At 43.6% G+C, this 56,571-nt stretch overlaps 3 protein-coding genes across 7 annotated transcripts; 1 reads left to right on the top strand and 2 right to left on the bottom strand.

Moving 5' to 3' along the window:
- Positions 1–1,040: 1,040 nt before the first annotated feature.
- On the top strand, positions 1,041–32,862 carry LOC129869644 (cadherin-24-like). 2 transcript variants are annotated; one of them, XM_055944254.1, is made up of 15 exons: positions 1,041–1,200; positions 13,337–13,409; positions 13,610–14,106; positions 21,672–21,966; positions 22,089–22,208; positions 22,531–22,698; positions 23,782–23,963; positions 25,068–25,324; positions 25,548–25,684; positions 25,845–25,966; positions 29,169–29,286; positions 29,565–29,873; positions 30,048–30,234; positions 30,375–30,813; positions 30,966–32,862. In XM_055944254.1, exons 3-15 carry the CDS (start codon positions 13,687–13,689, stop codon positions 31,863–31,865), a joined length of 3,654 nt encoding a protein of 1,217 aa, XP_055800229.1. In that variant the 5' UTR covers positions 1,041–1,200; positions 13,337–13,409; positions 13,610–13,686; the 3' UTR covers positions 31,866–32,862. The 2 variants fall into 2 exon arrangements, with proteins under 2 accessions (XP_055800229.1, XP_055800228.1); XM_055944253.1 differs by having other exon boundaries at positions 13,337–14,106.
- A 2,854-nt stretch (positions 32,863–35,716) lies between these two features.
- Positions 35,717–39,918, bottom strand: LOC129869647 (magnesium-dependent phosphatase 1-like). Of its 3 annotated transcripts, none has more exons than XM_055944260.1 (6): positions 39,803–39,918; positions 39,035–39,057; positions 38,736–38,843; positions 38,443–38,550; positions 38,092–38,177; positions 35,717–37,799 (listed from the first exon to the last, which is right to left on the bottom strand). In XM_055944260.1, exons 1-6 carry the CDS (start codon positions 39,863–39,865, stop codon positions 37,714–37,716), a joined length of 474 nt encoding a protein of 157 aa, XP_055800235.1. In that variant the 5' UTR covers positions 39,866–39,918; the 3' UTR covers positions 35,717–37,713. The 3 variants fall into 3 exon arrangements, with proteins under 3 accessions (XP_055800235.1, XP_055800233.1, XP_055800232.1); XM_055944258.1 differs by having other exon boundaries at positions 38,994–39,057; positions 39,281–39,896; XM_055944257.1 differs by having other exon boundaries at positions 39,035–39,896.
- A 6,412-nt stretch (positions 39,919–46,330) lies between these two features.
- Positions 46,331–52,016, bottom strand: LOC129869646 (collectrin-like). Of its 2 annotated transcripts, XM_055944256.1 has the most exons (7): positions 51,933–52,016; positions 51,668–51,746; positions 50,710–50,768; positions 50,419–50,504; positions 49,926–50,042; positions 49,490–49,684; positions 46,331–49,398 (listed from the first exon to the last, which is right to left on the bottom strand). In XM_055944256.1, exons 1-7 carry the CDS (start codon positions 51,999–52,001, stop codon positions 49,266–49,268), a joined length of 738 nt encoding a protein of 245 aa, XP_055800231.1. In that variant the 5' UTR covers positions 52,002–52,016; the 3' UTR covers positions 46,331–49,265. The 2 variants fall into 2 exon arrangements, with proteins under 2 accessions (XP_055800231.1, XP_055800230.1); XM_055944255.1 differs by having other exon boundaries at positions 51,668–51,963.
- Between the last annotated feature and the right edge of the window lie 4,555 nt (positions 52,017–56,571).

The following is a 56,571-nucleotide window of genomic DNA, read 5'->3' as shown; positions in this document are numbered from 1 at the left end:
AACTGCTCGGCCACACGATGCCACACAACGTCTGCCATCTGCCCGGTACACTTGAAACCGGGATTAATCCGTTGAAGAGCACACTTTTCCTCCAGTGTGCCAGTGGCCATCAAAGGTGAACATTTTCCCACTGAAGTTGGTTACGACGCTGCACTGCAGTCAAGTCAAGACCCTGGTGAGGACGACAATCACGCAGATGAGCTTCTCTGAGACGGTTTCTGACAGAAATTCTTCGGTTGTGCAAACCCACAGTTTCATCAGCTTTCTGAGTGGCTGGTCTCAGACGATCCCTCAAGTGAAGAAGCCAGATGTGAAGGTCCTGGGCTGGCGTGGTTACACGTGGTCTGTGGTTGTGAGGTCAGTTGGACTTGCTGCCAATTTCTCTAAAACGACGGCTTAATTAGCATTAAATTCTCCAGCAACAGCTCTGGTGGACATTCCTGCAGTCAGCATGCCAATTGCACGCTCCCTTAAAACTTGATACATCTGTGGCATTGTGTTGTGTGACAAAGCTGCACAGCAGAGATGAAGTGTACACTGTCATCCAAGCCCCCGGACTTTGAGAAACTCCGACTTGACATGCATCAAGCACACCTATCTTATTAGTGGTGGTGAGATAATGTACATTTTGTCAGACTCATTTGTAATTGACTGTCATAGCCAAACATTAAAAGTATGTGATTGTGAGTTGAGAAGACAGTCAGAAATACTGTTAACATGTTTTTCAATTGATTGCCATAGCCCCAAATAAAAAAGACTACATAATTTGTTTCACATGGTTGGGGTCCCAAACATTTTCAGATATCAAAATGGGGTTGTGGGGAAAAAGGTTTGGGAACCCCTAGGCTAAATGCATTCACAGGATGCAAAGCAAACATGCCCACAATTACATTATGGCATGAAGGCTGGCAAAATAGTAGCCTAGTCTACAATATCCCAAAAATATGACAATCAAACTGTCAGCCCCGCAAGGAGGAGGAAGGGGTCTGTGAGGACAGAGGGGGAGTGATATGTAATTTTCAGGGACAGTCTCACGAGCACCAGAGAGAGTGAGAGTAGAGAGAGTGAGAGCAGGCGCATAGAGGCACACAGGGAACACAGACTTCTCTCCAACGTTGAATTCTAGTTGTATTTCATTCAGCGCGCTCACTTAAATCCCAGGCAGTCGAAGGAGCTATGAGATGATATCTTTATTGAAAGGTAAGATTGAAATTCGTGTGAGAAAAATGCATCAGGACAAAATGTTTTGTTCTTCTTAATATGGTTCAGTTTATTTGTAGCCTACTTTCACTTTAGCCAATTTATCTTGCAGAATGAGTGGGGTATCGATGGTTAGTTCACAATTTATCATGGCTGTTGACTGTTGACTGTTGACAGTGTTATGCATGCCCAAATGTTTTTATTTTAATGTCAATACAAAAAGCCTATCTATTTGAATCTGAATATATATCATCTGAAATACAGCCAAAATTGTGTGGTGCACGTGCTTATACCAAAATAAAATGTGCAAAATAAAGATGTTCGCCTTCAAATGTCAGGAATAGATGCCAGCTGTTTTAGCGGCAGGCTAAATGCAGACATAATACAGAGTTATCCAAGAGATCTGTTGGAATTATGGGACCAAACTGTGGCTATTCTGGTTGACTGAACTAAACGCAGAGATTTGACAGATGGTACCAATGTGATTGTCATCTTCCCTTCCTTCCTGGACTAGGCTTGTGTGTGTGTGTGTGTGTGTGTGTGTGTGTGTGTGTGTGTGTGTGTGTGTGTGTGTGCGTGCGTGCGTGCGTGCGTGCGCGCGCCTCTCAGGAACACTCACCTGCAGCCTGCACTGGTTCCACAGTCCACACGGATTTACTCATGCTTAAAGGGTTAGTTCGTCAAATAACACATTGGTGTTATAAACTGTAAGCAGTCTATGAACAAGCTATGACAGCAATCCATCCCATGGATAAATTTCCCTGGCATTGTTCCCACAGTGTTAACATTTTAGCGTTTGTGTGCAAATCACAATGACATGCGTCAGAGGGGTCACAGCTCCAACGTTCTCTAACAAGACACGGTCATGCTCCAGGCTGTTCAGTTTACCTAAAGTATGCTAATGCCCACCTTTGAAGTGTGTGTGTGTGTTTGTATGTGTGTGACACAAGAGGAAAGAAAGTAGGGAGATAAATAACAAACTCTTGGAATGAGAACGAGAGACCATGTACCACATTCGCACATCAACAACACTTTGACTTTAGACATCAAAGAGAAGATCATTATCAGCCAATTTCATTCAGCATATAGGCTAGGCTTTACGCACGCACGCACACACACACACACACACACACACACCAGCCAGCCAGTATAGATATTCCCTAGTCCCCGCTCACCGAAGTCTTTGTTGAACACATTTATTTGTCAAGTGAATGTACGGCTGAGTCGTAAGCACTAGCACATTGTTAGAGCATACGTCTGCCACAGCACAGAGCTTTGATTGGGTGTTGAATTACTACTTACTGAATGTAAGATGGTGACAATAGCAAGATGGGTGATGTGCCGAGTACAGTCACAATGAGGCCTCTCCTCATCAGTTTGATTTGGACAGGCTGTGAAGACTGAGAGAGAGAGGGAAAGAGAGGAGGCAGAGAGAGGATGAGCAGTCTTAAAATGTTAAATTGAATGGAAGGAAGAAGAGAATGCCAGGGAGATGCAGGGGGTGGAGTAAAATCTCTTTGCCTGTCTTTGTTACTTAAAGGGGCAATGAACAGTTGCTACATCCATTTTTGGACTTGTAAATTAATTATATGTACCCATTGATTCTCAACTTATAAATGTCTCATTAGCTTACTTTACCTTTCGTACCCCATCAGAACCCAAAATATAGGGCTCTATTCAATCTGTATCGCTGAAGCGTTACAGATTGTGAGATATAAATTTAAACTCCGACATGTGCAGCATTTACCGTGAATGCTGTCTACGCTAACGTGGGAACTTTGCCTTAAAATTCTCATCACACTGTAACACTTAACTTCCACAATATGGATTGAATAGAGCCCATAAGCTTGTTTAACTCCAATGTTTGCAAACAAAGTAAATGTAAACAAACACTGTATAGGCTCAAAACATGGTTAAAACTGTATTTTTACATTTTAGTAATTTAGCAGACACTCTTATCCAGAGTGACTTACAGTTAGTGCATTCATCTTAAAGATGGCTAGGTGGGACAACCACATATCACAGGCATAAAAAGTAAATTTTTCCTAAATAATGTGGCTGTCAGTAGAGTCAGAGCTAGAAGGGAGGGGGTGGGAGGGGGTGGGAGGGGTGGCGTGTCAAGTTCAAGTGCTGGTTAAGTGTTTTAAAAAAGCATTTAGGGGGGGGGGGTTGAGGTGAGGAGGAGGGTTAATTAAGAAAATGTTTGAAGAGGTAGGGTTTCAAATGTTTTTGGAACATGGGCAGGGACTCCGCTGTCCTAGCTTCAGGGGGAAGCTGGTTCCACCATTGGGGTGCCAGGACAGAGAAGAGCTTGGACTGGGCTGAGCGGGAGCTGCCGTCCCGTAGGGATGGGAGGCCCAAGAGACCAGAGGTGGCAGAACGGAGTGTTCGGTTGGGGTGTAGGGTTAGAGCATAGCCTGAAGGTAGGGAGGGACAGTTCCTCTTGCTGTTCTGTAGATAAGCACCATGGTCTTGTAGTGGATGTGAGCTTCAACTGGAAGCCAGTGGAGTGTGCGGATGAGCGTGGTGACATGAGAGAACTTGGGAAGGTTGAAAACCAGACGGGCTGCTGTGTTCTGAATAAGTTGATGGCACAAGCGGGAGCCCAGCCAACAGTGAGTTGCAGTAGTCCAGACAGAAGAGGACAAGTGCCTGAATTAGGACCTGCACCGCTTCCTGTGTGAGGAAAGGTTGTACTCTACGGATATTGTAGAGCATGAACCTGCAGGAGCGGTTCACTGCTTTGATGTTTGCTGAGAACGACAGGGTGTTGTCCAGGGTCACACCAAGGTTATTTGCACTCTGGGAGGGCGACACTTCGGAATTGTCAACTGTGATGGTGAGGTCTTTGAGCAGGCAGGCCTTCCCCGGGAGGAAGAGCAGTTACACCTTGTTGAGGTTGAGCTTGAGGTGGTGGGCCGACATCCAAGCGGAGATAACTGCCAGGCTTGCAGAGATGCATGTCGCCACCTGGGTGTCAGAAGGGGGAAGGAGAAAAGTAGTTGAGTGCAATCCGCATAGCAATGATAGGAGAGACCATGTGAAGATATGATGGAGCCTAGGGACTTGGTGTACAGAGAGAAGAGGAGAGGGCCTGGGGGACACCAGTAGTGAAAGTATGTGGTGCAGACACAGATCCTCTCCACCTCACCTGGTAGGAGCGGTTCTGCCAGGTAGGATGCAATCCAATAGTGTGCACAGCCTGAGACACCCAGCCCTGAGAGGGTAGAGAGGAGGATCTGATGGTTCACGGTGTCAAAGGCAGCAGATAGATCTAGGAGGATGAGAACAGAGGAGAGAGTCAGCTTTGGCAGTGTGGAGAGCCTCCGTGCCACAGAGAAGAGCAGTCTAGGTTGAGGGACCCATCTTGAAGCCTGACTGGTTAGGGTCAAGAAGATAGTTCTGAGAGAGATAACGAGAAAGTTGATCAAAGACAACCCGCTCAAGTGTTTTGGAAAGAAAAGAAAGAAGGGATACAGGGCCCAGATTCACAAAACACTTCTTACGCAAAAAACTTAAGAAGCTTCTTAAGAAAAAATATGCATAGTTCGGAAGTGTAATTCCTCAACAACATCTAAGATTTAATGATTTTCTTACAAACTTTTCAAATATGTTCTTACAAATCTTCTTAAGATGTTTGTTGCTAGGCAAATGTTTTAGGTAGCTATCTAGCTCGCAATGGCAATCATTTTAGCATGGAGGAGGGAGTGAATGGATAATAGGTCCTTTGGAAGTTTAGTTTTCCTCCATTTTCGCTCAGCTGCCCACGTTGGAGGAAAGGGAGACAGACAAGGAAACAAAGTAGAGACCTGGAGGGGGTTGCAGTGAGATTAGTAAGCAAACGGCCTCTAGTGAGGTAAAACGTATTGCTTTGCTTGTGAGTTGGAGGGGATTGGGAAAGGGTGCAATCAAGAGGCAAGGAGGGGAAAGAGAGAGTTGGAAAGAAATTAATCGAAGGCAGAAGTCAGGGGATTGAAGTCGCCAAGTACGAAGAGGGGTGAGCCATCGTCAGGAAATGAGCTTATCAAGGTGTCAAGCTCATTGAGGAACTCTCCAAGGGCACCTGGTGGGCGATAGATGACAACAATGTTAAGGTTGAGTGAACAAGTGACAGTGACAGCATGGAATTCAAATGAGGAGATGGCCAGTTAAGAGAGGGAGAAAAGATAAAATCTCCATTTGGTAGAAATGAGTAGGCCTGTGCCACCACCGAAATGACCAGATGCTCTCGGACTATGAGAGAAAACATAGTCAGATGAAGAAAGAGCAGCTGGAGAGGCAGTGATTTATCCAATTTTGATAACATGGATGGTCAGTCCATGCATCCACAGCTCTGTCTATGAATTTGAGAGTGATGACATTCTCCAGCCCCATCCCTCAGCTGTTTACCGAAAAAGTGGTGGAGAGCCTGCTTTGTTGTTGTTTCAACTGCTGATTGACCCTTTAAAGAGATTCTTTAGTAATTTTGTATACTTTTTAGCCAGTAGTTTTGAAAGTAGTGCTCACGAGCCAAAAGTGTTCCCTGAAAATTGAGTACTACGTCACATATGTGCAGATATGTGCACTACGTCATTGCTCTCTCGCTCTGCTGTGTGTGCATCTTGCTAGCTGTCACTCAAATGTCGAGGGGCTGAAGCTCATTGGTTATAACTCGAATTGCTAGGGGGGTGGCCATGTGGGGGACAATAATGAGAAAATGGTGCAGCATAGCTTCCAGAAAAACAGTCGCTTTCAAACTAGGGATTTTGTGGCTAATTGAGGTAAAACAGTAATTCTGCTCATAGATTATGCATGTATGAACTATACATCCAGCCCAAAGCGGGAGGTTTAAAAAATACTTAGTAGTCGCCAAAGTTCCGGAGCATGTCTTTAAGCCAGCTAAGCTTTCCCTTCATCACATATTCCCCTCTCTTTTTCCCTCTTCCTCTATCTCCCCCCCCCCACCTCCCTCTCTCTTTCTCTCTTTCTCTCTCTCTCTCTCTCTCTCTCTCTCTCCTCCCTCTCTGTCTCTCCCTTTCTACCCCCTCTACCTCTCTTCTCTCTATATATCTATGTAAAGGCCTGACATGCACAGGCTATTTTTAATAAAAATGAAACAACTTCCTTGTAGTGAAGTGAAACACAGAGTGAAGGGAGACTGAAACAGCAATTTGCAATTTAGACCTGTGTCACCACTCATCAGCCAGCAACAGTAAATTGCCCTGACTCTTTCATTCCCTATCTTTATCGTTCTATCTCTTTCTAGCCATGATCCATCCCCTCACGAACACTTACATCTCACATACTGAAAAACAATATTAAATGGCATGTTTTTTCTTTAATTGTGGAGCGGTAGACATGAAAAACAATATGAAAAACACTCAAACTAACTGTTTTAAAATGGGCCAAGAAGTGGATTTAAAGATGCAACATTATACAGAAGAAAGAGAATAGCTCTAAAAGCGCCAGAGTGGAGATATAGGGGATGGTTTAAAGATGAGGGAACAGACACATCGGCTCAGAGAGACTGAGTGCACATCTGGCATTCATATTGATGAGGTGGCATTAATATGTGCAAAAAAAATTGCCTTTTCCTGAAAATATTCCTTTTCAACAGTCATTTTTTTCTTCTGCGAAAGAATTGATGTGAAGAGGGGTGAAGGGTAGAACAAAGCGACAATATTTCTTATGATCAAAAGCTCAAATTAGTACTTTGTTCTCAAGTATTAAAACTTCTCTTGGGTAGGGGGCAGCATTCGGAATTTTGGATGAAAAGCATGCCCAAATTAAACTGCCAGCTACTCATCCCCAGAAGATAAGATATGCATATTATTAGTAGATTTGGATAGAAAACCCTCTGAAGTTTCTAAAACTTTGAATCATGTCTGTGAGTACAACAGAACTTATTTAGCAGGCGAAACCCCGAGGACAAACCATTCAGATTTTCTTTTTTTGAGGTCACTCTCTTTTCAATGAAATTTCATTGGGAAACCAGTCTTTAGAAATTGGTTGAGGTTATTCCTTTGTGTAATGAAGAAGTACGGCCATCTTGAAGAGGGTCACTTGAAGTGTCCTGTCTGTTAGAAGCGCATGACCAGAAAGCTAGCTACAGTTGGTTTTAATCCTAATCCTGTATTGAACACAGATCATCATCGTCTTCAATTTGATCGATTATTTACGTAAAAAAATACCTAAAGTTGTATTACAAAAGTAGTTTGACATTTTTTGGCAAAGTTTACAAGTAACCTTTGAGATATTTTGTAGTCACATTTCACAATTTGGAACCAGTGTTTTTCTGGATCAAACGCGCTAAATAAATTGACATTTTGGATATATATCGACGGAATTAATCAAACAAAAGGACCATTTGTGATGTTTATGGGACATATTCGAGTGCCAACAACAGAAGCGTGCCTGCAGGGTTGAAAAATGCTTCTCTCTCTTTGTTTACAATGGTGCTATCCTCAGATAATAGCATCGTTTGCTTTCGCCGAAAAGCCTATTTGAATTCTGTTGGCTGGATTCACATGTTGGCTGGATTCCCAACCAGTGTAGCTTTAATTTGGTATCTTTCATGTGTGATTTAATGAAAGTTTGATTTTTATAGTAATTTTTATAGTAATTAATTTGAATTTGGCGCTCTGCATTTTCTCTATCTTTTTGCCAAGTGAGACAGTAGCGTCCCGCCTAAACTCAGATTTTTGGATATAAATATGAACTTTACCGAACAAAACATACATGTATTGTGTAACATGAAGTCCTATGAGTGTCATCTGATGAAGATCATCAAAGGTTGGTGATTCATTTTCTCTCTATTTCTGCTTTTTGTTACTCCTCTCTTGGGCTGGAAAAATGGCTGTCTTTTTCTGTGACTTGGCTCTAACCTAACATAATCGTTTGGTGTGCTTTCGTCGTAAAACCTTTTTGAAATCGGACACTTTGGCTGGATGTATCTTTATAATGGTGTAAAAGTGTATCTTTAAAATGGTGTAAAATACTTGTATGTTTGAGGAATTTAAATTATGGGATTTCTGTTGTTTTGAATTTGGCGCCCTGCAGTTTCCCTGGCTGTTGACGAGGTGGGACGTTACCGTTCCACATACCCTAGTGAGGTATTAAGAAACTATGGCAATTGCTGAATTGGAATGAATGAGTATGTAACGATAATCCTCCTCCTCTTCATCAGAAGAGGAGGAGCAGGGATTGAACCAAGGTGCAGCGCGTTGAAATGACATGATGAATTTATTTAATAAGACAAAACGAACTATACTTGAAAATGATACAAAATAACAAAACGAAAGTAGACAGTCCTGAACGACGAACTTACATACAACGTGAAGAACGAAATGAACAGACTACATGAAATGAACAAACCGTATACAGTCCCGTATGGTGCAAACATTGACACGGACACAGGAGACAATCACCCACAAACACACAGTGATAATGCCCTACCTAAATATGACTCTTGATTAGAGGAAAATGCAAACCACCTGCCTCTAATCAAGAGCCATACCAGGCAAACCGAAACCAACATAGAAACAGATAACATAGACTGCCCACCCATAACACATGCCCTGACCAAAAACACATAAAAACTAACATAAATAGGTCAGGACTGTTACAGTACCCCCCCCCCAAGGTGCGAACGCCGGGCGCACCAGCACAAAGTCCAGGGGAGGGTCCGGGTGGGCAGTTGACCACGGTGGTGGTTCCGGTTCCGGACGCTGTCCCCATACCACCATAGTCACTCCCCTCTTCTGTCTACCCCTACCACTGACCACCCAAACATTACCTTCCCCTAAATAATCAGCTAGCACCGGAACAAGGGGCAGCACCGGGACAAGGGGTAGCACCGGGACAAGGGGCAGCACAAAAACAAGGGGCAGCACCAGGATAAGGACCATCACCGGAATAAGGGGCAGCACCGGGACAAGGGGCAGCACCGGGACAAGGGGCAGCACCGGGACAAGGGGCAGCACCGGGACAAGGGGCAGCACCGGGACAAGGGGCAGCACCGGGACAAGGGGCAGCACCGGGACAAGGGGCAGCACCGGGACAAGGGGCAGCACCGGGACAAGGGGCAACACCGGGACAAGGGGCAGATCCCGGCTGAAGGACTCTGGCAGGTCCTGTTTGGACGGCTCTGGCAGGTCCATGCAGGCTGACGGCTCTCTACGCTCATGGCAGGCTGACGGCTCTCGACGCTCATGGCAGACTGACGGCTCTCTACGCTCATGGCAGGCTGACGGCTCTCGACGCTCATGGCAGGCTGACGGCTCTCGACGCTCATGGCAGGCTGACGGCTCTCGACGCTCATGGCTCTCTGACGGCTCTCGACGCTCATGGCTCTCTGACGGCTCTGGCTGCTCATGGCTCTCTGACGGCTCTGGCTGCTCATGGCTCTCTGACGGCTCTGGCTGCTCATGGCTCTCTGACGGCTCTGGCTGCTCATGGCTCTCTGACGGCTCTGGCTGCTCATGGCTCTCTGACGGCTCTGGCTGCTCATGGCTCTCTGACGGCTCTGGCTGCTCATGGCTCTCTGGCGGCTCTGGCAGATCCTGTCTGGTTGGCGGCTCTGGCAGATCCTGTCTGGTTGGCGGCTCTGGCAGATCCTGTCTGGTTGGCGGCTCTGGCAGATCCTGTCTGGTTGGCGGCTCTGGCAGATCCTGTCTGGCTGACGGCTCTAGCGGCTCCTGTCTGGCTGATGGCTCTAGCGGCTCCTGTCTGGCTGACGGCTCTGTAGGCTCATGGCAGACGGGCGGCTTTGCAGGCTCATGGCAGACGGGCGGCTTTGCAGGCTCCTGGCAGACGGATGGCTCAGACGGCGCTGGGGAGACGGATGGCTCAGATGGCGCTGGGGAGACGGATGGCTCAGATGGCGCTGGGGAGATGGATGGCTCAGATGGCGCTGGGGAGACGGATGGCTCTGGCCGGATACGGCGCACTGTAGACCTGGTGCGTGGTGCCGGAACTGGAGGCACCGGGCTAATGATAAGCACCTTCCTACTAGTGCGTGGAGCAGGGACAGGGCACACTGAACTCTCAAAGCGTACTCTATACCTGGTGCGTGGTACCGGCACTGGTGGCACCTGGCTGAGGGCACGCACCTCAGGACTAGTACGGGGAGAAGTGACAGTGTGTACAGGACTTAGGAGACGCACAGGTGGCTTAGTGCGTGGGGCCGGAACTGGAGGCACTGAACTGGATACACGCACTATAGGGAGAGTGCGTGGAGGAGGAACAGGGCTCTGGAAATGCACTGGTAGCCTAGTGCGTAATGTAGGCACTGTAGGTACTAGGCTGGGGCGGGGAGGTGGCGCCGGAAATACCGGACCGTGCAGGCGTACTGGCTCTCTTGAGCATTGAGCCTGCCCAACCTTACCTGGTTGAATGCTCCCGGTCGCCCTGCCAGTGCGGCGAGGTGGAATAGCCCGCACTGGGCTATGCAGGCGAACCGGGGAAACCATGCGTAAGGCAGGTGCCATGTATGCCGGCCCGAGGAGACGCACTGGAGACCAGACGCGTTGAGCCGGCCTCATGACACCTGGCTCAATGCCTAATCTAGCCCTACCAGTGCGGGGAGGTGGAATAACCCGCACCGGGCTATGCACACGTACAGGAGACACCGTGCGCTCTACTGCGTAACACGGTGTCTGCCCGTACTCCCGCTCTCCACGGTTAGCCTGGGAAGTGGGCGCAGGTCTCCTACCTGCCCTTGGCCCACAACCCCTTAGCCCCCCCCCAAGAAATTTTTGGGAGTTACTCACGGGCTTTTCGGGCTTCCGTGCAAGACGAGTCCCCTCATAATTCCGGTTACGAGCTTGATTCTCCGGCTTCCATCCACGTCTCCTAGCTGCCTCCTCATACCAGCGCTCCTGGGCTGTGACTGCCTCACTCTTCTCACGAGAGCAGCGATATTCCCCAGTTTGCGCCCAGGGTCCTCTACCAGACAGGATCTCCTCCCAAGTCCAAAAGTCCTTGTTGCTCCGTCGAGCATTTTTCCCATACCGCTTGGTCTCTGTATTTTGGTGGGTGATTCTGTCATAATCGTCGCTTTCCTCATCCTCAGATGAGGTGAGGAGAGAAGGATCTTCTGACCAAAATGCGGAGTCAGGGAAATATGCCATCTTTTTATTTAATACGAAAACTGATGACACGAAAACAAACACTTTAACAAACTACAAAATAAGAAAACGACGTACACGCAACCTGAACATAAACTTACATGGACAAACGTAAACTCACGAACAGGAACGGACATCGAAACATACGAACAGCCAAACAGCTCCAAAAGTGAATACATCTAACATAACGAAGACATCACAGGAGACAATCACCCACAAACACACAGTGATAATGCCCTACCTAAATATGACTCTTGATTAGAGGAAAATGCAAACCACCTGCCTCTAATCAAGAGCCATACCAGGCAAACCGAAACCAACATAGAAACAGATAACATAGACTGCCCACCCATAACACATGCCCTGACCAAAAACACATAAAAACTAACATAAATAGGTCAGGACTGTTACAGTGTATTGTGTTCCTGTTGTAAACATTCTAAAATTGGATAAATTAATATTAATATATAATATTAATTAATATTACAGTCATTTTGGGTTAATTATATTTTAACTTAGGCCCTCATTTGCATCTAAATGAATGGGTTTTGTAATACAATTGCTGTCACGCCCTGACCTTAGTTCCTTTTTATGTCTCTATTTTGGTTTGGTCAGGGCGTGAGTTGTGGTGGGCATTCTATGTTTTGTTCTACGTTTTGTATTTCTAGGTGTTTGGCCTGGTGTGGTTCTCAATCAGAGGCAGCTGTCTATCGTTGTCTCTGATTGAGAACCATACTTAGGTAGCCTCGTTCCCACCTGTGCTTGGTGGGTAGTTGTTTTCTGTTTTGTGTATTGCACCTTGCAGTACTGTTCGTTTGTCGCTTTGTTGTTTTTGTTCAAGTGTTCGTATTTATTAAAAGTATTATGAATACTTACCATGCTGCACCTTGGTCCTCTTCTCCTTCTCCCGATGACATTCGTTTCAATTGCAGACATTTTAATTGCACTGTATAGTACAGATAAGGCTATTCAATATAAAAAGAGGATTACTAAATCAGGGATTGTAGGGATGCAGCCATTATATCATTTCTTATCGAGAGAAATAAATGTACCTTTGAATATGAGTGTGTGTTTGTGATTGTGTGTTAAATGTGAGAGAGGAAAAAGGTCAAGAGTGACATTGACAAATTCACAGGTAGAGAAGAAAGAGCGGCGATTGCAGAAAATAGAGGGAGATAGATAGAGAAATTGGGATTACACATTTTCAGTCTTGTTAAATTGGTGACAGCCTTCATTGTACAAAGCCTGGAAGATCGATGGCCGGGGTCTGACTCTAATACTAACGAAACTCGGATCGTTAAACTTTTGGGAAATGAGGACAGAAATGTATTAAAATATTTATGAGTCCAATTAATCTCTTAAGGGTAACTTCTTCTACTAATGGGCATTGAGGTATGAGGAGGCCATCTTTAGGATGAAATCAATCATCGGATGGACTGACAATTGTGTCTGACACAGTAAAGTAGTGGGCTGTGCCACACCCTCTGCCCTTCAGGTCCAAACTCAGCCTCCAGAGACAAAGCTCCCTACATTGATCTCATAACTTAACACAATAGTCTCATTATACTATGCCCCATTCTGTCAATAAGTATTAAGTAACATTCTTTAACTAACCAGTGTTATGCTTTATCATTGGTTATGAGCATGTCTGAGCCCTTGTAATGTTTTATTATGTTATAAATAGACAATAGATATTTATATGCTGCAATTTTACAACAGACTGACAATAGCCTCTGGTTTTCTATTAGCTATGACTATGGTGTCTAATCCTTCAATTCACCAAACACTAAACAATGGACAAATCTGAACATAGACAGTAGGCAAAAACACTGCAGACAGAACAGTGATATTACAATATATTCCCCACAATGTGGAGTTGTAAAATGGCAGCCAGCTTTCCTAAGGTCTTGAGGAGTTAATGAGAATACTGTCAACAGCTCTGCATGTCTTCATGCCTCCTGCACCTCGGAGCTGTTTGCTCTCCTTTTAATTAAAACAGCTGAGATTACTCTAATTATCTCTCCTCTCAGGTTATCCAGCTCTGAATGAAAACCAAACAGAATGAAGACTGACCTTGGACATAGCAAAGGAAAGCACAATGTGGTAAGAAGACATAGCAGAATCCAAGGAGAGGAACAAAAATCTCTGGAGAATTCTTTGTTGAAATGAGTTGACTAACATACCAACATACCAACATACCAACTCCGCTATGACAACCCCAACGGTGCTTCTTCTAGTTTTGGTTTGTATGTGGGAGGAGCACAGAGGTGAGAGCTCACTAATTGTTCGTTTACCAATTCCAGTTCAGAACAGTGAGGAAGCCCTAACAGATGTCAGGGCTGGAAAAAACACTGTCTCTCTGGTGAATCATGGTGTTCTTATGACTACCCACATCCCACTGGCTCCTGGAGTAACAGAAAAGGGAAAGAATGGCCTGGATGAACTGGTACAGATATCAACCCAAACTGCCTTTACCCTTCACACCACTTGGAATGTAATTATATCCAAGAGTGAAGCTGTGGATAATGTTCACACTCAGTCACTGGAGGCACAAGAGTCCATGGAGGCAGATCCCAATGGAGACCCCAGCCATCATTTGAAACTCCAGACTGACTTCCATCCAGAGTCCAGAGTTCTTCCAAAGAGCATCTCTAGCCGGGGCTTGGTGTCTCAGGCGGGGGGGGTGGGGCTAACTCTAACTTGGGCGCGGCCTCGCTCTCGTCATAGGCGGAGTTGGCAGTGGAACCAGTTCTTTGTGATTGAGGAGTACAGAGGACCAGAACCAGTGCTCATCGGACGGGTAAGGCCTCATCAAAACAAATGCTCATACAATGTTTGTCATTAAAAGTACAGTATGAATTAAAGTGTTATAAAAGTGTTCAAACTTGTAGCTTGGGTTCAGTTATTCCTAGAACAATAGCCTGATGATACAATACTCTACTAGTCAGACATACTGTAATTCACTAAGGTTAGTCAATAAATATGGTAGGTCGCCCCACACCAACAATGCTATAGAGCTGACAGGAAGTCAGTGTTCAACCAGTCTGATGATGAGATGATTGAATATGTTTTAAGCCAGTTCGCACCTGACCCATCTAGATCCCTGGAGGTTACTTGTAGTACATCACAGGCAAAGCGCTGGACTGTTAATGCAGCTGCTGGCAGCTTTAGTGTGTATGTGAATTCTATCAGCTGTAACGCTAACACGGAACTGTGCCAGCCACAGTAGAAGAAGCCATGTAAAGGTTTCATCTTCCTCTCTGCCTTTTATTGATACAGTCAGGAAGGGATGGTAGTCCAGCGGTGCAGACATGACTGTTTCCAATGTTGCAGTTAGTGCACTAGTCTGATTCTGGGCTTGAGATAGCTATGATTTCATAAGGGATCTCACATAGGGAGGAGTTGTTTTCTGTGCAGCTTGTTAGGGCTTTAAGAGAGTTTTTATGATCAAATCCAATCCAATCAAATTGTATTAGTCACATGCGCCAAATATAACAGCTGTAGACCTTACAGTGAAATGCTCACTTACTAACTCTTAACCAACAATGCAGTTGAAAAAAAATATGAGTAAGAATAAGAAATAAAAGTAACAAGTAATTAAAGAGCAGCAGTAAAATAAAAATTGCGAGACTATACACACGGGGGTACCGGTACAGAGTCAATGTGTGGTGGCACCGGTTAGTTGAGGTAATATGTACATGTAGGTAGAGTTATTAAAGTTACTATGCATAGATGATAACAATAGAGAGTAGCAGTGGTGTAAAAGAGAGGGGGGGGGGGGGGGCAATGCAAATAGTCTGGGTAGACATTTGATTAGATGTTCAGGAGTCTCAAGGCTTGGGGGTAGAAGCTGTTTAGAAGCCTCTTGGACCTAAACTTGGAGCTCCGGTACCGCTTGCCGTGCAGTAGCAAAGAGAACAGTCTATGACTAGGGTGGCTGGAGTCTTTGACAATTTTTAGGAACTTCCTCTGACACTGCCTGGTATAGAGGTCCTGGATGGCAGGAAGCTTGGACCCAGTGATGTACTGGGCCGTACGCACTACCCTCTGTAGTGCCTTGCAGTCAGAGGCCGAGCAGTTGCCATACCAGACAGCGATGCAACCAGTCAGGATGCTCTCGATGGTGCAGCTGTAGAACCTTTTGAGGATCTGAGGACCCATGGCAAATATTTTCAGTCTCCTGTGGGGGAATAGGTTTTGTCGTGCCCTCTTCATGACTGTCTTGGTGTGCTTCGACCATGATAGTTTGTTGGTGATGTGGACACCAAGGAACTTGAAGCTACAGCCCTGTCAATGAGAATGGGGGAGTGCTTGTTGTCCTGGCACTACATGGCCAGGTTTCTGACCTCCTCCCTATAGGCTGTCTCCTTGTTGTCGGTGATCAGGCCGACCACTGTTGTGTCATCAGCAAACTTAATGATGGTGTTGGAGTCGTGCCTGGCCGTGCAGTCATGAGTGAACAGGGAGTAGAGGAGGGGACTGAGCACGCACCCCTGAGGGGCCCCTAGTGTTGAGGATCAGAGTGGCGGATGTGTTGTTACCTACCCTTACCCTTACCACCTGGGGGAGGCCCATCAGAAAGTCCAGGATCCAGTTGCAGAGGGAGGTGTTTAGTCCCAGGGTCCTTAGCTTATTGATGAGCTTTGAGGGCACTATGGTGTTGAACGCTGAGCTGTAGTTGATGAACAGCATTCTCACATAGGTGTTCCTTTTGTCCAGGTGGGAAAGGGCAGTGTGGAGTGCAATAGAGATTGCATCATCTGTGGATCTGTTAGGGCGGTATGCAAATTGGAGTAGGTCTAGGATTTCTGGGATAATGGTGTTGATGTGAGCCATGATCAGCCTTTCAAAGCACTTCATGGCTACAGGCGTGAGTGCTACAGGTCGATAGTCATTTAGGCAGGTTAACTTAGTGTTCTTGGGCAAAAGGGACTATGGTGGTCTGCTTAAAACATGCTGGTATTACAGACTTGGACAGGGAGAGGTTGAAAATGTAAGTGAAGACACTTGCCAGTTGGTCAGCACGTGCTCGCAGTACATGTCCTGGTAATCTGTCTGGCCCTGCGGCCTTGTGAATGTTGATCTGTTTAAAGGTCTTACTCACATCTGCTGCGGAGAGCGTGATCACACAGTCTTTCGGGAACAGCTGGTGCTCTCATGCATGTGTCAGTGTTATTTTCCTCGAAGCGAGCATAGAAGTAGTTCAGCTCGTCTGGTAGGCTCGTGTCACTGGGCAGCTCTCGGCTGTGCTTCCCTTTGTAGTCTGTAATGGTTTGCAAGCCCTGCCACATCTGACGAGCGTCAGAGCCGGTGTAGAAGGATTCGATCTTAGTCCTGTATTGATGCTTTGCCTGTTTGATGGTTTGTCGGAGGGCATAGTGAGATTTCTTATAAGCTTCCGGGTTAGAGTCCTGCTCCTTGAAAGCGGCAGCTCTAGCCTTTAGCTCAGTGCGGATGTTGCCTGTAATCCATGGCTTCTGGTTGGGGTATGTATGTACGGTCACTGTGGGGACGACGTCATCAATGCACTTGTTGATGAAGCCAATGACTGATGTGGTGTACTCCTCAATGCCATCGGAGGAATCACGGAACATATTCCAGCCTGCGCTAGCAAAACAGTCCTGTAGCTTAGCATCTGCTTCATCTGACCACTTTTTTATTGATCGAGTCACTGGTGCTTCCTGCTTTAATTTTTGCTTGTAAGCAGGAATCAGAAGGATAGAATTATGGTCAGATTTTCCAAATGTAGGGCGAGGGAGAGCATTGTATGCGTCTCTGTGTGTGGAGTAAATGTGGTCCGGAGTTATTTTTCCCTCTGGTTGCACATGCTATGCATCTTGGCATAGTTCTGTTATAATCTCCACTCGGCACAGCCAGAAGAGGACTGGCCACCCCTCATAGCCTGGTTCCTCTCTAGGTTTCTTCCTAGGTTTTGGACTTTCTAGGGAGTTTTTCCTAGCCACCGTGCTTCTACACCTGCATTACTAGCTGTTTGGGGTTTTAGGCTGGGTTTCTGTACAGCACTTCGAGATATTAGCTGATGTACGAAGGGCTATATAAAATAAACTTGATTAATAGAAATTTGGTAAGACGGATTTAAGTTTCCCTGCATTAAAGTCCCCAGCTACTATGAGAGCCGCGTCTGGGTGAGCGTTTTCCTGTTTGCTTTTGGTGGAATATAGCTCGTTCATTGCGGTTTTAGTGCCAGCATCAGTCTGTGATGGTATGTAGACAGCTACGAAAAATACAGATGGAAACTCTCTAGGTAGATAGTGTAGTCTACAGCTTATCATGAGATACTCTACCTCAGGCGAGCATAACCTCGAGACTTCCTTAGATATCGTGCACCAGCTGTTATTTACAAAAATTCATAGTCTGCCTGTCATACCAGATGCCGCTGTTCTACCCTGCCAATACAGCAAATAACCAGCCAGCTGTATGTTGATAATGTCGTCGTTCAGCCATGACTCCGTGGCTATTACAGTTTTGAATGTCCCGTTGGTAGTTTAATCTTCATCGTAGGTCATCGGTTTTATTTTCTAAAGATTGCACGTTTGCTAGCAGAATGGAAGGAAGTGGAGGTTTATTCGATCACCTACGAATTCTCAGAAGGCAGCCTGCCCTCCGGCCCCTTTTTCTCCAACTTCTCTTCACACAAATGACGGGGATCTAGGCCTGTCCCCGGGAAAGCAGTATATCATTCACGTCGGGCTCATCAGACTCGTTAAAGGAAAAAAGGATTCTGCCAGTCCGTGGTGAGTAATCGCAGTTCTGATGCCCTGAAGTTATTTTCGGTCATAAGAGACGGTAACAGCAACATTATGTACAAAATAAGTAAAAAATAAGTTACAGACAACGCAAAGAAACAAAAATACATCAACGCCCAGACTCACATACATGATTAGAGTGTATGTTCTACGCTGTTTAAAAGACATTGATAGTAAGCATTGAGTGGGGTAAGATAAAGTACATCATGGCAATGAATGAGACATTTTCAGGAAGAGAAAATCAACAAGCAGAATACAGAAAATTAAAGTTAGTGGGGAGAGTGACAACAGGATAGGGAAAGACAGTAGCCCTCTGGGAATTCCCTCAGAGATCATTTAAAAAAATAATTCCCCTCCACTCTTTTGTTTTTATGGATTGGATAAGTTTCAACCCCACAGAGAAATATTTTGCCATGGCGACTGATGCACAGCAGGACTGAGCTAGCAATTGTATTGAGAGTATGGTTTAGTGAGAAAGAGATGTGAGATGGAAGAATGACAAAGATGTCTCTCGTGGTGATGCGTGGGATCCAAATAAAAGCAGATTTAAGGAGGAAGAAGAGGAGGAGGGTGTTGGAGAGAATAAACCCCCTACTCCCTCATCTAGCATTTCTTTCTGTGTGTTATCATGTGTTTCTTTAATCCCTAACTGCACGCTCAACTACAAACACTGTTTCTCTCTTTTTCTTGCTCTCTCTCTCACACATATCACACACACACACACACTCGCACCCAGAGACACTTGTGTACTACGCCTGTATACACCTGTGGTTTAAGAATTACAGTTGACATGTTTACCAATGTGTTTATGCATCCCTTTGGTGTTTTTGCGTAGAAGAAATGCAGATCTATGTGATTTAAGTCCTAAGGGGCCATAATACTCTTTTGCTCTTGCTCTCTCCAGGCTTATGTGACATAATAATATGAGCAATGTTCCTTGCCTATGGCTTGTCTTGAACTTAATTCTCATGTGATAAATATAACAACCACAGTTTGACCACAAAGCTGTGTCCATATTAATGTAAAAACATGTAGTATACTGCTCAGTAAATATCAAACAACCCATTCTGTTTATTATAAACTCAGCAAAAAAGAAACGTCCCTTTTTCAGGACCCTGTCTTTCAAAGATAATTCGTAAAAATCCAAATAACTTCACAGATCTTCATTGTAAAAGGGTTTAAACACTGTTTCCCATGCTTGTTCAATAAACTATAAACAATTAATGAACATGCACCAGTGGAACGGTAGTTATGACATTAACAGCTTACAGACGGTAGGCAATTAAGGTCACAGTTATGAAAACTTAGGACACTAAAGAGGCCTTTCTACTGACTCTGAAAAACACCAAAAGAAAGATGCCCAGGGTCCCTGCTCATCTGTGTGAACGTGCCTTAGGCATGTTGCAAGGGGGCATGAGGACTGCAGATGTGGCCATGGCAATAAATTGCAATGTCCGTACGGCGAGACGCCTAAGACAGCGCTACAGGGAGACAGGACGGACAGCTGATTGTTCTCGCAGTAGCAGACCATGTGTAACAACAACTGCACAGGATCAGTACATCCGAACAGCACACCTGCGGGACAGGTACAGGATGGCAACAATAACTGTCTGAGTTACACCAGGAAAGCACAATCCCTCCATCAGTGCTCAGACTGTCCACAATAGGCTGAGACAGGCTGGACTGAGGGCTTCTAGGCCTGTTGTAAGGCAAGTCCTCACCAGACATCACCGGCAACAACATCGCCTATGGGCACAAACCCACCGTCGCTGGACCAGACAGGACTAGCAAAAAGTGCTCTTCACTGACGAGTCGTGGTTTTGTCTCACCTTGGGTGATGGTCGGATTCGCATTTATTGTCAAAGGAATGAGCGTTACACCGAGGCCTGTACTCTGGAGTGGGATCGATTTGGAGGTGGAGGGTCCGTCATGGTCTGGGGCGGTGTGTCACAGCATCATTGGACTGAGCTTGTTGTCATTGCAGGCAATCTCAATGCTGTGCATTACAGGGAAGACATCCTCCTCCCTCATGTGGTACCCTTCCTGCAGTCTCATCCTGACATGACCCTCCTACATGACAATGCCACCAGCCATACTGCTCGTTCTGTGTGTGATTTCCTGCAAGACAGGAATGTCAGTGTTCTGCCATGGCCAGCGATGAGCCCGGATCTCAATCCCATTGAGCACGTCTGGGACCTGTTGGATCGGAGGGTGAGGCTAGGGCCATTCCCCCCAGAAATGTCTGTGAACTTGCAGGTGCCTTGGTGGAAAAGTGGGGTAACATCTCACAGCAAGAACTGGCAAATCTGGTGCAGTCCATGAGCGGGAGATGCACTGCAGTCCTTAATGCAGCTGGTGGCCACACCAGATACTGACTGTTACTTTTGATTTTGACCCCCCCTTTGTTCAGGGACACAGTATTCCATTTCTGTTAGTCACATGTCTGTGGAACTTGTTTAGTTTATGTCTCAGTTGTTGAATCTTGTTATGTTCATACAAATATTTACACATGTTAAGTTTGCTGAAAATAAACACAGTTGACAGTGAGAGGACGTTTCTTTTTTTTGCTGAGTTTAGTTAAAATAAAGGGTTGTGATTTTAGATAGAGGTTGTGTTGGTCTTTTACAGAGGGTCCGCAGCAGAGCGGAGGAAATGATGCGATATGAATAAACCTTGTGGATTATGAACATGTGCAGATGTGCCTTAAGGGGAGTGAGATGTTGAGGTTCCTGGTCAGTAAGCCTTCCCTGTGTGATGAAGGCTGAGTAATCCTTGTAGCTTTTGTTTCTGTGTGTCTGGCCTTTTACCCAACCAGCTCCCTATAATGTCCCCCTACTGCCATTAAATACTGAACAAGCAAGCACTGTTTACCACAAAGTAACAGGGGCAGACACACAGAGACAGATAGAGATACAGATGAAGAAAGAGAGAGAGAGAAAGAAACAGATGGGCAGATTGACTGTCAGAGAGACCGGCACGTTCCCAGAGAGAGAGAGAGGGTGACAGAAAAACAAAGTTAAGGGGAGATACAAAGACAAGCAAACAGATGGATTCAGAGAGGGAAAGGAAACAGACAGATGGACAGAACAGAACAGAACAGAACAGAAGACAGAAAGAGTGACACATGCAGATGGACACATTGGGCCGTCAGTGTTCTGCATGTGTGAGCAGGACATTTGAGGCCACTGTCCACAGTCATGTGCTTTCACCCCCTAACAATCCCACAGTGGCCTCCTTGGTCCAATGAGTTAATTAGCGGTACGCATCAGTACTCATTCAGCTCCCTTCTGTCCCTTTCACACCTGGTGCCATTCAATTCACACTCACTGAATACCACATCTTGAGCTTGATTCAATCGCTCATTTCACAATCACATGTTTTTGTTTAGGTTGATGATAAATGGCGCTGATGAGGGATGCATTGTCTGTGTCAGTGGTGGCTCGGGCACAATATGTCAAAAGCATCAGTTAAACTATAAACCCTGGCGTTTTAGAGAACAGAGCAGAGAGAACAAAAGTCGCTCATTAAGCAAGGCTCAAAGCAGAATGCATAGATTACTGTTATGACTTTATTTTCTGTCCATACCCATCTCCTCCAGCTGCACACAGACATGGACAGGGGCGATGGGCGTACTAAGTACATATTAGAAGGAGAGGGGGTGGGGTCTGTGTTTGTCATCGACGGGAACACAGGAAACATCCACGTCACCAAGTCTCTGGACCGAGAGGACAAGGACCAGTACCGCCTGATTGCTACAGCAACCAACCGCCAGACAGGCCGCGCCCTCGAACCCTCGTCCACGTTCATCATCAGAGTTCAGGATATCAACGACAACCCACCTGTCTTCCAGAATGAGCCCTACACCGCCACTGTGCCCGAGATGGCCAATATAGGTACTACATGTGACTGACAGGTCTCCGGTCCTGATCTGTGATTTACATTACAGTCTAGTCAGGCTATCTCAAGGGCTTATTTGTCATTCCTGTAGTCTCACCACTCCATCTCTCGCTAACAGGTACATCCATAATCCAGGTGACAGCCACGGATGCAGACGACCCTACGTATGGTAACAGTGCCAGGCTGGTGTATGCTGTGACCCAGGGCCAGCAGTATTTCTCTGTGGATCCTCAGACAGGTCTGATGGGCCTATAATACACACTCCTATCAAGCTACATGTTATATGCCATTATGATAGCCATGATGATGAACAGACTACAGTATGCCCATGTGATCTGTAAAGATACAACATTGTGTACTTCTGTGGTCTGTATGTACAGCCATAGACAGTCCACAGGTATTCTATGTACATAAAAGCGTGTGACATAGCGATATGTGATATTAAAGCAGATAACTCATCCTGGTGCAGTCTGCTTGTCCCTTTAGCTGTGATCCTTGTCATTGTAATGCATCATGGGGTTATTTACTGTCCTATGTCCTCTCCTTGTCCTCTCTGCCAGGTGTCCTACGTACTGCTGTAACTGACATGGACAGGGAGAGTCAGGACACCTATCTGGTAGTCCTTGAGGCCAAAGACATGGGGGGGCACCTTGGGGGGATGTCAGGGACGACCACAGTCACTGTGAGGCTGAGTGATGTCAACGACAACCCCCCTCACTTCAGGAAGAGTGAGCAACATTACTGTTACTGTTTTGTTATTGGCATATGTCATGTATTACAGCCTAGTAATGCTCCATTTATGTGTGTGTGTGTGTGTGTGTGTGTGTGTGTGTGTGTGTGTGTGTGTGTGTGTGTGTGTGTGTGTGTGTGTGTGTGTGTGTGTGTGTGTGTGTGTGTGTGTGTGTGTGTGTGTGTGTGTGTGTGTGTGTGTGATGAAATGCATTGTACTGTGGCACTTGTGGTGGTGCACTGATCTCTCTGCTGCTAAGAGCACCTTTAGGGTCTCCTCTGCCAGGGTTGTCACACAGCAGCTGTGAGAAGAGACTACTGTACTAATAGTTGATTTTGATTTCATTTTAGGCAGTGTTTCTTGATATGTGCATGTGGCTCTTCCTTCATCATTGCAAACTAATAAATACATTCCATGAATGAGCTGCTTACCTCTTCATCCTCCTCCTCACCACCATCATCATCATCACCATCGTATTCATCATCATTATTATTATCATTGTCATCAATCTGAATTAATAACATCTTGAGATTGCTCTATTAGGGTCCTCGACAGCACTAAGCTAGCTCTTCATGAAAAACAGTGAGAGATATATTATCCAAGCGCTTCCACATTCTATTCTATCAATATTTCATCTAAAGTTCAGTTTCTGCTCCAATAGACAATAAAATCACTGCCAAATATAATGCTCTGAGACAATACATTCCTCTATACTGTGTCCCGATTTTTCACACTTTCCCTCTCCTCTCTTGCTGTCCCTCAACTCTCCCTCCACTCATCATTACTGTAAACATTTCCCCTGAGGACTACTGCATGACTACTCTATCATTTTATGGTCTAAACGGTATGTTTAGTTAGTCCCTGCCCGTCACTCATCTGTGTGGTCTCTCTCTCTCTCTCTCTCTCTCTCTCTCTCTCTCTCTCTCTCTCTCTCTCTCTCTCTCTCTCTCTCTCTCTCTCTCTCTCTCTCTCTCTCTCTCTCTCTCTCTCTCTCTCTCTCTCTCTCTCTCTCTCTCTCTCTCTCTCTCTGTCTCTGTCTCTCTGTCTCTCTGTCTCTCTCTCTGTCTCTGTCTGCCTGTAGGTTCCTGGTCGTTCTCTATCTCTGAGCTGGCAGCACCAGGGGTGGAGGTGGGTCGCCTCTCAGCAACAGATGCTGATCTGGGAGATAATGCCATGCTGGAATATACCATCCTGGACGGAGAGGAGGGAGACACATTTAACATCACCGGAAGAGACCAAGAAGCTGTCATTGTACTAAACAAGGTGAGAAATAAGTAATGGACACCAGATGTATACTGTATGTAGCTCTTGATCAGACTCAAGTCAAAAACATCCACAATGGCGTAAAATGAGGGGCTAAACTAAGCATAGCTCCTCCAAGGCACTCTTACCAGGAAGTTAAATCAGTGAAAAACATTTAAAACAGCAGGACAGTGTTTCCTGCAGAGACTTCAGTCAGTCATAATCAGGCCTGGTAATAGGATGCTTTGAATAAATATTTGGTCTGGAAACAGTAAAGTAACAGTTTTTCCTTGCAATCCTGTTGTGTGGTTGCACAGTCCTGCAAATTCGAAGACATCCTACGGAACATTGGTGACTACTAAGTATTTTTTAAACCTCCCGCTTTTGACCACGAGAATCCCTAATTTGAAGGCAACTGTTTTTCTGGGCGCTGTGCTGCTCCATTTTCCCCCACATGGGCCAGACCCCAAGCAATTCCAGTTCAACCAATGACCTTCAGCCCCTCGCCATATGTGTGACAGCTAGCAAGATGCACATGATGCACACAGAGCAGAGCGCGAGAGAAAATATGTGATGTAATACGCAATTTTTGGGGGACAAATTTTGTCTCGAGTGCTACTTTCTAACCTACTGGCTAAAAAGTATACAAGAGTTCCAGAGAATCCCTTTAATTATCTCAAACAAAACATTTTCTCACTGTGAGTAACTTGAAAATAAGTCATAGACAAAAAGGGGATTCAAATACAATGGAATTTATGCACAACTAATTCATAAATTAAAGATTCCGACTAGCAGTTGAATTTAAATCACCAACCGGAAAATAGGCTGTGAGCCTGTGTATTTTTCAGTGTGGTGTTGAGTACATGGGGCATCGCAAGCTCCATTTAACAAAGTTTGTGTGACAAGCGTGAGAGTATGAGATAGAATGTGGTGATGATGAGTGAATGTGGGAGCGAAATAATTATGGAACAAGGGTAGGAAAAGGGCATGATGAAAAGAGGGAGAGAAAGAGTGTTCGAGTTAGGGAAGGTGATAGAGAGGAAGCAAAGGAGACAGATAAATAATATACAAAAATGGTTAAAGAAAAGTATAGTAAAACATAATTGGCTGTATATCTCTCCTCAGTTGCTGGACTATGAGAGTCGCAGTTCATTCTCGTTCTCAGTGGAAGTTGTGAACCCCATGGTGGATGCACGGTTCCTACGGAAGGGGCCCTTTAAGGACTGTGCGACCGTATGGGTCATGGTCCTCAACGCAGACGAGCCCCCCCGCTTCTCCCGATCCCGTTACCGTCTGGACGTGTCTGAGAACTGTCCTCCTGTCTGCAGCGTGGGCCGAGTATCTGCTGTTGACCCAGACACAGGACAAAGCACAAACATCAGGTAGGCTACACTCACTTAGTCAGCCAGTCAGTCCGTCAGTTTGTCTGCCTGTCACTCACTCACTCACTCACTCACTCACTCACTCACTCACTCTCTCACTCACTCACTCACTCACTCACTCACTCACTCACTCACTCACTCACTCACTCACTCACTCTCCTTCACTCACATTTTCTTTACTCAAACTATTCTCTCTCCCCCTCCCCTCCCGTCTCTCTCTCAGGTACTCCATTGATCCCCAGTCTGACCTGGAGGCTCTATTCCGTATTACTTCTGACAGCGGCCTTATCACCACCATGATGGAATTGGACCGGGAGCGTGAACAATGGCATAATATCACTGTCATCGCCACACAGAGAGGTATAAGGTTCAAGTCCTTTCAGACTCAGCTGCCCACAAACAATACAAGCACTCTGGCTTAGTACAGAGTCATGTTTCCCTCATATCACTCATTGTAGCCCTGGTGATGGCTGTGATGAAGTTGAAGTTGAACTCACTAGGCACTCCTATCCTTTTCTAGACAATCCAAACCTTGTGACCAGGGTTGTGGTTGCCATAGAGACACTGGACCAGAATGATAATGCACCAGAGTTGGACAGACAGTACACAACATCTGTGTGTGACTCCAGTACCCCTGGACAGGTCAGTGCTGCTAACACTTACCTACGTAACTCTGACACTCCACTTTATCAGTCTGTCTATCTATAGCCCTGCATGCTGATAACCATAATGGTCATTTCTGATTACAACCTTCAGGACAATTATTTGTAGAAGTCTTTGAAGATTTCCTATTCCTTTTATTGCGTCTCCTTTTATGAAATTGACTCAAGAGCAATTGATGTCAGATCATTGTTTCTGTTTTTCTTCTTCACCTTATTGGTGTAATGAGTCCTGTTTCTCCAGAGTTATTTTTCTCCATTGCCATTGGTTGAGTTATTTTTATCCAATTTTTATCCAATGCCATTGGAGACCAGCTGGCTGGTGTGTTTACGGCTCAGGTAACTGAGCTCAATGACTACCGTAGCACTCACTTCTGTCATCATGAAGTGCTTTGAGACGTGCTTTGAGACGACAACTGCTCCACCCATAACCATAAGGCTCTCCGGAGGATAGTGAGGTCTGCACAACGCATCACCGGGGGCAAACTACCTGCCCTCTAGGACACCTACACCAACCGACTAGTCAAGGACCATATCACCTCCACCCTACCTGACACCCTAGACCCACTCCAATTTGCTTACCCCCCTAATAGGTCCACAGACAATGCAATCACACTGCACACTGCCCTAACGCATCTGGACAAGAGGACTACCTATGTACTGGGTCTCGACCACGCTCTGTGCAACTGGGTCCCGGACTTCCTGACGGGCCGCCCCCAGGTGGTGAGGGTAGGTAACAACATCTCCACCCCGCTGATCCTCAACACTGGGGCCCCACAAGGGTGCGTTCTCAGCCCTCTCCTGTACTCCCTGTTCACCCACGACTGCGTGGCCATACACGCCTCCAACTCATTCATCAAGTTTGCAGACGACACTACAGTGGTAGGCTTGATTACCAACAACGACGAGACGGCCTACAGGGAGGAGGTGAGGGCCCTCGGAGTGTGGTGTCAGGAAAATAACCTCTCAGTCAATGTTGACAAAACAAAGGAGATGATTATGTACTTCAGGAAACAGCAGAGGGAGCAGCCCCCTATCCACATTAACGGGACAGTAGTGGAGAAGGTGGAAAGTTTTAAGTTCCTCTGCGTACACATCACAGACAAACTGAAATGGTCCACCCACACAGACAGCGTGGTGAAGAAGGTGCAGCAGCGCCTATTCAACCTCAAGAGGATGAAGAAATTCGGCTTGTCACCAAAAACACTCACAAACTTTTACAGATGCACAATCGAGAGCATCCTGTCGGGCTGTATCACCGCCTGGTACGGCAACTGCTCCGCCCATAACCGTAAGGCTGTCCAGAGGGTAGTGAGGTCTGCACAACGCATCACCGGGGGCAAACTACCTGCCCTCCAGGACACCTACACCAACCGATGTCACAGGAAGGACAAAAAGATCATCAAAGACAACAACCACCCGAGCCACTGCCTGTTCACCCCGCTATCATCCAGAAGGCGAGGTCAGTACAGGTGCATCAAAGCGGGGACCGAGAGACTGAAAAACAGCTTCTATCTCAAGGCCATCAGACTGTTAAACAGCCATCACTAACATTGAGTGGCTGGTGCCAACATACTGACTCAACTCTAGCCACTTAAATAATGGAAAAATGTATGTAAAAATGGATCACTAGTCACTTTAAACAATGCCACTTTATATAATGTTTACATACCCTACATTACTCATCTCATACTGTACTCTAACATCTACTGCATCTTGCCTATGCCGTTCGGCCATCACTCATTCATATATTTTTATGTACATATTCTTATTCATTCCTTCCAAGAAGCACAAGCATTTCGCTACACTCGCATTAACATCTGCTAACCATGTGTATGTGTCAAATAAAATTTGATTTGATTTGATTTGGAGTTGTGTGGCTGTAACCAGGTTTCCATCCAAACTTTTTATGCGATTAAAGTACATCAGATAAAAATGTAATGATGGAAACAGCAAATTTGTCAGTAAAATTTCCGGTCTGGAGCGTGAAGTCACAAGCTCTGCTGGACGGCTACTGCGTAGCAACTGTTCTTATTATACCTCAGTAGTAGCAACCTTGCGGTGCCAAAAGCCCTGGTCTGACCTAGAAAGCCTATGTAAATTACGATCACCAGAAAGGCCAAACACCCCCAATAATTGACCCCCATTTTGGGATCTAAAATTTGCTTATTATGATCAAATTCGATCCCCACGGTGAATTATTTTCAAGTTCGCTACAAATCGAGATTAAATAGTGATCCATTCTGACTACTACATTTGTTGTCACGCAGGACTACATGCTTACACAGACCAATCATGGGCTGGTAGGCTACAATGAGGTTCCCAGTTAACTCTCTCAGGCAGGATGAAATCAATTACATCAACCTTGATCCTGTGCTAGTTACAGTCACTTTCACCAGGATTTTATGGTGCCATTCAAACCCATTCAGCAATATCAAAGATTTTTATAACTAACCCAAGATAGACCACAGCCTGTCGTTTCCAATGGGAGCAAATTAATCATAGTGTACAAAACAAGCGAGGAGGTGGGCCAAGCCAGGCACGAGCTAGCGAGATCCTTTTGGCATGTTCTAGCATGTATTTGAATATTTCCGTTAGGAAACGCCTACTCTATGAAGTGAGTGTGTGCCATAACTAAATTCGCCCTGGCACTCCTACTAAACAATAAAACAAATTGAAACTTTGGCAAAGGGTAAAGTCTACAAAACTTAGTTCACTACAGATTATAGTTTTCGGGAAAAGAAAACTGTATTGAGCCAAAATCCATCTCTCTCCATCTTCTCCCACTTCCGGCCACTGGGCCATTTGTTGGTGAGGGAAAATGTCAACCGGAGGCTTCAGATTTATACATCTGTTGAAACATCTAACTCATTGTTCTATCTTTGGCAATATGGCGTTCTTCAAATTCAAATACTTCCGGCTACATACGCCATCGAGAGTTTTCCAAAGGAATACATGGATGACATCAGCGCTATCACTATCTACTGGCTTTAATGTCAATGCTTCATGCACAGAATTTTATCCGCAACAAGTCAATTTGATGGAATCACATCTCCGGTGGGAATATGTGCATATATTATTCATGCAGATTTTTGAATATCTGTATGAAAATCTGTCACCAATTGGATGGAAACCTAGCTTGTGAGGTCCAATAGTAGTTCTCCTCTCTCTGCTCTGTCTCCCAGGTTGTTCAGGTGGTGAGGGCAGTGGATAGGGACCAGGGAGGACAGGACGTCACAATCCACTTCAGCATCCCTCCAGAGTCCAGCTCTGCACTAAACCTCACCATCAGGGAGAGTGGAGGTGCATTCTAGCTATGTTCAAACTCTATGTCAAGCTGTCACCCTCTTCAAACCTCTTATGTCAAATCAGAAGTTCTGCAACTGGATTATCATTGACAATATGCTTATTTTTATTTTACATGCTTGATGACAGTGCACCTGCATCTTACAGTAACGATATAGGCCTGTTGAATTTAACTGAAATTCATATTATGACGTATAACTGGAGAATGGCATTCATGTACAAATGACCTGATGACTGACTTGAGTTTCTGGTGTTATTGTCTTATTCAATCCCAGGTGCCACAGCCAGCCTTGTTCTCCAGTCGGCACTGCAGCCCCTCCCTGACTTCTCCTTCTCCCTCCTCACCCTGTACGTGCCCATTGTGCTGCGGGATGGGGTGTCCGGCCTCACCAACACCGGGACGGTCACCGTGAACGTATGTCCCTGTCTGAGAGGGGGCATGCGGGCCGAGGAGCGGGGGAGACAGAGGGACAGGGGCTGGGAGAGACAGACGGTATGTCTGCCCCTGCCCTCAACCTCTCCATCACTGATCTTCAGTATGGTCATCCTGCTGGCCCTGCTGGCCTGTGTCACTACACTCCTAGGTAAGACTTGAGGTCTACTGTCTGATGTATAGTACATGCCTGTTTCTACTGTTTTCAGTATACTGCCTGTGTCTGTCTGTCTGAAGATCAGTATCCTGTGAAATGGACTGCAGTGTCAATGTGTGGTATTTACGATGATGTGCCTCTCCCCCCCCCCCCCCCCCCCCCCCCCAGTGGTGTGTGCTCTGTCTCTGTCTCTGCGGAAGCAAGACTCCCACTCCCCAATTGAGGAGGAGGATGTGAGGGAGAACATCATTACCTACGATGACGAAGGGGGAGGGGAGGCAGACACTGCTGCCTTTGACATCACAGCGCTCCAGAGCATGCACAGAGTAGAGCGCATGCAGGACAGCAGGAGCATGTGAGTTGTGATGTCTGTTTGTGTAGTGTGTGTTTGTGTGCGTGTGTGTGGCCGTGTGTTTGTGAGCATGTGTGAGGGAGTGTTGGCGTGCACATGTCTCTGTGTTGCTCTGCCTTATGCTCTTGTCTTCCCGATTCCAGATGGTACACCCAGCAGAATCAGGCCAGGGACATGACGTATAGCTGGAGCCGGACCCCACACTCTACTGCGGACCCACAGCGTCCAGGCTCAGCCCCTGTATACGGACGCCTCTGCTACAGCATTCACACCCTGCCTGTCCTCAGAGACTGTCACAAGGGACCAACACCGTTCCAGTCAGGTCTGCAGCTGGCCAAACTGATGGGAACCTATGGGCTTCCTGGCAATCACATGGATAATAACTCCCTAGTCATCCAGAACCAGGGCAGCTTTGATCTACTGGAGCCTGAGGCGATTCATCTCAACTCTGCTGAGCCATGGTGCCTCAGGAGAGATGGACCAGAGAGCTGGGTGGCTAACAGCAGACCCACAGAAAAAGAGGAAGGCAGGGATACCAACACTGACACCCAGCAGCAGCATCTCGAGCAGGCACCAATCACAGTCAGACATTAACTTTCATATATAATGGATGTAACAATGTTGTTATTATCAACCTCAGCTGTCTCAATGTTATTTTTGTAAATCTCTCAGGCTATTTTTCATTTTAAAGTATTTGATAATCGTTATTAAAGTATTGTGTATTTCCTCCCCAGACACCGCCTGAGTCTGTACTGACAGATGAAGCACTGGTTCTGACCTATTCTGTCCCAAATGGCTCATCCTCTCAGAGTCACAGCAGCAGCATCTCTTCATCAGAGCAGCAGAGGAACAATCCAGACCTCTTTCCGTCCCACACTATCACCACCACCGGAGCTTCTAACTCTGCAGTAGATGACACAGACACAGATTCCTCTACTCTCCCCAACTCAGACAAGAATGAAGACACTGTTGGTGTTAGCCAGATAAATACTAATAACATCCACACTAATCTACTGGGGGACTCAACATACAGCATTGTGGGTTCATTAAACCAGGGCAGTGGAGGGATACCTGTGACCGGGACTACTTTGTATCCAGGCAGTGCAGAATTCCTGAACATGTATGCGCTGAGTAGGAGGGAACTGACCCCACTGCTACTACCCCTCTCTGGAGGCATGCTGGGATACGGCAGCGGGTGGGGTTGTGAGAGGAGACTGGTTGCTGACATGGCAGGGGGTGGGGCTAACTGTAACTCCTCCCTGCCTGTGAGGATGGAGGATTTCCTGAAGCACCGTCTGGACCAGGTGACCTTTGACCTATCCCAGCCACCCTACGACTCACTGCAGACGTACGAGTTTGAGGGGGGGGACTCCCGAGCGGGGTCGCTGAGCTCACTGGAGAGCGAGGGAGAGAGGGAGGAGGAGAGAGTGAGGGAAGCAGTAGACAAGTTGGACCAGAAGTTCCAAAGGCTGGTGAAGATAATCGAAGCGAGAGAACAAGAAAAGGAGTGTGACAGAAGGTCGGTGGAGGAGGAGACACTGATAGGAGATAGAAGCCAAGGTTTGGTTGTCAATGACACAAGCAAAACAGAGAGTGTGAGTGAAGAGAAAGAGGTCTCAAGGTGGGATTTTTAGAGAACCTGCGAATCAAAGACACTGAATAGGAGTTTGGACAGGAGAGAAACACTCCAACGGATTCAATTTAAAGGCAATACGAGGGTGTTATGCACAACTTCAGAGAGAAAGTTATGTTCTGTTATGACTAAACTTCCTGCTCATTGGCAATGCAGCACAGCCGAGACATGCCAGAGGATCCATTCAGCACACCTCATGAACTCACCCTTCTGTGTTTATTAAAGAGCTTAAAAAATCTGTCACTTTTAGACTTCTCTTGTAACTGATATGAATAATTCACTTAGCTAAAGTTATGAAAAATTAATTTTCTGAAATATTGATTCCCAGCCCTGAAAGCTGCATTGTTGGAAAATAGGCCTCATGAAAAATGTAATGGAATTGTGATATGTAATATTGATAGTTTAATAGGGGCACTCTAACTCAGAACACTGTGTTCCCAAATGCATCATTTAAACTGAATTGAACCAATTTAAAAAGCACACTTGCGTAATGCATACACAATGATACATGGAGTTAATATAAATATATAGGCATGACTGAAGAATCTGTCCACATTACATCCAGTCAAATGGAAGCTGTTCTGATGATAACATCTTAGTAGACACACTGTAGTATACAGGTGCTATGTTGCGTCACAATCAGGAGGGAGCTCCTCTGAATTGAATTGTGTAGCCAACAAGCTATGTATTGTGTAACTCCCAGTAATTATTATCACAATCACAAAATTCTATGAAACACTATGCAGTTTGCACACAGACCGGAGATAATATGTCCTTGAAGAAAGGAGCCTTGTAAAAAGTTTAATATGTTTCCTACTATAGCGACATGATTATGTGCATTTTGTAAATATCAACCTCTGCAATGTGGTGATTATTCAGTGGAGGATTTCACACAAACCAAGAAAGCGTCCCTTTATGAGTAGCACTGTCATTATTTCACTCACTGAATACAAAAAATGACATCCATAATTTGTAGTGATTAAATGGTTGGTGTTGAATATGTCTCGTGACATGTTATTTCCCCCAGATAGTTCAGATATAACATTTTGGGCAATATATTTTTTAAATAATATGTTTATTATTTTCCAATAAAGATAAAATAAAAAAGACAGCAATACAAACAATGACATTCTGTTGGATGGGATGGCCAGTTTAGAGGACAAAACAAAAGTTAACTCACACATACACAAAATAAAACAAAATCCTATTAGGTGGTACATGTATAAGAAGACAGCATATAGTCATTACAAGCAGTGTAGTTAAGCCAAAAATAAATATTGAGTGGAATACAGCACAGAGTAGCAGCAGCTCGTCAGCCCAGTTATGAAGCGGGACTAGACCATTTATCCAGTATCGGCTGCCATATTTTGTTAAACACTAGACTTCTATTGGAGGTATTGTATCGAATCTTTTCCATATGTATTACATTCCCTAAATCACGTAACCAAATTTCAAAGGTAGGTACAGTCTCCAATTTCCAAAATTGCAATATGAGCCTTTTGGCTAATAGAGTACAAACTGAGACAGCTTTCCCTTCCTTGTTATTCCCATCAACTGTACCAAACAGAGGGATCAATGTGTCTGGGGCTAGAACTCTATCGAAGGCCTTAGATAAGTAATCAAAAATGAGAGCCCAGTAAACATGTAACTTAGGGCATGTCCAGAATAAGTGGGTCAACGTGCCCTCATCCTGCTTGCACCTCTCACACAGTGGTGAGGTGTCCGGGAATATTTTATGCAGTTTTACTTTTGAGTAATGTAACCTGTGTATCACCTTAAACTGTACAAGGTTGTGTCTGGCATTCACTGAACGGTGGTTTATATTCCTGAGGGATTCTACCCAGTCATCATCTGAGATTTCTGAACCAAGTTCTTGTTCCCAAGCCCTTTTAATGGTTTCTGTGGATACCTCTATGTGGGCCTGTAGCACATCATACAGTCTAGAGACCGACCCTTTTGAATGGGGTTTGACAAGGATCAAGCTATCTAATGTAGGACTATTTGGCTTCATGCCATACTGTGGGATATGTGTCCTTAAGAAATTCCTGATTTGGAGGTATCTGAAAAAATGTGTTGTTGGCATGTTGAACTTTGCCTGTAGTTGTTGAAATGAAGCTAACTGACCATCTATGTATAGATTACCAATTGTTGTGAGCCCCTTCTCCCTCCACTGTGAAAACACCACATCATCCAATGCAGGGTGGAAAGCATGATTCAGGCTAATCGGGCTGTCTATGTAAACAGTGGGTATGTTAAGAAAATACCTAATCTGTTTCCAGATCCTAAACGTATGACAAATGACTGGATTAGAGTCATAAGTGACTTTTTTCACATATGATGGGCTATTAACAAGTGCAGGGAGTGAGGAACATTGACAGGAGGCCTGCTCAATCAAAAGCCATGAAGGCATATCCTTGTCTTATCGCAGGTAAACTTTCCCTCCAGAAAGACACAATGTTCAGATTAGCAGCCCAATAATACAGTTTGAAGTGAGGAAGGCCAAAGCCCCCCTCTATCTTGTACTTGCATAAATGCTTCTTTGAAATTCTGGCTGCCTTGTTATCCCATAAAAATTGAGTTACTATTGAATCCAGTTTCTTAAAATAGCTTTGTGGTATGAAATTGCGTAGACATTGGAAGAGGTAAAGAAACCTGGGTAGGACAACCATTTTAATAGCGTTTATACGACCAACCAAGGAAATAGGCAGAGTTTTCCAAAAATCTATATTTTGTTTAAGCTGATATTTTCATGTCCCAATTCGCTTTCAATAGCTGATCAAGGTCTCTTGTCACTACAATGGCAAGGCTTGTGAACTTGTCCCTCACTGTTCTAAACGGGGTAGATTGCAGAAATTGCATATCCACAGGCCGTGATATTGGCATCAACTCACTTTTTGCCAGTTTATCTTGTAGCCAGAGAAGGAGCCGAATGTATTTATCAAGTTAAGTAAGGGTGGAATAGAAGTTTTAGGCTTGGACAAAAACAAAAGAACATCGTCTGCATATAGGGACATTTTGTGCTGTCTTTTATTTTAACAGAAGCTATATCGGCACATGGTTTTGGGCAATATAAACCTGTTCATTGATTTTAGGGCTGTAGTGATATTCTGGTCTGCTTTCATCTTTGCAAACCTTCCTACTGCACAAGCTTGCTCTTTCTTTAAATCCTGAGATGGAACTGGGAAAACATACACACACAATCTTACTGCTGACTATACTATGAATCATTTAACTGAAGAATGATTCATATGACCACCAATCAATATTTCCCACCAAAAGATCAAGATGATCTGATTTGCAAACAATATGGATAATTTCTACTACTACTGCAAAAAACTCATCGCTTTTAGAATGAGCTATTAGAATGATAACAATGTTACTTTCGATTACTATGTGACAACTACATTTAGCATAGACCAGGAGCCTTGGTCAAACTGACATTTGTTTGTTCCACCAGGCCTCTATGTGATCACCAAGAGGAATTAAATCTCAATCAACCAACCATCTTAATGAGAATTAGATTTGTACTTGATACATTTGACAAAAAAATCCTTATCTCTTTGGGTAGAAAAATTAGGTGTGGAGATTGACCTGGGGCTTCTAGGAAGAATAGGCAATGAGAAAGAGGAGTAAATTAAAACTATGAATGAATAGTCTAAGGCTAAATTAGAGGAAATAACAGTGCATAAATGATTGAACATTCGAGTTGAGTATTGAACATTGATATCAAAACTAATGACTAATAGAATACATAATGATGAAAATTATTACCACGACTATGTACAGTTGATATGGAATACCTAAAGGAATAGAAAATAAATTCATATGGAAATAAGACAAAATGAAGCCGGCTATATTCATAAAAAATACTTTTATATATTTTCTCTGCAGCAGTAATAATAAGTGTAATAGAATTGGTCAAATTCAAGAACAAGACAGAGAACGTTATTTCATGTACCTTGAATTCCAATTCAATAAATTTATAACATATTGATTGCATGGCTCTGGCCACCCTTGAAGTATCGTTGATTATACACATAAAAAGCCATGAAGAAAAACATTTGTCCATCTTCTCAAACATTGCTCTCATCTTGCAGTAACACTGAATGAAGTGGGAAAATTATGTATGAATCAGGTTTGTGGCAGTACAACAATGTCCCAAGAGGTAAAGTATACAGTGGCTTGCAAAAGTATTCACACCCCTTAGCATTTTTTCCTATTTTGTTGCCTTACAATCTGGAATTAAAATAGATTTTTGGGGGTTTGAATCATTTGATTTACACAACATGCCTACCACTTTGAAGATGCTAAATATTTTTTATTGTGAAACAAACAAGACAAAACATTTTTTGCCTTGAGCGTGCAGAACTATTCACCCCCGCAAACTCAATACTTTGTAGAGCCACCTTTCGCAGCAATCATAGCTGTAAGTCTCTTGGGGTATGTCTCTATAAGCTTGGCACATCTAGCCACTGGGATTTTTGTCCATTCTTCAAGGCAAAACTGCTCCAGCTCCTTCAAGTTGTATGGGTTCCGCTGGTGTAGAACAATCTTTAAGTCATACCACAGATTCTCAATTGGATTGAGGTCTGGGCTTTTACTAGTCCATTCCAAGACATTTAAATGTTTCCCCTTAAACCACTTGAGTGTTGCTTTAGCAGTATGCTTAGGGTTATTGCCCTGCTGAAAGGTGAACCTCCGTCCCAGTCACAAATCTTTGTAAGACTGAAACAGGTTTCCCTCAAGAATTTCCCTGTATTTAGCGCCATCCATCATTCCTTCAATTCTGACCAGTTTCCCAGTCCCTGCCGATGAAAAACATCCCCACAGTGAAGCGTGGTGGCAGCATTAGGCTGTGGGGATGTTTTCATCGGCAGGATGCTGTGCTCGGGGTGATGAGAGGTGTTGGGTTTGCGCCAGACATAGCGTTTTTATTGATGGCCAAAAAGCTCAATTTTAGCCTCATCTGACCAGAGAACCTTCTTCCATATGTTTGGGGAGTCTCCCACATGCCTTTTTGGTGAACACCAAACATGTTTGCTTATTTTTTTCTTTAAGCAATGGCTTTTTTTCTGGTCACACTTCTGTAAAGCCTAGCACTATGGAATGTACGGCTTAAAGTGGTCCTATAGACAGATATTCCAATCTCAGCTGTGGAGCTTTGCAGCTCCTTCAGGGTTATCTATGGTCTCTTTGTTGCCTCTCTGATTGGTCCGTGAGTTTTGGTGGATAGCACTCTCTTGGCAGGTTTGTTGTGGTGCCATATTCTTTCCATTTTTTAATAATGGATTTAATGTTGCTCCATGGGATGTTCAAAGTTTCAGATATTTTTTTATAACCCAACCCTGATCTGCACTTCTCCACAACTTTGTCCCTGACCTGTTTGGAGAGCTCCTTGGTCTTCATGGTGCCGCTTACTTGGTGGTGCCCCTTGCTTAGTGGTGTTGCAGACTCTGGGGCCTTTCAGAACAGGTGTATATATATACTGAGATCATTTGACAGATCATGTGACACTTAGCTTGCACACAGGTGGACTTTATTTAAGTAATTATGTGAATTCTGAAGGTAATTGGTTGTACCAGTTCTTATTTAGGGGCTTCATAGCAAAGGGGTGAATACATATGCACACACCACTTTTCTATTTTTAGATTTTTTTTTTTTAAATAAGTTATTTTTTAAATTTCACTCTACCAATTTGGACTATTTCGTGTATGTCCATTACATGAAATCCAAATAAAAATACATTTAAATTACAGGTTGTAATGCAACAAAATAGGAAAAACGCCAAGGGGGATGAATACTTTTGCAAGGCATTCTATATGTATTGCATCATCTCTGTCCTCAAGTCCTCATTTTGCACCCTGGGAGAACTGCAGAAGCGCTTCATTGACTAATTTCATAGTCACTCCTTCAGGGACCAGAACACAGTGCACACCTGAGAGAAAAACCAGAGTTCAGGGTAAGTTAAAGTAAAGTTACTTGTGGTGTTATCTCCTTTGGGTGTGAATGGTTTATGCAACATACAGTACTTGCTAAGTTGTTATACTTCAAAACAGATGTCATGTCATAATATCCGTGGTCAACTCATGATATGGAATCATTTTAAAATCATCTATATTTTTACCTACCCTGTTGTGCATGCATTTGAATGACTTTACGAAGATAAGGTGGACTTAATGAAATTATAAATTGGCTTGAGTTGAGGTGGAAAGTTATGAAAGTAGTACCTAGTCGACTGACTGCTGTGATGTTCCTGTGTTCGTCATCAAAGAACATCATCTCACTGAATTTGAATCCACTGTCTGCCTGGAGCCTGAACAAAGAAACAATGAGTGAGTTCTACTATAAACACTCTTTCACGGCCAGACATGAACACAAACACACACTTCCATCCTCACAGAAGAATCGTCCAGTGGCAGTCGTCGTTAAAGCTGGATTCACATGCTAGAAATTTCAGATTTGCTAATTCGTTTAACATGGCACGTGATTAACTACAACCAGTTAGCAAGTCAGAAATTTCTGAGTTTCCTAGTTCCAACTACCACGTGAACACGGCAATCTCAAATTCAGACACTTACTTTTTGAAGTGAGGGACCTTTGACCCCGGGTATATTTCCTTGAAGGATATGTATTGGTTGAGATTGAAGAGGGACAACAGCTGATTGGCTCCATCCACCTCATCTGTGCTGAGAAATATAAATAAAATGTTGATCATTTACAATGGCATATTATTTCAAACAATCATCTAGAGGCTAAAAACAGAAATGCCCGTTGTCTAAACACATTTTACATAAATGTTAAAACATATGTTTAATCAGATTATAAAATAGCTAATTTTCTTTACAATTTGTTGATCAATGTATGAACTGACCGTGATGCCACTCCAATCTGGATCCCTTGGCCATGTAGAGAAGTCAATATGTCCACCGTTTCCGGGTACAGTTGGATTTTCTCCCTCCTTGCATTCAACACCACTCCCCTGTCAGGAAAGGCAGATGAGATATTATTAGAAATCTGAAAAGACATGGCTGATGTGTGTAAGAGTTGGAAGGGAGAGGATTTAGAGAAAGATATAGCCTAAAGCCATCATTAGCTTGATACTCATCAAGATTTTAACCAATAAACTCACTCTTTGTCTTTGTGAAATTGTGGGTCCACATAGCTACTCACCCAGAAGGGCCAAAGAGTATAATCTGAGATAAGGAAAAAAACAAAACAGAGATGATGGAGGATGACAGAAACACATGACAGATAGCTAGACAAGCTACTTTAGCTGTGACAATCTTCTTGTTCTGCTTTGGTATTAACAAGGTATGCAAGGTTTGTTGAGTCTTCATTCTCATAACATTGTTAGCTGGCTACATAGCTAGATAAAATTACCTAGCTAACGTTACAGTAGTTATATTTACAATTTACCCAGGTCAAACACAACAAACTTTGGTTTGGACATAGCTAGCTATTTCTTGAGTTAAGCAGTAACTGTTTCAATTATCTAGTAGCTAACTCACACTAATAATCGTCAAAACTACGACTAGCTAGCTACATCCAGTGTGGTAGTTGGGGTTATGTGCTCAGAAGATCTAAATGCGGAAGTAAAAGTACAACTAGATCACACAAATCATTGGTAGCTATACCTGTGATACTTTTGAGGAGATGGGGAAACTACATTGGAATCGTATGTGCCAGAGCACAGATTAACTGATGAATTTACGAACGCAAAACACCCTTTGACATGTGTCAGTAAAGGATGACAAAAAACGGAATTAAATTGTTGCTAGCAACACAGTTACAGTCACTAACGCTCTAGAAAACAGCCTAACTAGCTCTGCTATGGAGCAAAATTGTCAGAGTGAAGTGTTCTCAATGTCTGGAAGTAATTTACGTTCGCAAGCTATCAACCCCAAAAAACTAGCAGGCTAGCCAACTTTAGCCAGTTACCTTGGGCGCTTGACTGCCTTTTGGTATGTTCGTAAATTCATCAGTTATTCTAGGCTCATGCATACTCGAGCGAGAGTGCTCTGAAATCGGAGTAGATAGTTAGAGCGAATTTACGAACGCACCCTTTGTGCGGTCAGAACGCTCGGATCAACACTGAACGCTAGCTCAAAAACCCAACATTAGCATTAATTTCGTGAACAACAAGTACAACATTACAAATATTTTCCGATATGTAAGATATTTAACTTATCTGTAATATTGTATCGTTTTTGAATAGTGACATTGCGTACTTTCGATGAAAATAGTCAGGTTTATCGACTCATATCCTGACTTTGAGAAGGACTTGCGGGACGATTTGCTTAGCAACCGCGTGATGCAGAATGACAACGTGAACGCGATTGGACGACAGCCAGTTTGGGGGGGGCGTGAGCTCGCCAGCTTGTAGTCCTAAAACCCGGAAATTAGTTCCCTCTGGTTCGTTCCGCCACCCCTATGGGGAAAAATGATGGGGGAAGAATAGGAATTTGGAATAAACTTAGAGGTACGAGGTTAACACATGCTTTGGAGATCTTATACATTTTATATTAGATAATAGCAGTCAGTTTACATGACCTTTATTAATTATGAAGCCTTAATTCACAAAAGTGGCGTTAACTGATGAAGATGATCTCATAGAGCAAAACGTATAAAATATCCTATGCCTGTGTTTACCACATACCTTATTTTCAGCGTTTATCCAAAAACCCTATAAAACGCAATTAATTTTCATCATAGGCTTTGTCCAATGAACCATGGTAGAGTTAGTGCCTACAAAAATACGCAATTACTATTTCTCTGTCTATACGGCCCTTCATTCAAAGTCCAACGGGATGTCCTTTTTGACATTTTTTATTTATTTCACCAGGTAGGCTAGTTGAGAACAAGTTCTCATTTACAACTGCGACCTGGCCAAGATAAAGCAAAGCAGTTCGACACATACAACACAGAGTTACACATGAAATAAACAAACATACAGCCAATAAATACAATAGAGAAAGTCTATCTATATACAGGGTGTGCAAATGAGGTAGGATAAGGGGGGTGAGGCAATACATAGGCCATAGTGGCGACATTATTACAGTATGGCAAATTAAACACTGGGATGATAGATGTGCAGAAGATGAGTGTGCAAGTAGCGGTACTGGGGTGCAAAGGAGCTAAATAAATACAATAAATAACAATATGGTGATGAGGTAGTTGGATGGGCTATTTACAGAATGGTTTGTACAGGTGCAGTGATCTGTGAGCTGCTCTGACAGCTGGTGCTTAAAGCTAGTGAGGGAGATATGAGTCTCCAGCTTCAGTGATTTTTGCAGTTCATTCCAGTCATTGGCAGCAGAGAACTGGAAGGAAAGGCAGCCGAAGGAGGAATTGGCTTTGGGGTGACCAGTGAAATATACCTGCTGGAGCGCATGCTGTGGGTGGGTGCTGCTATGGTGACCAGTGAGCTGAGATAAGGTGGGGCTTTACCTAGCAACGACTTTTATAGATGACCTGGAGCCAGTGGGTTTGGCAACGGATATGAAGCTTCCTCTCTTCTTTTCAGAACCCATTGGAGGAGAAGGTCAGAGGGAAGGGACCTCTGTCTTTCAATTAAATTCAAATAGTTTTATTGGCATGGGAAAAATGTTTACATTGCCAAAGCAAGTGAAATAGAAAATAAACAAAAGGGAAATTAACAAGGGAAATAAACTAACAGTAAACAATACACTCACCATTTTTTTTTAAAGAATAGACATGCCAAATGTTATATTATTGGTTGTAACAATTAGCAAATAATTGAAGTAAGAAAGGGGAAAATATATAAACAGATAAATACAGGTTGTATTTACATTGGTGTTTGTGCTCCACTGGTTGCCCTTTTTTGTGATGGCACACTGTGGTATTTCACGTAATAGATGTGGGAGTTTATATGGAAGTTTATCAAGATTGTATTTGTTGTCAAATTATTTTGGGGTCTGTGTAATCTAAGGGAATCTAATGGGTTTTGAGAAGGAGACAAGGAGAGAGGATTATTCAATTGAGATCTTCCCACACTTTAGCAGCTAAGTGTATACCGAATATGGTTTAGCTAAAGTTTAGCTAAACCATCTTCGGTATACACGTATCAACCAGCAGAGGTCATACTTCAATCTGTCAATGGTCTCCGTAGGCCTACAATACATGCTTTGGAGGTGGAAGTTATCCCCTTATCGATCAAATAAATAGCCACAATAAGACTGCAAACCCACATGATTATATAAGCACTATACACACACATACATATTGATTTTTTGTTGTAGAGTAGTGGCACACACTTAATGTGTTGTGAAATGTATTGTTTAAAAAAAAGAAAGTATAATTTTTTATTTATCTGTTATTTTACCAGGTAAGTTGACTGAGAACACGTTCTCATTTACAGCAACGACCTGGGGAATAGTTACAGGGGAAAGGAGGGGGATGAATGAGCCAATTGTAAATTGTAATGTTTTTACAATTGTATAACTGCCTTAATTTGGCTGGACCCAAGGAAGAGTAGCTACTAATACAAAGGACAATCTAATCGACCTTGGCTCATATTACACGTAGTAAAGTTCAATAGCCGTTCAACCATGTTCTGACCACATGGCTAAAACCTCCCCCTTGTGTCTAGGATAAGAAATGGCTATGATGTGGGTAGAAAACAATTCAGCCAGTGAACAGAATGTTCTCAAACAAATGACTCACAGAAGCTTTCCCTTTGTAACATGTCCTTTCTGGAGAAGGATCAAAAGCACTTGAGTGCCACAATTGAGTTTGTTGCCAGCTGCTTTAGTTGCTGATGCTACATTTGATTTAAAAAATCTAGCATTTGGGTCTTACCGTCGTCATACCTGATTTTTTGGGGGGATTTTTTTTTAACCAGGTAGGCCAGTTGAGAACAAGTTCTCATTTACAGCTGCGACTTGGCCAAGATAAAGCAAAGCAGTGCGACAAAAACAACAACAGAGTTACACATGGGATAAACAAACATGCAGTTAAAAACACAATAGAAAAATCTATGTACAGTGTGTGCAAATGTAGTAAGGTTAGAGAGGTAAGGCAAAAATAGGTGATGGATGGAGAGCCAATCACCTGTCGGGTGTTTTTAGCTAAGTGCCCCCATTTTCGAGCTTCAGCCCTCCTCCTTCCCCTCAGATCCGCTCCAAAATAGCCTACCTCATCACTCTGATGTTTGGGAGGGCTTTCACCTGGGCTACTACCGTATTGGAACAGCAGCCGGCCGTATGCACGAGCCTGGAGGGGTTCGTGGGAGAGGTGAGGAAGGTCTTTGATGCCCCGTTCTCCGGGAGAGAAGCTGCCTGGAAGCTAATCCAGCTCCGGCAGTACGCCCACACTGTGGCCAACTATGCGGTGGATTTCCGTATGTTGGCAGCGGAGAGTGCGTGGAACCCGGAAGCTATGTTCGACATGTTCCTGCACTGCGTCTTGGAGGAGGTTAAGGACGAGCTTGCGGCTCGGGAGTTACCCACAGATTTTGACTCCCTCATTGCTTTGACCATCCTCATCGATGGGCGATTGCGGGAATGACGGATGGAGAGGAAATTCGATTTCACTCCCACGTCCAGGGATTCCACCTCGCCTCCGAGTCATCCCGGAAATCCCCGCCGTTCCCGTGGCCGAGATATCCTGACCTTCCTCGAGAATTACAGCGGAGGGCCGAGGCACTGTTTCCCGAGCCCATGCAACTAGGCAGGGCTGGGCTGTCGCCAGCGGAACGGCAACACCGGATCAGCACAAGGAACTGGACTTCTGGTCATTTTGTGTCCTCATGCCTAGTAAAAGACAAGGCTCACTTGTAGGAGCGAGTACTCTTGTGGGCCATATGAGGAACTTTTCTGCTTCCTTTACTCGCACCCCTTTTCATGTCATTCTGCTGTGTGGAAACCAGTCCAAATCTCTTCGGGTCTTCATTGACTCTGGGGCCGATGAGAGCTTTTTGGACGCGACACTGGCTTCCGAGCTGAACAGCTCCTCTCCATTCCCGTGGATGTTAGAGCGTTGGATGGGTACGCTATAGGTCGGGTCACCCATAACACCACACCCATCAACCTACGGGTGTCAGGGAATCACAGCAAGATCATTCAGTTCCTGCTCAACAAGTCCCCCCAGATCCCCGTGGTTTTGGGATTCTCCTGGCTCCAGTGACACAGCTCACTCATCAACTGGTCTACGGGTGTCATCATGGGCTGGAGTCCGTTCTGCCACGCCCATTGTCTGAAGTCGGTGCAACCTTTTCCAGGACATCTTCCTGGGTCCTCGGAGGTGGTTCCAGATCTCTCCGCCATTCCCGCGGAGTACCAGGATCTCCGGGAGGTGTTCAGCAAGTCCCGGGCCACTTCCCTTCCGCCGCACCGCCCCTGTGACTGCGGGATTGACCTTCCCCCAAGCACCACGCCGCCCCGGGGGCGTCTGTAATTGCTGTCGGGACCTGACAACTCCGAAGGGGCCACTGTGTTCTCCAAGCTGGATCTACATAATGCCTACCACCTGGTGCGGATACGAGAGGGGAAGACCGCCTTCAACACGGCCAGCGGCCACTACGAATATCTGGTCATGCCCTTTGGTCTCACCAACACCCCTGCTGTGTTTCAGGGTCTGGTGAATGACGTTCTCCGCAACGGAAAACTTTTCTACCTTTTTAGATTTTGTGGCATAGATAAAGTTAAGATATCAGACAGGGGAGATGATATTAATAATACTCTGAGAAAAAGAGAATGTTTTTGGATTTTCACCCTCCAGACATTATTTCCTAAAGGACTTAATGATGAAATGCCTATGTATGTTATGTTGTGAATTATGTGCCTATTTAAGATTACTCTGTTTTTCGTACGATGTACCCAATGACTAATGAAAACTTGCTATGTCCTCATTGTGGTTTTACAGACGTGTTTCATACATCTTATTTATACACTTTTGTAATATTTATGAAATGCATATTGTTATATTTGGTAGCACTTATTTGTTTTTCCTTTGCCTCCAACCCCCTTCGATGTGTGGAACGGATGTGGGTGGGGCTAGGTTTTTTTAAATCACAAAAGCTCTGACGAAGGCCGAGAGGCCGATACGTAAGCTTATTAAAGATCAGTGATACTATCAAGAGCAGTGTGCAGTTTCCTCTTTCCTTCATCTTGTTCAATTGTTGCCATGCACCTGCAAATAAGATTGCTCAGATGTGCGAGTGCCTTTTGAATTTTGTAACACCATTCCCTGCTCTGCCACGGGCCTATTGCCCTTTGAATGTTCCCTGGGGTATCAGCCCCGCTGCTGTCGTCGTACCTGGAGGAGAACCCGGTCGGCCCTCAAGACCACCGCCAGGTATCGATGACAAGCGGATCGCCATCGGATCGCCCGGCTCTCCGGTATCATCTCGGTGTCACGTTCTGACCCTAATTCTTTTGTTATTTCTTTGTTTTAGTGTGGTCAGGGCGTGAGTTGGGTGGGTTATCTATGTTCGTTTTTCTATGTTGTTTTTTTCGTTTGGCCAGGTATTATTCTCAATCAGAGGCAGGTGTCGTTAGTTGTCTTTGATTGAGAATCATACTTAGGTAGCCTTTTTCCACCTGGGCTTCATGGGTGGTTATTTTCCGTTTCAGTGTTTTCACCATTCGGGACTGTTTCGGTTTTCATTTTGTTTCACTTTGTTAGTTTTGTATTTTGTCGTATTCATTCTCAATAAAAGACATTATGGATACATACCACGCTGCATTTTGGTCCTCCGATCCTTCCTACTACTCCTCATCAGAGGAGGAAGAAGAAAGCCGTTACACTCGGGCAGAAGGTATGGCTATCCACCCGAGATCTGCCCCTCCGGGTGGAATCCCACAAACTCTCACCCAAGTTTATTGGCCTGTTTCCCATCTCAACAATGCTGTTTGTCTTCTGCTGCCCCGTACCCTTCGTATACAACCCATCTTTCATGTGCCCTGTGTTAGACCTGTTCCTCACAGCCCATTGTCTTCTGTTTCCTGGCCCACCCCTCCTCCCCGTGTAATCGATGGTCATCCGACGTACACAGTGAGACGTCTCCTGAGTGTTCAACCATGGGGAAGGGGTTTCCAGTACCTGGTTGACAGGGAGGGTTATGGCCCGGAAGAGAGGTGCTGGGTCCCCGCTAGAGACATCCTGTACCCAGCCCTCATCGCCGACTTCCACCGCCGGCACCCCGGTCAACCAGGTATGTGCCCATTTAGCCGTTTAATTATTACTGAGGAACTGGGTTGGGACATGGTGTAACATTTTAATCATTGTTAAGCTGACCCCACATCTACCCCTTATACATGTGTAATTGCAGGCATTGACTGAATGTGTGTTGCATCATATGTCCATAATCTTTCGTCGTATGCTGTAGCTGAATGGAGGTAACACTTTTTTCCCCCCCAGGTAAATTGACTGAACTCATTCTCATTTACAGCATCGACCTGGGGAATAGTAACCGAGGGGGATAAATGAGCCAATTGGAAGCTCAAGTCCTTAATAAAGTTTAATTTGCTTTAATCTCAACAGACTAGAGGTTCCACTATAGGAAAGAGGGAGACATCTAAATCACAGATGGTTTGCATATCCTCTGATTCACACAATTTGTATATTTTTCAATAATTTAACAATCTACAGTAATATCAAAATGGCCATTATGTCAAACTACAAGAAGATCCACTATAAAACCTGTTTAAAGTTTAAACCAATCTGTTCACGTGTTCTTCTCCAGTGTTTCACATTGTGCAAAACAAGCAGTAAAAAACATTAATGGGCATTTAACACTTAACTACATGCATTTCTTAGTTAAATCAATTATCATGGGGTTTTCCTTCCTCTCAAATACATTTATTGAACTGTTGCTACATTTAGATTATTTTCAGATCTGCGATCACTCAGAAGAAGCAATCATGATCTCTAAATGAACATGCTTATGGATTCTTTCTATAATTTCACAGTTTTGACAATATTAAAATTGTAGACCATTGTCACCTACTTGGTTTGCAGAAATGCTTAACTAAAGCCATGGATAACACATACTGTACAGTTGAAGTTGGAAGTTTACATACACTTTAGGTTGGAGTCATTAATGTGTTTTTCAACCACTCCACAAATTTCTTGTTAACAAACTATAGTTTTGGCAAGTTGGTTAGGACATCTATTTTGTGCATGACACAAGTAATTTTTTCAACAATTGTTTACAGACAGATTATTTTACTTATTATTCACTGTATCAGAATTCCAGTGGGTCAGAAGTTTACATACACTAAGTTGACTGTGCCTTTAAACAGCTTGGAAAATTCCATAAATTATGTCATGGCTTTAGAAGCTTCTGATAGGCTAATTGACATCATTTGAGTCACAGGTGTACCTGTGGATGTATTTCAAGACCTGCCTTCAAACTCAGTGCCTCTTTGCTTGACATTATTGGAAAATCATAAGAAATCAGCCAAGACCTCAGAAAAAACATTGTAGACCTCCAAACATCTGGTTCATCCTTGGGAGAAATTTCCAAACGCCTGAAGGTACCACGTTCATCTGTACAAACAATAGTACGCAAGTATTTATTTTACCTAGGCAAGCCAGATAAGAACAAATTCTTATTTCAATGACAGCCTAGGAACAGTGGGTTAACTGCCTTGTTAAGGGGCAGAACAACAGATTTTTACTTTGTCAGTTCGGGGATTCAATCTTGCAACCATTTCGGTTACTAGTCCAATGCTCTAACCACTAGGCTACCTGCCGCCCCAGTAGAAACACCATTGTACCACGCAGCAGTCATACCGCTCAGGAAGCAGACGCGTTCTGTCCCCTAGAGATGAATGTACTTTGGTGCGAAAAGTGCAAACCAATCCCAGAACAACAGCAAGGGACCCTGTGAAGATGCTGGATGAAACAGGTACAAAGTATCTATATCCACAGTAAAAACGAGTCCTTTATCGACATAACCTGAAAGGCCGCTCAGCAAGGAAGAAGCCACTGCTCCAAAACCACCATAACAAAGCCACACTACAGTTTGCAAATGCACATGGGGACAAAGATCATACTTTTTGGAGAAATGTCCTCTGGTCTGATGAAACAACAATATAACTGTTTGGCCATAATGACCATCGTTATGTTTGGAGGAAAAAGGGGGAGACTTGCAAGCCAAAGAACACCATCCCAACCGTGAAGCACAGGGTTGGCAGCATCATGTTGTGGGGGTGCTTTCCTGCAGGAGGGTCTAGTGCACTTCACAAAATAGATGGCATCATGAGGAAGGAAAGTTATGTGGACATATTGAAGCAACATCTCAAGACATCAGTCAGGAAGTTAAAGCTTGGTCGCAAATGGGTCTTCCAAATAGACAATGACCCCAAGCATACTTCCAAAGTTGTGGCAAAATGGCTTCAGGACAACAAAGTCAAGGTATTTGAATGTCCATCACAAAGCACTGACCTCAATCCTATAGAATATTGGTGGGCAGAACTGAAAAAGTGTGTGCGAGGAAGGAGGCCTACAAACCTGGCTCAGTTACACCAGCTCTGTTAAGAAAAATGGGCCAAAATTCACCCAACTTACTGTGGGAAGCTTGTGGAAGGCCACCCGAATCGTTTGACCCAAGTTAAACTATTTAAAGGCAATGCTACCAAACACTAATTGAGTGTATGTAAACTTCTGACCCACTGGGAATGTGATGAAAGAAATAAAAGCTGAAATAAATAATTCTCTCTACTATAATTCTGACATTTCACATTCTTAAAATAAAGTGGTGATCCAAACTGACCTAAGAAAGGGAATTTTTACTAGGATTAAATGTCAGGAATTGTGAAAAACAGAGTTTAAATGTTTTTGGCTGAGGTGTATGTAAACTTCCGACTTCAACTGTAACTGAAAAGGGATATTCGCCATATAGCCTATCACAAAAATAAAGTAAAAAGGAAACCCAACCTGTAATCTTGTGCATGATTTATAAACTACAACTGAGATAATGTGTATTCATTCATTGAGTATAAACAAATATGCATTACGCCTTTTTATAAAGTTACAATTGGATTGAACCCACTGGGCAAAAACTGCTTGAATCAACGTTGTTTCCACATAATTTCCACAAAAATTCAATGTGATGAAGTGATAAATCAATGTGGAAAACTGATTGGATTTACAAAAAGTCATCAACATAGGGGAATTTTGTCTTTTTTTCCACCAAACTTGTAACCTAAATCCAATGTCATGGTGACATTTTTTGTTTTCACATTGAATTCACATTAGTTGAACTGACATCTGTGCCCAGTGGGAAATGTCTTACTGTTCTTTTCACTTATTTATTTAACTAGTGGCTAGAGTCTGTTTTACCAAATCTCATACCCGCTGCAGTTTGAAACTGTAGACACAGAGCATAAAAGTGTCTTTGGAGTGCTTACTTGGCAGCATTGTACCGGAAAAGCCCTTACAGCTTTGTAAAGCGATCATCATCTGTGAATCCTCTATTGTAGGTGCCATCCAGGTTGATGCCATTCTCCACTCCTTTCACCTGCATGTCCTCTTCATCCTGCCCATCCTCTGTCATCCCTTTCTCTTTCCTAGATCAAGATGAACCATCAACACCAGTTAAACAACCAAACATTTCATTATGAACAGAAAGACTGAAGTATTGTCAAAGGGTAGACTCACCGTCTCTTTTGAAGCAGAGAGGATACGAGCAGGGCAATGATTCCAGCACACACAGCACCGATGACCACTCCAAACACGATGAGCCAGGGAGGGGTGTCAGGGTTGACTGGCGCTGCTAGTGTAGGGTGGATGCCCAGAAACTCCAGGGTCCTATCTGACAGGAGGAAGGCATTGTTGATGCGATGCCTTGACATCCTGTTGGTTATAGAAGGGGTTAATTTAGGTCCAGATAGTACATCTCTTCTTTTACAGGTCTGTTATCTCAAACTGTACTTGAATCTGTCTAAATACCACTTGCCTTGTGTTTCACATTGTAAGCATATCTATTTTCTGTTTTATCAGGTATTCAGGTGGATGCTTATGTTCATTTTCTTACTTTAGTTTATCTACAGGTGTAGACCAGTACATTTTCTTTTAAAGTAGACCAGAGCATTACCTCACAGCTTTCTCCACATCTGCCTTAGGAATAAGCATGGTGGCGTTGTCTGGTGATGTCACCACAAACCAGAAGGACACCCTCGAAGTCTGAACACACAGGATAATGTTGTCGACACTGGAAAAGTCCCACAAACATCATAATGCCAGAAATGCCATGTTGACAGCATTACACAACACACCAGGAAGACTATTTTATTGACTTAAACAGAAGTCATAAAACATGCTCACAGGAAGGCTGGAAATAAACCTTTATTACTATTATAAACTGCTCACCAACTTAATTAGAGCAGTAAAAATAAAAGTTTTGTCATACCCGTGGTATACGGTCTGATATACCACGGCTGTCAGCCAATCAGCATTCAGGGCTCAAACAACCCAATTTATAATGTACTACATGCTGATGTACTGTAGCATGTGCTTTGTATTGAGTTCAAACAGTGACTGATTAAATAATGTGTCAGACATTTTTCGGGCACTGTAGATATTCTTACTTGTATGTTTCCATTTGGAAGTGCCTCCTCATGGCAAAGGCCATAGTAGCTCGGAAAAAGAACATTTCACTCTGATTCCATTCATACTGCAGACAAAAAAAGTATAATCTCATCACCAATCACAATATTCAAACACATTTTTCTGTGTTGAAAATAATAAATGAATAGCATTTCAAAGCTCTTGATCGATAGGACCCCCTTCTGTATTTTAGAGTATATCACTGATTTCAGAGAACATTTCTGAAAATAATTTAATAATCTGCTGTATCTTTTGTTAAGCATAGTACTCACAGCATCCTCTCCCAAACCAGTTTTGAGGCTGATGCGCACTTTGTAGCCATTTGGAGCATCTACAGAGAGAATAACAGTTTTTTTTTATCTCTCTCCCCTACCTCAAATATTGTATGCTCAATGTTTTAGACGTCATGAAACATTAGCATACAATAGTCTAGTCTAATAAGTCACGAAGATGTTGACTTGAGTCACATCAGTTTATACAAACTGTATAATAACAAAAAAACACGACACCAATGAAACAAACAGTACAATAACAAAAAACAGGACACCAATGAAACAAACAGTACAATAACAAAAAACAGGACACCAATGAAACAAACAGTACAACAACAAAAAACAGGACACCAACGAAACAAACAGTACAATAACAAAAAACAGGACACCAACGAAACAAACAGTACAATAACAAAAAACAGGACACCAACGAAACAAACAGTACAATAACAAAAAACAGGACACCAATGAAACAAACAGTACAATAACAAAAAACAGGACACCAACAAAACAAAACGTGAATAGGACACCCTGCTCATCTAGTCTCACAGTTCTTTATCAGGACAGTATGAAGGACACTATCTGTACCACAAACCATAAAGTATTTTAATATTTACTGCGTGTTCGCCCTCTGCCCACTCAGGCACTCGCTGCTGTTAAACTAGCCAAATTTAATGCAGACAAGATAACAACATCCTGTGTAGACCATTTGAAGTCATGTAAACACTCACAACCAGTACCTTCTTCCTCAAAACTCTGATCAGCTGACATATTAAACTTTCTTTCTCCCTTCATTAAAATATTGGAATATTATCTGAAACAAACATTCAAGGAAGCAATAAACTGGTATTGTACAAATTGCAATACTTACAAACTAAAGAATAAAAAACAAACACCAAGTAATTCCAACTATGAGGATGTGAGCGTCTTATAAACCTAGCTACTCTGAGTCACTCACCGCGCTGGCAGAGGTCTTGTGCCAGAGCAGGTGCCACCACCTGACAGAGTAGAAACAGGATCCACACCAACATCCCCTCCTGAGCATAAGAACACAACTAAGAGTCTGCTGTGCTGCTGGCTCAGTCAAAGTCCCAGTGGTCAGACATTAAAGTTGAAGGAGCAGGCCAACAATGGAATCAAACAGACCTTGGGGTGGCCACTAACAGGGTTTATTGGTTGAACTATGACACACACAGCTGCTAGCTAAAACCCTCCCTGCCCACCTTTAAAAATGTAACAGCCCTATAACAGTTGTCACCAACAGTACAGATGGCCTGCCCAAAGAGCAGCATGTTTGTGAGAACAGCAGTGTGTGCGCAGCAGTGTCAGCACTATTTGTCCAAGCCTCAGAGAATTGGAAGAGGTTTGATAATGTGAGAGGGAGGCAGACCTCGGGAAGATAAACACACAGGCCCAGTCTTCTTTTGTTTACCCAGTGGGCCTGCTTTACTGTACAGATGGGATCTTAAAATGACCAGTATTGTTGCAGCACAATAATCATGCAGCAACAGGATTTTAACGTTTAATCCAGTCACTTTTCAGCTGATGTAATGTTGCTTGATCAGTAGTTAGGCTATTAGCTGGCCAAAATGAGGCTACTTGAAAAGTGCAATACTGTTAATATAACCGTGTGTTATTGCAGGTTTTCAGTGAATTTATGTAAATCATGCGGCACAGGAAAATTCTCAGCGACAACCGAGTGATCAAATTCAGATCCCTCAACAAGGGTAGAGCCTAAGGGGTATTTGGCCAGACAAAATAATGTAATTGACAATAATTGATAATACAGTACATCCAGCACCTCTGAACATATCTTTAGTACTTTTACCAACCTGGAGAGCTGACACCTTCAGACTTATGCTCCACCACGGGTCACACTGAGGATAAGGAAGATAGCTGACACTTCTCTTCTGGGTGTTTACAGTTAATAATACCTTTATTACGAGTATCAGTGATTCTGTCCCAAATGGCATTCTATTCCATACATAGTGCTCTACTTTTGACCAGAGCCCTATAGGGAATAGGGTGCCATTTGGGGGACACATCAGTATCACATCAGCTTCTACAGGACTAAGGTAACATAACAAAGATGAAGGTAGACCTAATGTAACATTACACTTTTACAATTCAGGGAAACTGTCATGATTAACCATTCACACTGCCCTGGATACATTACCTATAATGTGGTTAACTTTTCACCAGTGAAGGTTTTTGTCAAGCACATCTTAGGTTCAAATTGAATCATTGATTGTTCATGAGAAACATGGGTTACCACATTACACTTGGTCTGCCTGTGGAGGGCAGCTCTACTCTTCCAGCTGATTGCTGGCTATTAACAACAAATTAGCTGATTGCAAATCTATTTAGGAAGAAGAACATGCAGAAGCATATTAAATGTAATACAGACTCAGAGTGAATCTTCCTTGTTAGCTCATGAATACAAGACATACAATAACGCATTATCAGTAAATGATCTTTGCTCTCATAAAATGCTAGGGTATTTCGCCATACAGGAAACACCGATCAGAAATTATACTGAAATAATTTTATTGAAAGATATATTGCTGGTTAAACTCCTCTCTTGAACATAAAACTAGGGTTGATGTGCATTTTGCAGTTTGAAGTTGAGGAGTCCCTGCAGAACAATTGTAGAATAGACTTCATGCTCTGTAGCCACTGGGGTATATTAAGTCTGTAGCCACTGGGGTATATTAAGTCTGTAGCCACTGGGGTATATTAAGTCTGTAGCCTATGCATGCTCAACTAACCAGTGGCATGTATTTGTGGATGCCAAGGGAAGCCTGTCATGCCCTGATCTGTTTCACCTGTCCTTGTGCTTGTCTCCACCCCCCCCTCCAGATGTCACACATCTTCCCCATTATCCCCTGTGTATTTCTACCTGTGTTTTCTGTCTTTCTGTTGCCAGTTCGTCTTGTTTGTTCAAGCCTACCAGCGTTTTGTGTCTCAGCTCCTGCTTGTTCCAGTTTCTCTTTTCTCGTCCTCCTGGTTTTTGACCCTTGCCTGTCCTGACCCTGTACCCGCCCGCCTGACCTCTGCCTGACCTGACCCTGCCTGTCGTCCTGTTCCTTGGCCTCTACTCTGGATTATCGACCCCTGCCTACCTTAACCTGTTGTTTGCCTGCCCCTGCTGTTAAAATAATAATTGTTACGTCACACAGTCTGCACTTGGGTCTTACCTTGATTCCTGATAAAGCCAGACTTCCCCAAAAAACATTAAATAATTTATCTTTCATCTCTCTGTGTTTCATAATTTTCATTCAGCACCCCTCTGTCTCAGTTGGCAATCTATCTGATGCTGTCTGGTCTAAAAGAGAATGACATTGTTGCCACCAGTAGCATTGCATGCAAGGGAAGCCAGCAAGCATTTGGCCTCCCTTGATAAAAATAAATAATAAAAGCCAATCAGCATTGAGCTAAACTGAGTGAGCTCAACTATGAATGGTCTTGGCACACCAAAAAAAAAAGTGTTAATCACATTGCATTGAGAGCATACTTCATTGACAGAAACAACTTGAATTGTTGCATCTCGTTGTGTTGTTGTCCTCCGGTTGCTAGCTAGCTAAAATGGTTCCTTCTCTAAATAACCATGGAGATAGGGATTTGTACTTGTGGTTTTTGGTTAATTCTCCGTACTGGCCAATGACTATAAAGGCGATTCTGATCCAACCATAAATTCATACATTGTGCCCCTAGTTGGAGAGTATGGAAGTTCAATATGTAGCTAGATGTAGAAGGCTAATGTTAACTAGCTAACGATGACCATGAAATGAAGTTAGGCTAGCAAACAAGCATTTTAGCCAGGTAGCAGGACAACATAAAATAAAAGCTTGAACTTTATGACAGAGTGATAGACCATTTTGTCAAAATGAAAGAGAGGAGGATGGCATTGGCATTTCTCGACAAGTAGGGTGAGCCAACATGTTTTTCTACTTGCACTAACACGCACGCACAAACACACAAATCAGAACCATGGACAGCCACATCATATTTAGCTTAAGTTGATTGGACTAAATTGTTTTTAGTATATTTTAGTTGTCACTGTATTAGACTAAGCAGAGGTGATTTGATGATGTTGAAATGTTGAAGTTGAAATGGTGCTGGAATAGTGGAGGCAGCTCCTGTTTTCTTTGTGACTTGCGGTAACTCTCCATGGTTTTAAATCAATAGTTGTTTAGTGGTCTGAAAATGTCAGGAACATTAACTTACCTGACCATGCTGTAAGTCATGTAACTGTTTATTACATGCAATACGCTTTGTGCACTTCACCCAACAGAGGTTGCTCTCCGGTTTTGTGAAGAAACAAATGTGTGAATTATTCTGCCAGCGTCTTCTTATTGTATCGGCCTTAGGCCTATATAACATGGTCGCAAGCCATATGAACTAACAGGTTATAGACAAACAACACCATTATCACAACTCATTGGCTGTAATATGTCTTCCCCAGTGATTTGACTCACGCACTACTACTGCAACTAACTGGGGATTTTCCGTGGGGTTGATATATCATTTACTGGTATTCAACTTTGTAAGACGAGAGTTCTTTGTAGTCTATTTTCCTGTTTATTATCTCCAGCATCATGATGATGATGTCAAGAAACTGATATTGCATGTCCGGAACCGCACGTCCGGAACCACCCTGCCAGGGTTGCCAGGTATAGCTAAGACTTCTCTCCCATGACTACTCAAAACACGCCCACAAACCCTAAAACGAGCCCACATTGTTTTTGCTGCAACAAGACGAGTTGCACATAAAGCCAATGAACCCTTTTTCCATAACGTTATCGAGCAAAGTATGAAGGAATATCAAAGTCATTTGTAACGGCGTTAGAAGCTAAATTTGGTTTTCCATAAAAATAATAGGTCTAATTATTGCGAGCTAACCGTGACTAATAAAGGAATTTCAATATGTCGCCAGATCATGTTCCATCAATGGATGTTGATTTAACTAGTTTGACTGCTATGATTGTAAATAAATCCCTTATGCGCATGTGCATAACTATAGATAAATCCAACAGGAGAGTGAGGGATGAAAGTTGGACAGATCATCTCGAAATCCCTGTGCAAGAAGCACTTGGACGAACTTCAAAATAATGTTAAAACTATTTTCTGGTGATTGTGCCGTTATTATGTGCCAGATGTTAACATTTACATTACATTTAAGTCATTTAGCAGACGACTTACAAATTGGCGACTTACAAATTGGTGCATTCACCTTATGATATCCAGTGGAACAGCCACTTTACAATAGTGCATCTAAATATTTTAAGGGGGGGGGGGGGGGGTTAGAAGGATTACTTTATCCTATCCTAGGTATTCCTTAAAGAGGTGGTGATTGACTCCGCTGTCCTGGCGTCTGAGGACAGGACACAAAGACTACAAACCGTTACAAATGGCCTATTAGTGATATTGACTTGTCTTTTCAATAGGCATAGGCTAGGCCTACTAATATGAGAGTTTCTGATTGTAATTACATTTGGTTTAGTTATGCTAATTGCAGGTAGCCTATAGCCCCTGAAAACCTACATTCGCTTAGGCAAGATGTAAGATGAACGATTTAGCAGCTTGCTTCGTTCATATTGACAGACTAATGTATATAACATGAATAGCGAGGTGATTTTGAGGTAAGAAGTGCTTCTGTTGCCCAATAGCCTGCTGGAAGAGGCTAGTGAGGATGGGGTCTTAATTTCAATCACTAAATCGTATATTAATAATATGGATATGAACTGAATAGGCCTATGCTTGTCAACAGCCAGTGTTTTTGTTGTTGTTTTAAATAACATAAGGCTACAACAACAATAAACTGAAGTTATAGACTATTTATTAAATCAGTTTGCCAGCTCA

This window comes from Salvelinus fontinalis, chromosome 14 (assembly GCF_029448725.1).
Source record: "Salvelinus fontinalis isolate EN_2023a chromosome 14, ASM2944872v1, whole genome shotgun sequence".
NCBI lineage: Eukaryota > Metazoa > Chordata > Actinopteri > Salmoniformes > Salmonidae > Salvelinus > Salvelinus fontinalis.
The sequence above is the reverse complement of the archived record's forward strand: the minus strand, read 5'-3'. Positions and strand labels throughout refer to the sequence as shown.

Excerpts from the sequence above, each read along its gene's own strand:
- LOC129869644 (XM_055944253.1), top strand. The coding sequence starts at position 13,516 with ATGACAACCCCAACGGTGCTTCTTCTAGTTTTGGTTTGTATGTGGGAG. Across the intron at positions 21,967-22,088 it reads GCCCGAGATGGCCAATATAG|GTACATCCATAATCCAGGTG; the intron begins GTACTACATGTG and ends TCTCGCTAACAG. Across the intron at positions 29,287-29,564 it reads CACCATCAGGGAGAGTGGAG|GTGCCACAGCCAGCCTTGTT; the intron begins GTGCATTCTAGC and ends ATTCAATCCCAG.
- LOC129869647 (XM_055944257.1), bottom strand. The coding sequence starts at position 39,207 with ATGAGAATGAAGACTCAACAAACCTTGCATACCTTGTTAATACCAAAG. Across the intron at positions 38,844-39,034 it reads ATACTCTTTGGCCCTTCTGG|GGGAGTGGTGTTGAATGCAA; the intron begins GTGAGTAGCTAT and ends CTTTCCTGACAG. Across the intron at positions 38,551-38,735 it reads CAGATTGGAGTGGCATCACG|CACAGATGAGGTGGATGGAG; the intron begins GTCAGTTCATAC and ends TATATTTCTCAG.
- LOC129869646 (XM_055944256.1), bottom strand. The coding sequence starts at position 52,001 with ATGCTGCTCTTTGGGCAGGCCATCTGTACTGTTGGTGACAACTGTTAT. Across the intron at positions 51,747-51,932 it reads GGGCTGTTACATTTTTAAAG|GAGGGGATGTTGGTGTGGAT; the intron begins GTGGGCAGGGAG and ends TCTTATGCTCAG. Across the intron at positions 50,043-50,418 it reads TTCCAAATGGAAACATACAA|TGTCGACAACATTATCCTGT; the intron begins GTAAGAATATCT and ends GGACTTTTCCAG.